The sequence below is a fragment of the Callorhinus ursinus genome, unplaced genomic scaffold (assembly GCF_003265705.2).
Source record: "Callorhinus ursinus isolate GAN/ISIS: 27379988/994484 unplaced genomic scaffold, GSC_fseal_2.0 scaffold12, whole genome shotgun sequence".
NCBI lineage: Eukaryota > Metazoa > Chordata > Mammalia > Carnivora > Otariidae > Callorhinus > Callorhinus ursinus.
This window is the reverse complement of record NW_027397074.1, coordinates 62,503,449-62,575,537: the sequence shown is the minus strand read 5'-3', so window position 1 is coordinate 62,575,537 and position 72,089 is coordinate 62,503,449. Positions and strand designations below refer to the sequence as shown.

General features: G+C 38.7%; 1 long non-coding RNA gene across 1 annotated transcript; it reads left to right on the top strand.

The window, feature by feature from the left end:
* The first annotated feature begins 35,431 nt into the window (after positions 1 to 35,431).
* Positions 35,432 to 50,301, top strand: LOC141373815 (uncharacterized). The gene is made up of 3 exons (XR_012380137.1): positions 35,432 to 35,568; positions 42,529 to 42,634; positions 49,478 to 50,301. It is a non-coding gene; the product is annotated as an uncharacterized lncRNA (long non-coding RNA).
* The last annotated feature ends 21,788 nt before the right edge of the window (positions 50,302 to 72,089 follow it).

Genomic DNA, 72,089 nt, shown 5'->3' with positions numbered 1-72,089 from the left:
GGGAAAAGCTGAGAGCTTTTCCCTTAAGGTCGGGAACGTGGCAGGGATATCCACTATCACCACTGCTATTCAATATAGTATTAGAAGTCCTAGCCACAGCAATCAGACAACAAAAAGAAATCAAAGGCATCCAAATCGGCAAAGAGGAAGTCAAACTCTCACTCTTTGCAGTTGATATGATACTGTATGTGGAAAACCCAAAAGACTCCACTCCAAAACTCTAGAACTCATACAGGAATTCAGTCAAGTAGCAGGCTATAAAATCAATGCACAGAAATCAGTGGCATTCCTATACACCAACAACAAGACAAAAGAGAGACAAATCAAGGAGTCGATCCCATTTACAATTGCACCCAAAACCATAAGATACCTAGGAATAAATCTAACCAAAGAGGCAAAGGATTTGTACTCAGAAAACTATAAAATACTCATGAAAGAAATTGAAGAAGACACAAAGAAATGGAAAAACGTTCCATGCTCATGGATTGGAAGAACAAACATTGTGAAGATGTCAGTGCTACCTAGAGCAATCTACACATTCAATGCAATCCCCATCAAAATACCATTTTCCTTTTTCAAAGAAATGGAACAAATAATCCTAAAATTTGTATGGAACCAGAAGAGACCCCGAATAGCCAGAGGAATATTGAAAAAGAAAAGCAAAGCTGGCGGCATCACAATTCCGGACTTCCAGCTCTATTACAAAGCTGTCATCATCAAGACAGTATGGTACTGGCACAAAAACAGACACATAGATCAATGGAACAGAATCGAGAGCCCAGAAATGGACCCTCAACTCTATGGTCAACTCATCTTAGACAAAGCAGGAAAGAATGTCCAATGGAAAAAAGACAGTCTCTTCAACAAATGGTGTTGGGAAAATTGGACAGCCACATGCAGAAGAATGAAACTGGACCATTTCCTTACACCACACACAAAAATAGACTCCAAATGCTTGAAAGACCTAAACGTGAGACAGGAGTCCATCAAAATCCTAAAGGAGAACACAGGCAGCAACCTCTTCGACCTCAGCCACAGCAACTTCTTCCTAGACACATCGCCAAAGGCAAGGGAAGCCAGGGCAAAAATGAACTATTGGGATTTCATCAAGATAAAAAGCTTTTGCACAGCAAAAGAAACAGTCCACAAAACCAAAAGACAACCGACAGAATGGGAGAAAATATTTGCAAATGACATATCAGATAAAGGGCTAGTATCCAAAATCTATAAAGAACTTCTCAAACTCAACACCCAAAGAACAAATAATCCAATCAAGAAATGGGCAGAAGACATGAACAGACATTTTTCCAAAGAAGACATCCAAATGGCCAACAGACACATGAAAAAGTGCTCAACATCACTCGGCATCAGGGAAATCCAAATCAAAACCTCAATGAGAACCACCTCACACCCATCAGAAAGGCTAAAATTAACAGGTCAGGAAACGACAGATGTTGGCGGGGATGTGGAGAAAGGGGAACCTTCCTACACTGTTGGTGGGAATGCAAGCTGGTGCAGCCACTCTGGAAAACAGTATGGAGGTTCCTCAAAAAGTTGAAAATAGAGCTACCATATGATCCAGCAATTGCACTACTGGGTATTTACCCCAAAGATACAAATGTAGGGATCCGAAGGGGTAAGTGCACCCCAATATTTATAGCAGCAATGTCCACAATAGCCAAACTGTGGAAAGAGCCAAGATGTCCATCGACAGATGAATGGATAAAGAAGAAGTGGTATATATACACAATGGAATATTATGCAGCCATCAAAAGGAATGAGATCTTGCCATTTGCAACGACGTGGATGGAACTGGAGGGTGTTATGCTGAGTGAAATAAGTCAATCAGAGAAAGACATGTATCATATGACCTCACTGATACGAGGAATTCTTAATCTCAGGAAACAGAGGGTTGCTGGAGTGGTGGGGAGTTGGAGGGATTGGGTGGCTGGGTGATAGACATTGGGGAGGGTATGTGCTATGGTGAGCGCTGTGAATTGTACAAGACTGGTGAATCACGGATCTGTACTTCTGAAACAAATAATGCAATATATGTTAAGAAAAAAAAAAGACAAAGAAGATAGCAGGAGGGGAAGAATGAAGGGGAGTAAGTCGGAGGGGGAGACGAACCATGAGAGACGATGGACTGTGAAAAACAAACTGAGGATTCTAGAGGGGAGGGGGGTGGGGAGATGGGTTAGCCTGGTGATGGGTATTAAAGCGGGCACATTCTGCGTGGAGCACTGGGTGTTATGCACAAACAATGAATCATGGAACACTACATCAAAAACTAATGATGTAATGTATGGTGATTAACATAACAATAAAAAATAATTAAAAAAAAAGAACAGTTAGAAAAGTTTGAAGAAAAATGAACAGAGTCTCAGAAATCTATTGGATTCCATGAAGGACATAAACATATCTGTAAGCACAACTCCAGGAAGAGGAAGACTTAAAAAAAAATACAGAATCAATATTTGAAGAAGTGATTCTTGAAAACATCCCTAATTTATTGGAAACCATTAATTTACACATCTAAGAAGCTCATCAAACTCTAAGTTATATAGACACAAAGAGATCCACACATCACAGTAAAACTACTGAAAGCTAGGCACAAAATGGAAATCTTGAAGGCAGCAAGAATAAAATAACCCATCATGTACAAGGGAACAACAATATAATTAACAGCTGACTTCCCATCAGAAACAACAGAAATCAGAAGGCAGAAAATGACATAGGTGAAGTGTTCAAAGAAAATAAACTTGTCACTGAAGACCTCCATAATCAGCTAAACTTTTCTTCAAAAATGAAAGTGAAATATAGACATTTACATGTAAAAACTGATGAATTCATTGCCTGTAGACCTTGCCTACAACAAGAGACACCAATAGATTCAAAGACACAAATTAATTGGAAGTAAAAGGATGGAAAAAGATACATTACACAAACAATAGCCATAAGAGTGGTATTGAAGTGACTATATTACTATCAGACAAAATTGAGTCTAAGACAAGAAATGTTACTAGAAACAAAGAGGGACGTTTCTTAAAAGGGTCAATAACATCTGAAAAATATGAAAATTATAAGTGTATGTGCACTTAACACAGTCCCAAATGTAAAAAAAACAAACCAAAACAAAAAAACAGAACTGAAAGGAAAAACAGAAAATTCAACAATTACACCTGCATAGTTTAATACTACTCATTCAGTAATTAATAAAATAACTAAGCAGAAAGCCAGAGAAGATATAAAAGAATTGAAAAACACTATCAACAAATATGTTCTATGTATCTAATTTATAGAACACTCAACTCACCAACATTAAAATACATTTTTCCCAGTGCACATGGAACAGTCTCCAGGGTAGACCATATGCTAGACCATAAAGCAACAAATTTATGACAAATTTAAAATGATTTATTAACAAATTTAAAAAGATTGAAATCCAGGGCACCTAGATGGTTCAGTCGGTTAAGCGTCCAACTCTTGATTTCAGCTCAGGTCATGATCTCAGAGTTGTGAGATCAAGCCCATGTCAGGCTCTGTGATGGGCGTGGAGTCTGCTTAAGATTCTCTTTCTCCCTCTCCCTCTGCACCCCCCTAAAAAAGCAAAAATAAAACCAAAATGATTGAAATCCTACAAAGTATGCACTCCACACACAACAGATTTAAATTAGATATTAATAAGAGAGAGAAATGGGGGAAATTCCCAAACATTTGGAAATTAAACAACATACTTCAAAATAACCCTTTGGTCAAAGAAGAAATCACTAGAGAAATTTTAAAAATATCTATTTTGTACTAGGTAATAAAAAGAACATGTCAAAATGTACGCATTCAACAGAAGTGGTATTTAGCTTTAATATTTAGTATTAGAAAAGAAAGATAAAAAGTCAATAATGTAAACTTCCATCAGAGGAAGCTAGAGAAAAAAGGAAATAGACTCAAAGTAAGTAGAAGGAATTATATAATATAGTTAGGCTGGAAATCAATGAAATATTAAGAAAAACAATAGCAAAAATCAGTGAAAGCAAAAGATGATTCTTTTTTGAAATTTATTTTTATTATGTTATGTTAATCACCATACATTACATCATTAGTTTTTGATGAAGTGTTCCATGATTCATTGTTTGCGTATAACACCCAGTGCTCCATTCAATATGTGCCCTCTTTAATACCCATCACCAGGCTAACCCATCCCCTCCCCTCTAGAACCCTCGGTTTGTTTCTCAGAGTCCATAGTCTCTCATGGCTTGTCTCCCTCTCCAATTTCCCACCCTTCATTTTTCCCTTCCTACTATCTTCTTCTTTTTTTTTAACATATAATGTATTACTTGTTTCAGAGGTACAGGTCTGTGATTCATCCGTCTTACACAATTCACAGCGATTCTATTTTATGGGGTTCATATTACCCTGATACCAAAGATGTCTCAGAAAGGAAAATTACAACTCAATATGCCTCATGAAAAGATGCTAAAATCATTTTTAAAATATTAGCTAACTGAATCACGAATTTATTTAAAAATGATTATGTATGAGTAAGTGGTATTTATTCCAGGAATTGAAGATGGCTTAACATCTAAAAGTCACTTCATATAATATACAATATTAATAAAATAAAGAACAAAAAAAACCCCTGTAGCCTTCACAATAGATGCAGGAAAAGCATTTGACAAAATCCAACAGCCATTACTGATAAAAAAAAAAAAATCCCTCAACAAATAAAGAATAGAAGGAAACTTCCTTAATTTGACAAAGGACAATTATTTTAAAAAAACCCTACAGCTAACATTATACTTAATTGTGAAAGATTGAATATTTTCTTCCTAACATTGGAAATAATACAAGGATGTGTGCTCTTACCACTACTATTCAATGTTGTGCATGAGATTCTAGTCAATGAAATAAGACCAAAAAAAATCAGTCTTTATTCACATGACAAGATCTTTATTCAGATGACAAGTTCTTTGAAAAGAAAAAACCTAAGGAACAAAACAACAAAAATTATTAGAACAAAGAAGTGGATTTAGCAAGGTCACAGGATACAAGATCAGTATACACATCCACAAATCTATTACTATTTATACGAACAACAGTCCAAAAATGACATTAAGAAAATAATACACAATAGCATCAAAAGTAATAAATATTTATGAATAAATTTAACAAAAGAATCACAAGACATGTATTTTGAAACTACAAAATATTTCTAAATGAATTTAAAGAATAATTAAATAAATACAGAAAACTCATAGATTGGAAGTCTCAATAATGGTAATATGGCAGTTCCTTTCAAAGGGATATAAAGATTCAATTAATCCTTATCAAAGTCCCATACAATTTTTTTTGATAAATGATGAAGTTAAAATTAAAATTTATATGGACATTCAAAGTACTTAAAATAGACAAAGCAATTTTCAAAAAGTAGAACAAAGATAAAGAACTCATGCTACCTAACTTCAAAACTTACTATAAAGCTACAGCAATTAGGGGCATCTGGGTGGCTCATCAAACTCTGTGCTCAGCATGGAGTCTGCTTTTCCCCATCCCTCTGCTTCTCCCCCCACTCACACCCTCTCTCTCTTTCTCTCTCAAATAAATAAATAAATAAATAAATAAATAATCTTAAAAAAAAAAGCTACAGCAGATTGGTATCGTCTTGAGGGTAAGCATGCAGATCATTGTAACAGAATAGAGAATCTAGAAATAAATATATATGTTCATGATCAATTGAATTTTGATACAGGTGCCAAGCTGATTCAATGGGGAAATGATTATTTTTTTTCAACAAAACATGCTAGAACAATTAGATATCCATTGTGAAAAGTGATTTAGTACATTTCAAGTACCATACCAAAATTTTTACTCAAAATGGATCATAGACTTTAGTTAAGAATATAAAACTCCTAGAAGGAAACACTGGAGAAAAACTTTTGACCTTGGGTTAAAGACTTTTTAGATAGGACACCAAACATGGCCCATAGAAGACAAAATTGTTGAGTTAGACTTCACCAAACTTCACCAAGTTAAAATGTTTGCTGTTCTAAAGACTTTATTAAGAAAATAAAAAGACATGTCAGAGTCTGGGAGAAATTATTTGCAAATCACATATTTGATACAGATTATATCTGAAATATATAAAGAATACATCAATTAATAATAACAAAAAAATAAAAACAAGATTTTTAAATAGATATTTTACCAACAAAGATACACATGTGGCTAATAAACACAAAAATATGTTCAACATCATTAATCATGAGGGAAATGATAACATGACAATGAAGTCAGAGAATGGCTCTGGCATTCATTCAAAAAGACTGACAATACCAAGTGTTAGGAAGGATGTTGTGATAAGCAGAATAATGACCTCCCCACACCCAGAGATGTTCATATCTGATCGCCAGAACTTGCATATATGTTACATTGTATGGCAAAAGGGACTTTGCAGATATGGTATGTTAAGGATCTTACAATGGGAAAATTATCCTGGGTCACGGTGGGCTCAATATAATCACCAAAGTCCTTAAAAGAGGGAAGCAGGAGGGTTGGAGTCAGAGAAAGAGGTGTGATAACAGAGAGAGGTTGGAATGGTGTGACTCCAGGAGCCAAGGAATGCTGGCACCCTGACAAGGAACGCATTTTCCCCGAGAGCCTACAGAAGGAAGGCAGCTTTGCTGACACCTTGATTCTAGCCTCATTAGATTCATTTCAACTTCTGACCTCCAGAACTGTACTATAATACATCTGTGTTGCTGAAAGCCACTAAGGTTATGGTAATTTGTTATAGCTGTAATATGAAACTAAAACACATGTGGTAAAAGTAATTTCGAATGGGAATTCCTAATTCCCATTTCCAATTTTTAATGGGAATATAAAATGGTACAGTCGTTTTGGGAAAAGTTTGATAGTTAGAGCAATTCCACCCTTAGGTATCTACCAAAGAGCAGTATGTCCCTATAAAGACTTGTGCACAAATGTTCATAACTGCATTATTCATAGTAGCAAAAACTGGGGAAAAAATTCAGATGTCCATCAAATATGAATGGATAAACACAATACAATATCACGATTGAATTGTAACCATTATAAAGAGGAATAATACAAGTGAAAAGAATAAACTGACCTACAGCCACAAGAATGAACCTCAAAAATCATGTTAAGTGAAAAAAGGCAGACCCCAAAATCTATATAATGCATGATTCCATTTACATAAAATTTCTAGAAAAGTCAAATCCAAACTCTATAGAAAGAAAAACAGTCAGTGTTTGCCTGGGAATGGGAACTGCAGTTGATTGTAAACAAGTACAAAAGATCTTTTAAGTGGTGATGAAAGTGTTCTGAAATGTGATTGTGATTATTGTTGTATAAATCTTACCCCACATTATCAAATATGCATATTTATAGTGGGTGAATTGTTTAGTATGTAAATAGCTCCATAAAGCTGTTAAAAGTGGGGAAAAAAAAGAAGAAACAGAAAAATAGATTGCTAAGTTCTCCCTCTAAAATTCCCTAAGGAACTCCTTTATTCAGAAGAGATTGCCTGAGAAAATTCCTAAACCAATTTTTCTCCTTAATTCTGGCTTAGATTTATTACATTTATTCCTATATTTACATACTATTTGTCTGCTTTTCTCATCTTACTAGAAAATGTTGAACTTCTTGAGAACAAAAATAGTAGTTAATATATTGAATCTAGACCGCCTTCTCCTTTCCAAGAATCTTCCATATGTCCAGGACACATTTGCTGAACCACTGAGTAATCAATGCTCCCAACTCACACACTAGCATCCGCTCTAACTACATAGGGAAACATCCTTTCTCATGAGTTTATCCAAGGTTAACCCTTGGTGTCATTTTTAGATTTTAGATATTGTTCTATCCAAGTCTCCGTGAGCACACAAAGAGGAAAGAGTTGGGGAGTGTTTAGGCTTTTTTTGCAGTAGGAATTCCATTCATCCATTTCTCAAAAAGCATATTAACACTCTTAGAATTTCTCAGAATGTTTCACTTTGTGTCATTTGACTTTTCCCCTCCTCTATTGTACCTTTTCTAGCTTTTCTCTTCTAATAACACCCCTTTCTTGGAAAGGAAAATTATCATATGACCAGGCATTCAGGGTCATGTTTGGAGAATTTTTCCCCATCTGCTACTTCCTCACATAAATGTCTTTCACTGAGATTCCAAATGGAATCATTTAATCCATTCATTTTTTACTATTCACAAGATAAATCATGATCACCACATCTGATTCAGCCACGTGGTGAGTCATACCAATTTTTAAATGATCTGAACTGAATGAATTGGCTAAAATGAAGTTGATGTACTTCAGCATATATTGGCACTGACAAAATCAATTGCCATCAAGAACTTTTTAAAAAATGTCAACTATCCAGTCCTGCAGGTGGTATCTTTGGGATGCTAGATATTCATTCTTTTTCTTTTTTTTTTAGGTTTTTATTTAAGTTCCAGTTAGTTAATTAATATAAGTGTGATATTAGTTCCAGGTGTATAATATAGTGATTTAGCACTTCCATGCAACACCTGGTGCTCATCACAGCAAGTCCACTTAGTGCCCCTCTTAATCCCCATCACTTAGTTCACCCATCACCCCACCTACCTCCCCTGTGATAACCATAAGCTGGTTCTCTATAGTTAAGTATTTAGTCTTTTTCAGTCAACATTATTCAGTGTGTTCCAACCTGCTAAGTAATGCACAAGAGTCAGGAGATGTGGAATTGGAAGAAAAAGTCCCCCAACCTTGGAGAAGCTCTCATTCAACTAGAAACAGACATGGCAAAGATAACTTGCTTCACAGTGTGATCAGAGCTGTAATGTGGTATAAACAATATTGGAATAGTTCAGAGATGATAAAATATGTTTTCCTTGTTTCTTCTATTGATCCTCCTCAAACCTCCAAATTGTCGTGGTTTCTTAGAAACTGAAGAGAAAGCAAGAGAAGGATTATCACAAAGGTACCTCTGCAGAATGCTGTTTATGGCAGTAGCAGCTATACATCCTTATTTTATCTGTATCTATCTCTGTCTATATCTATCTGTAGATCAATTTGTTTTGTTATACCTCAAACAGTATCAACATTTATGTTATTTATTTATGTTCACATAATACGTATATATTATATAATACATAGTATAGTATACAGTACATATATATCTTTAGGTTCTATAATCTGAAAATATCTGAAAAAGAATGGCTGGACCCAAATCACTCAGATTGGTGTCAGTTCTTTCATTAAGAGAAGCTCTTCGTGGGGGTGTCTGGGTGGCTCAGTTGGTTAAGTGCCTGACTCTTGATTTTGGCTCAGATCATGATCCCAGGGTTGAAAGATTGGAACCCCCCCCCCTTTTCGGGCTCAAGTTTCTCCCTCTCCCCCCGCCCCTCCCCCCACCAGCTTATGCATGTACAAGTGTTCTCTCTCTCTCTCTCAAAATAATAAAAAAATAATAAAAAGAGAAGCTATTCAGGGACTGTTGGATAAAAAAGTGACTGAATACAGGTATCTACTTTTATTTCCTCTGAATCCCATGAAAACAATAATAAAGAGACTTTAAAAAGATATACACTCATAAGGATGTGAAGCACAGAAGAAAAGAGAACAGCAACAAAATTTTGGAAGGCCTAAAGAAGATGAATAAATGATTTAGCATACCCTCCAAAAATGGATTCTAAACTGGCTATAGGGGCGGTAAGAACGTCTTTAAATCCTTTAAAGTTTAAGGAATTCATGATACCATCTTCTGAAAGTGGAAAATGTTTAGCAGTCTATGTGAGCAATAAATAGGTCTTCACATCCATCATCTCCAGCAAAGTAAATAAATAAACAAATAGATAATTGAATTTTATTCTCAAATATAGGCTCTTTAGACTGCTAAACATGACAAAAAATAATAGCTATACTTGCGTAGAACTTACTGTGTGCCTGGTATTTTCTAAGCATTTACATTTATTGACTCATTTCATCCTTACCTTAGCCCTATGATAAATATGTAATCATCCCCAAATTACTGATGCACACAGAACCAAAAAGAGGAGTAATAGGTCACTGTCAACATACTAGATGCTGAGACAAATGCCCCCTCCCCACCCAACCCTCTTTCATCTCTAAGACTCAAAAATTATGCAGCCAAGGCTTTGCCCTCTAGACAGGAAAGGGAAAGACTCTTCTCTGGGGGACCTGATAGATGCAGTAGAAAAAACTTAAGAGTTATTGACATCAGGATTTTCCCAACTACATGGCCCAGCCAGTCACCTATAGTAAAACTCACTGTTTCCCACCATGAGCTCAGGGTCTCCAGTCAACTCCTTAGTACCCTACTGGTAAATATAAACAAATAAATGAGGATTATCAGGCGTGAGGAAAACTGCTAAAGTTGAAATTTGAGAACCAAACAAGCAAAAATTTTTTAAATAATTTAAAAAATCAATTAGGAGAAAAGAAAGGTCTTGCAGATATAAGGAGTCAAAATAATCTCCACTACCATTTATTACCTATCCATCAATAGGTAACAGAAGATACTTTAATCATGAAACAATAATAATATTTTTAAAAGTAATACTCAGATAAATAAAGAGGAATTTTAAATGTACCTGTATAATTTTTTGATCAATAACTAAAAACTCAATAGAAAGGTTGGGATATAAAAATTTAGAAAATATTTTAGGAAATAGTGCTAAAAATAGGACTATGAAATATAAGAAAAAGATAAGAAAATCTGACAACCAGTTCAGAAAATCAAACATTTAAATTATAGGAAGACCCAAAGAGAGAACAAGATTAAAAAGGAAATAAATTAGCAATGCAATAATTCAAACAAATTTCCAGATATGTGGTCCATGTAACTTTCCAAACTGCTAGAGCTCACTGGTTGAGCTACACGGATGAAAACAGACCTCCATGAAGGCATATCGTTTGAAAATTTCAGAGAACTTTAGACAAAGATAGGAGCTAAGCTTTTGAAGAGGAAAATGAATACATGGGAAGGACTGGGAATCAGAATATCATTAAACTTCTCAGCATCAACATCAGAAGCTAGAAGGCACCAAATCATGGTCAGGATAGAATAAAGATGTTTTCAGAAAAGCAAGTTTCAAACAATTTACCTCCTGTGCATTCTGCCTCAGGAGCTGAGCCACAGAGAGAGTAAACCAAGACAGAGGAAGGAATGCAATGCAGAGAACAGGAGAGCCAACCCGCAAGATATGAAGAGGGGTCTAGGATAAGAAATGTGCATTGAACACGGGGCTGACCAGTCTCATCTGGAATGTGTCAGAAGATTCCTGAAGTGATGTCTTCAGGAAGATAAAACTGACAGAATACCTGATACTGAATGTATTTAGAGCAGAGTGAGACACTTGCCAAGGAGATTGGGGTTGAAATAGTGAAAAGTACACAGAAAACCAAGCAAAAAGATAACAGCAGCGAAAACAACAAAATAATAAATACCAGAAAACAAAAATGTGCAGGAAAGAAAAAAATTATCACGGTTTACTACATGGCTTTAAAGAAATTGTACTTGCATTATTATGCTCATATTAACACAAAATACTTATCTATCCAAAATTAAAATAAAATTATATTGAGGAATGGGAGTAAACAGGATACCTACCACTAGGAGGTAAGGGCAGGGCAAACAAAGAGAGCTAAAACCTTCTTTTTTTCCAAAACAGAAGTCAATAAGCACAGCCTGAAACTAAAACGTCATGAAATGACAAAGCAAGCATTTTATTTAGGGACGTAAAGGTAAATACCAAAATAAATATTGAAATTGGTAAAAGGAAGAGATGGGCTTGTCTGAGGTTAGGGGATTCTGTTATTTTTTTCTTATAAAAGTTGCAAATTATTGGACCCTTAACCTATGTCTATATGTAACTTTGACAAAAACAATAATTTAACAAAAGACAAAAAAAGAAACTCTGCAATATCCATGCTGTTAATTTGTCATTTGCTTTATTCTTTTTTTAAGATTTAATTTTTTTTAAAGATTTTATTTATTTATTTGACAGAGAGAGACACAGCAAGAGAGGGAACACAAGCAGGGGGAGTGGGAGAGGGAGAAGCAGGCTCCTCGCTGAACAGGGAGCCCGATGCGGGGCTCGATCCCAGGACCCTGGGATCATGACCTGAGCCGAAGGCAGACGTTTAACAACTGGGCCACCCAGGAGCCCCATCATTTGCTTTATTCTTGACATAGCCTGTTCTTTCTAATAAGGGGGAAAGCCTACTAATATTTTTTTCTTCATCATTCTTAACTACTTTAAAGGGATTATTGAATTTTAAGAACTTGAAGTATGATGCTAGCTAGCTATAACGGATTTAAAATTCATTCTAAATAGTTATATATATGTGGGAAATTTTCAGTGACAGATATTAATAATCCAGCAAGCTGCAGGAGAGAAAAGTACCAAGGCTTTGATGTCCCCAAGAGATGCTGAAGGTCACAAACTAACTATATAAATATCTAGTGTAATGACGCTGTAATTCCAAAACTCTACCTATTAAAATCTTTTTATTCTGGAAGCTATCTGGGGGTCGGGGAGGAGGGAAACTTATGGAGGCAAAGATAATGAGATAATGAATAAGAGTAGCTGGCCTAAAAATCCACTAGGAACCCAATGAAGACATGACCTTCACTATTTATTGTCACTGGTCAGTCTATGAAACATTTGTGGTACAAATAAAAAGGGCTTTTAAAAAAGATTTTATTTATTTGAGATAGAGAGAGAACGAGGATGCATGAGAAGCGGGGAGGGGCAGAGGGAGAGGGAGAAGCAGACTCCCCGCTGAGCAGGGAACCTGACTTGGGGCCCCATCCCAGGACCCTGGGATCATGACCTGAGCCAAAGGCAGATGCTTAACCGACTGAGCCACCCAGGCGCCCCAAACAAAAAGTTTTGTTTGTCTTCAGAATCATTTGTTTAGCCTGAAATCAAGCTGCAAAAATTCTGTACCTGGCAAGACAAAAGTATATGTCATAAAACCAATCAATTTTTGGCAAAGGGGTGGTAATAAGTTTAGGCAAAGAAAGTCTAAGATGACTTCCAGAATTCTTGCAGCAAATTCACTGAGTGCTATGGTCTGAGTGTGTGTGTCCCCCAAATTCACACGTTGGAATCTAATACCAAATGTAACCAAATGGAGTTAGGAGATGGGGCCTTTGGGAGCTGGTTAGGTGATGATGGGGAGCCCTCATAAATGGGAGTAGTGCCCACAGAGATCCTACCCAGATCACGTCCCCTTCCTCCATGTGAGGATACAATGAGAAGTCTGCTACCCAGAAGAGGGTCCTCACCTGATTATGCGGGCATGTTGATCTTGGACTTCCAGCCTCCAGAACTGTGAGAAATTTCTGTTGTTTGTAAGCAACACAGTCCATGGTATTTTGTTATAGCAGTCTGAATGGACTAAGACACTGAGACTCTGTATCAGTGGGGATCTTGTTCAGGGCACTGAAAAATAATTAAAGGCAGGTAGGATTCTCGCCTTATATAAGAAGCCATTATAGGTATCAAGAATACTTTAAGAACATGATTTTTCAATACACTGATATATGCACTAAAAAATGTCACTATTCTCTCTCATTTGTAATCTGACACACATCCTGGGGTGAGAGAGTGGAAGGGAATCTCAGGTAAACCATGGAGTAACACAGATTATCGACAGTGTTGTATTTATATTCTATGTGATCAGAATACAGCATGTCAGGGGGGTAGAAATAAGCACGAAAACATCGCTATGCATACCTTTTGATCCAACAAGTTGACCACTAAGAGTCTTTTCCCCCAAATCCCACATATGTATAAAGATATATTCACAAGGATGGACCCTACAGTACTATATATGAGCAAAAACAGGGAAACATTTAAAATGTCTATTAATTTTAGAATCTCCAAATGGTACATCTGAATTGTGGAATATTAAAAATCCATCTAAATATATATACACATATATATGTGTGTATAAGTATGTATGTGTATATGTGTATATGTATGTATATGTATGTATATACACACACAATCTAGAACATATATATGGTAGTACAGCCAAGATATTTTTAGTGAAAACAGTTTTTATTTTGTTTTTTATTTTTAAAGCAATTCAAAAAATTTTTTTAAATTATTTATTTGACAGAGAGACACAGCAAGAGAGGGAACACAAGCAGGGCGAGTGGGAGAGGGAGAAGCAGGCTTCCCGCTGAGCAGGGAGCCCAATGTGGGGCTCGATCCCAGGACCCTGGGATCAAGACCTGAGCAGAAGGCAGACGCTTAATGACTGAGCCACCCAGGCACCCCTTTTTAAAGCAATTTTTAAATGTTACGATGATCCCATTTATATTTTTAAAAGATATGCATGTATGTACACATATACATTTCAATGCATAGAATGGTCCCTAGAAGAATAAGCACCCTTTGTTGGTAGTGGTTATCTCTGGGAGGCTTATTTGGAAAGGGCCATATGGAGTAGTGGTTAAGGGAAGAATAGCCCCTCCTTATCCACAAGGAATCCGTTCCAAGAACCCCATGGGTGCCTGAAACCATGAGTAGTATCAAACCCTATATATATTATGTTTCTTCCTATACGTACACACCTATGATAAAGTTTAATTTATACGTTAGGCGCAGTAGAGATTAACAGCGATAAGTAATAATAAAATAGAACATTTATACCCATATACTGCAATAAAGATTCTGTGAATTTTGTCTCTCTCTCAAAATACCTTATGCACTGTACTCACTCTTCTTCTTGTGATGATGTGAGATGATAAAATGCTCCCTTGATGAGATCTAGGGAAGTGAATGACACAGCAGTAAGCTACCATTGACCTGCTGACCATATGGCAGCAGGAGGATCATCTGCTTCTGGATGGCGGTTGACCGAGGGTAACTGACACTGTGGATAATGGGGAGACTGCTGTATAGACTTTGGTGCCAGACCTCCTAAGTTCAGATCTTGGCCACTTACTGTACGTCCTCTCTAGATCTTTCAGTTTCTTCATGTATAAAGAGTATGAATGCATATGAGTATTGAACAGAGTTGGCACATAATCAACATTACATAAATTAGCAATCATGAAACAAATGTTCATCAGTATAATTAAGAATTAGACATAAAAAGAGAATTTTGGCTTTTACTCTGTAACTGCTGTTTTGTTTAACTCTTGTACAATACACCAATTCATTATTTTATAATCTAAAATAAAGAAGACCAAATCCAGAAATTTTAATGTTATTGCTCTAATGGTGATGAAATTGTATAAGGATGTCAAGGCATTTAGTTCCAAGACCTCCTACTCATGCACTGCTAAATGAACTGGAGTATTCAGAGCAAGTAATTACCGCTCTACTATTTCAAGGGCAGGGAATTATTGCTCTTTCTCTTTAATGAACCCCACAGTGCTGTGTACACAGCGGGTGTGCACTAAATGTTTCCGGGTAATGGTAATGGTGAGGATGCTGACAGCTGTGACATGCTATAACGCTTAATTTAAAAGCCATCAAGAAAATGTAACACAAAATACAGTCCTTCTGTATTTTGTCTGCTTGGGAAACAAATTCTGTTAGATTATTAATAAAGTAATTCAGTGCACATAGGACTATATTGATTGCTTTGGTAACATCGTGAGTTTGGCTCATTAGTATGACCTAATTATTATTTCAGATGATTCAAAGGGCATATCAAGGTCTGTTTCTATTATTTTAGTATTAAAAGCTTTTTTTTAGATTTTATTTATTTATTTGAGAGAGAGAATGAGATAGAGAGAGCATGAGATGGGGGAGGGTCCGAGGGAGAAGCAGACTCACTGCTGAGCAGGGAGCCCGATGCGGGACTCGATCCCGGGACTCCAGGATCATGACCTGAGCCGAAGGCAGTTGCTTAACCAACTGAGCCACCCAGGCGCCCTTTAGTATTAAAAGTTGGTTGGTCTGTAGGTCTGTAAGCACTTTATAAATTAAACACACAAAATGGATGTTATCAATGAAATTATCTTTAATCCCTGCAACAAGATTTGCAATAGTATGACTGTTTTCTATTTCCTTAAATTGCACTGTTACTTTGTTTCTACAATGACACTCCTCTTCTATGTGTTTAAGTAGCCCTTGCATGGAGAGATGATGAAGCCTCTCCATTTAACTCCATTCCAGTTGTGGGGGGTGGGGCTCTAACCATTTATTTATCGGCTGCGCTGCCTCTCTTCTGCAATCATTGGAGCATCAGCCAGGCAGTATATTAATGACATTTACCCCTCCGATCAGCAAAATCTGAAACTAATTTTTAATGATGGATCTCTGTCTCCTTGAGGCTGACATGATATTGACTGGGGTGATTGGAAGAGACTCTACAGAGCAGATATGCTGCAAGGAATAAGAGCCAGGACTATGGGGCATAGGTGACCTTTCTCAGCGGGAGATTCTCCCTCCATAGCTATATCCACTGGCATCCATCCAGGAAAGAAAAAAATACACTAGTTATCTGAACAGGGAAATTTAATACAAAGAATTGTGAACTAGTAACAAGATATTAACTACTTACAGAGGCAAGGAGAACTCTATAAAGATTACAGGGGTAACAGATATAGGGTGCAGCTACCACTTTAGGGTGGAGACACAACACCCGGGAAGGAACAAACAGAGAAAAGGGCCCTACCCATGGTGGCGAGTCAGACCTCATTGGAAAAGGTGCCCATGTGGCCCACTAGATGGCAGAGAATTTTGCTGAGCTGCCTCAGGATGGGCCTGGCGCCTGGGCTGCCACTCACTAATAAGCTGCCACTGGAACATTAATTAGACCAGAAAGTCAGCTGGGGAACTGCAAAGATTGAAAACTTGCTTGGAAGCTACTTACTGGGGTGATGGGGAGTTTTGCAAAGAAGCCACCCTCTGGGGTGCTCATGAAGCTTTCCAATGGGAAAGCCAAGTACTGGGTGCCTTTCTGACGCACTGGATGGCCACTGGCTGGGATGGTGGGAAGATTTGTTGGGGTGGGAGTGAGTACCACTTGCAGGTGCACACTGAATGATACAGAAAAAGAAAACAAAACACCTCACCATATCCAAGACAAGAAGTGCCCTACCTCCTACAGTGTCCCTCCAGGGCTCTCTATTTGCAACACTAGCAAAGAAATATTTGCAAGCTTGAGTTTCAGTATCACAGAGCAGGGGAAAGAAGGGTGGGTTGGGAGCTCACAGGCAATATGCTAATAACTGGTACAATAGCCAAGCCTGGAATATTAAAATTTAGTTTTATTAAAGGACCTTATAGAAATGACTTTCCTAATTTCTTGACCATTTATTCATTAATTTATTAACTCAATCAAGAAATATTTATTGATCACTCACCATATGACAGGTATTATGAGCCAAGGATAGAGCCATAAATGAGAAATAGGGTCCCTGGACTTGATCTCTGATAGCTGGTCACCTCCTATTTGCTCAATTTTCCTGTTGCTGTCTTAATCAACCCCTTCCCCCTGGCTTGGACCTTCTTAGTTCCAACATGCCTCTCAGCTCTTGATGTCTAGCCCCAAACAAAATAACACCGTATTAAAAAGTATAATCTTTTGTAATTTGGTCAAATATGTTTATGTAAGAATTAGAACGATGGTGATATCCTAAACTAGAACACTGGCAGTTGGAGACTGGAAATGAGGGAAAGTAGGGAGGATATTTAGGAGGTAGAAGAGACAATTCCTGGTGAACACTTGAATGAAGAGGCTAAGCAAATCAGGGATTTTTTTTGTTGTTGTTAGAAAACTTTCACCAAGAGTCTACCCAATTATCCTTCTGGCTCAGCCCCTTCAGGAACCCACTCTGTGTTCTTGGGTAAAAGGTAATTTAAAAACAATGAATAAAACCTAAATGTGCTTCCCCTCCATAACTTCAATCAATATGAGAGTAGAAGGCATTAGCAGAAGTAGTCTCCGGGGACATTCTTTGTGATAAAAGTACATCAGCACAATGGTGGTGCTTTTAGGATCCTCTGCACTAGGGAAAGTGCCCTGGACCGGAGTTTCCAGGAAAATTGGTAGTGTGCTTAATGGGCATTGGCGGATAGTGGGCATGTTGATGGTTATCACACAAAGGAGCTTTAGAAACACATCCCACTGATACCAGTTTGTGTAAATAGAAGAGGATCTTACTGGAGGATCTTAAAAACAGCAACTGGCAGAGGACATGTGACTCCCTCAGCCATCACGTTCCCATATAGCGCTGTGCTTAAGTCAGGCATAATTGGATGAACACCATGAAAAAGTATCCTTAAGGGACATACCCCAATCAAACACTACATGTTTATAAGAGCAGAACATATCTGGACCAGTATATTACAACAGAAGCTTTCTGACCCAAGAAAAGGCTTGTTAGGAAAAGAAAGTCTCTGGAGTTCAGTAGCTGATTTCAGCCTGTTTATCAGTTGAGCTATCTCATACCTGCTGAGCCAGCTTTTTTTCTAGGCTATTAGAATGGGAAAGAAAATGAGCATCCAGCGTCTTCCAGATTCATCTTTCCTTAGTGATAGTCTAGGAAAGATACACTTGCCACTGCAAACCTCAGCTTACAGGGAGGAAAATAATTGATACTACCTGCAGACTAGTTGTAACAGGACAGGAACAATCCCTTAGGAGAAGGCACACTTCAAAAATTTCCATTAAAGAAAGGCTTAGATGCATTGCCAATGCTTTAAAAACTCCTAGAACTACTTGGGAAAAAAAAATGTAAAGTAGACTGGTGATTAAAAAAAAAAAAGGCACATAAGAGAGGAGCCAGAGAAATACTTTATTGTATCTAAGAAACACATAGACTGGGGGAAATGGATTATTCGTAAACATATACAGATTGTATGCAAAGATACTTAGTTGATCCAATAAAATGGATTGTAGGACACACACACATACGCACACACACATATGCACACACATGGTGGGGGAGAATTAATTATCATATGACCCCTCTACCAACATGTCAGTAAATTTAAATCTGACACCATTTCTGCTTAAAGTAGGGGATATCTTGACCACCAAAAGTGGTCAGTATTATTTTAAAGGAGAAAATTCAGATACCATGGAAACATTTTTGCTGACCTAGTTTTGTTTCTATATTGAGCTGGAGATGGGGAGTGAATGTGGAAAACAGGAAGAAGAGACGAGAGGCTAAGTCATTTTTGTTTCTTTCCATTTTTGTTTTTTGTTTTATTCTGCCTCAAGCTGTATGTCAACGTGTTCTCTATGTTCCATTTTTTTTTTTTTTTTTTTTTTTTACAGAGAGAGAGAGAGAGCACAGATGGGGAGGGACAAAGAGAGAAGGAGAGAGAGAGAATCTTATACAGGCTCCATGCTCAGGACAGAACCCGGCTCGGGGCTGGATCTCACGAAATCAAGAGTCAGACACTTAACCAACTGAGCCACCCAGGCGGCCCATCTATGTTCCTTTAAAAGTTATATTATCTCCAAGGGTTAGCACCATACTTCCTCTTACTAATAATCAGTAGAAACAAGCCCCGAATTTATTTGTGTGGGTGTGTGTATGCATGTGCATATGCCTACATGCATGTATTCTTTTTTGTTTGTTTGTTTGTTTTCTTTAGATTTTATTTATTTATTTGGCAGAGAGATACAGAGAGAGAACAAGTAGGCAGAGAGGCAGGCAGAGGGAGAGGGAGAAGCAGGTTCCCCACTGAGCAGGGAGCCCAATGCGGGGCTCGATCCCAGGATCCTGGGATCATGACCTGAGCCGAAGGCAGCCGCTTAACCGACTGAGCCACCCAGGCGCCCGACATGCATGTATTCTTAAATCTTAAATTCTTTACTACTATTATAACAAACACCATCAATTGCACCCCAAAACATACTCTGCTCTTCCTTTTATTAATCAATCACATACAGTCCTTACAGAAGTTTGAGCCGGCACGAGGCCACCCAGCTAGCCTGCATTCCCTGGCCTCACTTGCATTTGGCTGTGGCATTATTACCAGATTCCCACCAAAGGAACATAAGCAGCAGGAATCTGTGTACTGCCGTGGCACCTCCAGCACCTCCACGCCCTCTCTTTCTTCCTTTTCCCATGCACTGGAGTGTGGGGACCATGGGAAGAGCCACTTTCTGAGATAGAAGCCACATGTGGAGGCGGGGCAAAGATGAACATCCCACCTGTCCCTGGGGGGGGCCTCATGGAGCAGAGATGGTACATAAGATAGAACTCAGCATCTATTTTATTTAAGGTCCTTCATTTTTAGGCCTCTGTTAAATCAACTTTACCTGTATGTTAACTACAAATATCAAACTATAGAGAACTGCCAACCTATCATATAGCACTGAAGTAGAGGTATACAGTTCTGAAGTCTATAGGATATATTTTCATTGAATTCAGCCTTGCTTTTATGTCTCTTCATGCCTACTTCATTATGTAAAATTTCAATTGCTTCTCAGATGTCTAGTTTCTTTGTTAACACTTAAATCTGGCTGACATGCATTTTTAGCACGGCAGGTATTAATATTTGCCTCTGATTTTTTTCTAAAATGATATTTTTCAAGCTTATAGAAATAAACTCTGAAGACACCAAATGTTTATATCTCCTAGTGGACAGAATGATTGCATTAAATTAAATCTCTGTCTTTCTAGCTGACACCCTGTGATTTCCTGAGCCTGGGGCATAGGCTCAGAAAAACTGAGACCTGATCATGAGACTATAGAACGCTTCTCCCCACACACGTGCCTTTCCACCACATTACAAAGACCTCCTTATAGCACTTCCTTCTGGCTGTAAATCATGTCCAACTATCAAGAAAATATTGCAAGATATACTCAAAAGCAGAAACACAGTTTGAACTAAGCAAAGCATTCTATTCAGTAAGCTAACAAAACAAAAAAGTAATAAAGTGGAAGGAAGTAATAAAAGTGCACAAATCAATGCTGTAGAAACAGGAAAAACTGGCCAACAGAATAAAAAGCTAGCACTTTGTAGAAATCAAAGTCTTTTGGGGCGCCTCAGTGGCCTAGTCGTTGAGCGTCTGCCTTCGGCTCAGGTCATGATTCCAGGGTCCTGGGATCGAGCCCTGCATTGGGCTCCCTGCTTGGCAGGAAGCCTGCTTCTCCCTCTCCCACTCCCCCTGCTTGTGTTCCCTCTCTCGCTGTCTCTCTCTCTCTCTCTGTCAAATAAAAAAGAAAAGAAAAGAAAGTCTTTTACCACAAAAGACACAAAGCCAAGATGTTTTTATAGATAAATTTTACCAACTTTCATGGAACAAATCATCCTTTTATTAAATTTAAAATCTCAAAGACTAGACAAAAGGGCCAGCAACCAGATTTATATAAGTTTAATCCTTAACATCCAAACCAGTCAAGTAAAGAAAAAAAAAATCTAAACCAATATCACTTGTGAATATTGGTACAAAAAAATCCTATAAAAAAGAGAAATGACAACTAAAATAAATACATGATCCTGAACTGGGTTCTTTTGCTCTGAAGGACGTTGCTGGGACTATTGGCAGAATTCGAATGGGGTCTGGGAAATGTAGTACTAGTGCATTTCTGCATCCAACTGTTTTACTTATTTTGATGGCTGTATTGTACATATGGTGGAGAATGAAGGAAGTAGACACCGAATTGTTCAGGGATGGTAGATCCCAACTCAAATGGTTCAGGGGTAAAAAATAAAAGCTCTTTGTACTAGACTTGCAATTATTCTGTAACCTTGTGATTGGTTCAAAATAAAAATTTGATGCTTGCCAGAGGGGAAGTGGGGGGGGTGTTGGGCAAAATGGGGGAAAGAGAGTGGGAGATTCAGCCTTCCAGTTATGGAATGAATAAATCACAGGAATAAAAGGCACAGCATAAGGAATAGAGTCAGTGGTATTTTAATAGTGATGTAACGAGACATATGGCAGCTACACTTGTGGTAAACATAGCATAATGTATAAACTTGTCATATCACTGAATTGTACACCTGAAACTAATGTAACATTGTGTGTCGACTATACTCAAATTAAAAAAGGGAAAAATATTCAAATATCAATATCAAAAGAAACTATTAAAGAAGATGTCGGTATCATCAGTGTTATCTAAATTCATTTGTTTTTTCATATAAATACTTACTACTTTCTTTCTGTTGAACAGTCTGTGTATGCTGAACTTTGACTCAGTATCGCAACAGAGATGAAGGGTACAGAATCCATAACGAGATTATCCTTGTTCGAATTCGTTCTGCTACAAACTATCTGTTTGATGTAGGCAGATTACCTCACCAATCTGTTCTTCGGGGTCCTCATTTATAAAAAGTAAGAATAAAATGAGTTAATATATATAAAGTAGTAAAGTATTGACTGGTATGTATTTATTGATAAATAAATAATATAGTCAACCTCGTTACAGAAAGGATTTTGAGTTGTTCTAAATATACCCACAATGTAACATTAATACAGCAATAGTAATGACAATAATGTTAATAACATATCCTAAACTCATGGCTAATTATATATATATATATATATATATGTATACACATTTGTAAGATTTTATTTATTTATTTGTCAGAGAGAGTGAGAGCAAGAGAGAGAAAGAGAGAGAGAGCACGAGCCGGGGGGAAGGGCAGAGGAAGCAGCAGGCTCCCCGCTGAGTAAGGAGCCTGATGTGGGACTCGATCCCGGGACCCTGGGATCATGACCTGAGCTGAAGGCAGCTGCTTAACTGACTAAGCCACCCAGGCGTCCCTAATAATACATTTTTCACAATATGTCACAATTTTCATTTTACCTCCCTTAAATATTTGGCTTTTTCTCACAGGACTAGTAACTCTGTTTTCCTGATTTCAGGGCTTTAGAGGTGATATACAACAGAAATAGAAACAGCAACATTTTTCTAGGGAAGAATTTGAAAACTGCTTGAAACTGCAAGTGAAGGGCTGTATGCTTTCGATAATGACACACGTGGGACAGGACTTCATAAAGGTTATATGAGCCAGCTTAGACTATAAAGGCAATACCAGCGGTTGCCTGGCATCGGGCTATTTTCTGGGAAGCTGTGTTAATGAAATGCAGTCTCGATTTCTTGGGCTGGTGATTTTGGGTTCATTATCAAAGAAATATAGAAGGTTTCCTGCCCGGAGCCCTTATGCTGAGAATTAGATGACCTCCACAAAACAGGCTCAGCACATTCCCATGATGTCAGTCCACTGGGCAGTTTTCCGAGGCAGCAGGTCATGACTGTGCCTTCTGAGCAATATTCCCACAAAGTGGGGAAAAGGTGGGGGGTGGGAGAGCAACTTTGTCCCTTCTGTCCGCAGAATACATAAGTGAACCACACTGAATCTGTCTAGCACTGCCATAGACTTTTCTCTAATTAAAGGATCCCTGCATAATACATTTTTTTCCGTAGAAATAGATTTCTCTGTTTTCTTTTAGATCAACCTTATTCTGACTCAGTTATTTAGATCCCAAAGTAGGAGTTTAATAAGTCAGGTGATGGGGCCCAGAACATCATTTACCGTGAAGGCGTGCCTTGTTAGAACTCGATTAAGCTCAAAAGGAAGAAGTGGGGGGCTCCTGGCTGGCTTAATCAGAAGAACATGTGATTCTTGATCTCGGGGTTGTGAGTTTGAGCCCCACGTTGGGTGTAGAGATTACTTAGAAAAAAAATCTTAAAAAAAAAAAAGAAGTGGATGAGAGGCAGAGTGCTAGCCCCACAAGACTTCGTCCTCCTCTAAGACTGGTTTAGTGTAGACACAGCTGGTGGGCTTACCCAGTACTGTCCTCGTTCCTCAATTGTTAAACTTGAAAATTAGCAGAGGATAAACTTGGAAAATTGTGAAGATAAACTCAGGAAACCCAAACTTGGTGTCATGTGGAGAGGATTTTGGATTTAATAGATATAAAAAGTAAGAATTTTCTTCTTATAATAGACCATTGCTCTTTCTTTCTTTCTTTTTTTCAAGATTTTTTTCATTTGTTTAAGAGAGAGGGAGCAAGCACAAGCCCGGGTTAGGGGCAGAGGAAGAGGGACAAGCAGATTCCACGCTGAGCAGGGAGCCTGATGTGGGCCTCGACCCTAGTACCCTGAGATCATGACCTGAGCTGAAGTCGAATGCTTAACTGACTGAGCCACCCAGGGGCCCCTCGACTATTGCTATTTCAATTTCTCTTTGTACTTACCTCTATTGAGCTTTTTGTTGAAATGATCTGTCTCCTTCTTAGACTGTGGGAATTAAGGTTAATGTTTATTTTTAATACTCTATAACTAGAGCACCTTGCACACAGTGACTGACATAGTGTAGATGTTCCGTTGCACACTTATTACAATTCTTTATTTCAATTCATTAGTTCTGGCAGGTCACGGAATTGGTCATCAGCCAAAAAAGTTTTTTCTTTCTTCCCCTCTGGGATTATTGGCCCTCTTCTCATCTTCCTAGAAATATAACATCCAATTCATCAAAGACCTGCGCCAAACCATTACTGCCTTGGAGGCTTTATCTTAAAGCAGAATAACCAGTCAGAGAGGCACTGAGTCAGACATTGGCTATCTATCTAACCATTGTCCAAGGGAGATGTCATAGCCAAAGGACCCCAAGGATTTTGGTGTCATTCCCAAGATCATCTCTACTGTGGGGCTAAGTGCATGGGACCACTTGCCCCTGATTCTGTTGAATATCCATTTCACCTAGCCAGCTTCTTTGGCTTTGATCTATGTTTACTAAGCAGACTTACAATTATTATTTAGCTTTCCATAAAATTCTTCCTGCAAGAAAAGAATGTGTTTGCCATATACATTTAAAATCTTTTTGACCCCTATATTAGTTATTTCTCTCCAGAAATTTAAAAAAAATTAATATTCAGGTTTATATGTTGGTTTTGAAGTTTAATACAGGTCTGGCCAGAGATATGGGCAAGAGTGCTAAAACAGAGTGGAGTTTCTGAGGCTTCAAAGCTGAGAAACAAATCTAGACTTCAGAGGTAAACAGTAGCCATCATTTGAGGTCTTCTAAGGATGCAACAAGATTTCAATAAGCCTGGCCGTAGTGCTTTTGGAGAATGCCGCATTCCTGAGGATAACATTTCTGGATAGGACATTGCAATAAGGAATTTGTTTTCCCAGGGCAGCATGAAAAATTTGGGAAAATTTGACATTTTGCTTCATTGTTCTAGAATGCCCTGAAAATTGTTTTCTCTCTCTTCATTTCTTATCACTCTAAAGGCAAGAGTAAAAGTTTGAAAAATGGTCTTCCTTTCTCCCTGTCTCGTATTACCCCATACCCCACCCTCCACCCCAAAATATATAGTTTTGTTTCCTGTATAAAGTACTTTCCGGACATGGAGTATCAGATATTCAGCAACACAGAAAGTGAGTAGATTTTTTTCAATCAATCAAATGCATTTTTCTAATATTTAAAGATATTGTCTGTTGAAGAATTTTTGTCTCACTTCCTGTGTGCTTAAATGGGAATGAATAGGCTAATGTGTAACTTGTATTCTATCTTTGCATACTGGCTGCAGATATTTATAGCTAGCCTTTTAAACAATAACGCTGTTCCCAAACCTAACAATCGCATTCTGTTTTCCAGTCTTTTCCACACCAGACGCATATGACTTGAAAATAGAATGTCCTTAATTCTAACCTTTTCCCCTATTTTCTCCGTTTCCCATTTTGCCATTAAGCAAAGATTAAGTCTTTTTTTCTCTATTCTCCCACAAAGTAATTTTGCTCATGTTCTTTTTCAGCAATTCCAAGGAATTGAAGTATATCTTTAAAAAATAAATTTTATCTGCTCAGATTGAAAATATAATTGTGTTAGGGGCGCCTGGGTGGCTCAGCCGTTAAGCACCTGCCTTCAGCTCAGGTCTGATCCCAGGGTCCTGGGATCGAGCCCCACATCGGGCTCCCTGCTCAGCTGGAAGCCTGCTTCTCCCTCTCACACTCCCCCTGCCTGTGTTCCTTCTCTCACTATCTCTGTCAAATAAATAAAATCTTAAAAAAAAAAAAGGAAAAGAAAATATAATTGTGTTAATGACAGCGTTACTTTGGTTATTGCAGAAAAAGGAAATAAACACCCCCTATATTTTCGGTCAAGTGTACATTGAACTTATTCTTCTTTAATTCCGTATTTTCATTGTACATCACAGTAATCATAGATTCCTATTTAATGTGCATGTAACACATTTTTGTATGGAGAGCTCCGAGTATAATAATTTAAGATAAGAAGCTTACCTAAAAACCAAGCTCTACTGCTACCAAAAGGACATACGTTTAAATAGTTGTAGATGCAAAATAACCCGATTGTTTTTACCATAATAGGTTCGTATTTTTAAAATGCAGACAACTAAGCTAGAAAATAATATTAAAATAGAGCTTATCAAATTAACTGCTTCTTAATATTTAATTTAATTTTTTGTTGTTAGAGAGAGAGAGAGTGCATGTGTGCAAGCGGGGAGGGGGTGCAGAGGGAGAGGAGAGAGAGAATCTTAAGCAGGCTCCACACCCAGCGTGGAGCCCAGTGTGGGGCTCAATCTCACGACCCTGAGATCATGACCTGAGCCAAAATCAAAAGTCAGACATTTAACCAACTGAACCACCCAGGCACCCTTAAATTAACTGATTTTTTTAAAAAATTTCATTTCATTTATATAAAATGTGATTGTAAACTCACCTTGGTTAAAAACTTAGAGCAGTTTAACTGGTACTGATGCAACAACAAACTATCTCTTTCCCCATTAAAGATCATTGGAGAATTTTTATTTATTTGTTTTTTAAACATTATTTTAGGATTTTATTTATTTATTTGACAGAGAGAGAGAGCACAGGCGGGGTGGGGGCAGGAGAAGGAGAAGCAGGTTCCCCACTGAGCAGGGAGCCCAACGTGGGGCTCGATTCCAGGACTCTGGGATCATGACCTGAGCCAAAGGCAGATGCTTAACCCACTGAGCTACCTAGGTGCCCCAATCATTGGAGAATTTGAGGAAATTTTGGTAACTAGCAGTAGAAGATAATTTCTTCACTAAAAACAGGTCAAGTTGTACAAATTCAGAAGAGTAAGTTTTATTCAAAAAATTTTTTTTCTTAAGGTTTTATTTATTTATTTGAGAGAGAGAGAGCATGAGAGGGGAGAGGGTCAGAGGGAGAAGCAGGCTCCTTGTTGAGCCGGGAGCCCGATGTAGGGCTCGATCCTGGGACTCCAGGATCATGACCTGAGCCTAAGGCAGTCGCTTAACCAACTGAGCCACCCAGGGGCCCTCAGATGATTAAGTTTTAAAAGGATCCTCAATATGGAAATAATTTGCTAATATTTTCTCAAACTTATCAGAATCCTGTTCTACATTCATCCAATATTTAATAAATTTAAACATAAAGACTTCCTGTTCACCACATCCTTTTGCTTATATCTGCAATATGTAGCAAAAAAGTAAATTAATTATTATGAATCATTTTTCTTGAGTTTTTTTCAGCCTATTTGAATGTCTTTCACCTTCTTGTTTTATGTCCTAATTTCCATGTCACTTTCCAAATGAGAAATGTCAGCTCTGTCTTAGCTTTAACAGTGTGTGGCTCTTAGATAGCAGTTAGGGTTAATTGGAATTTTCTGTTTGGTTACATTCTGAAAATTAGAGTCAGTTTATCAATAAACCAATGCTATCATTTGCACTTCTGCTGTTCCTCAAATTCAGTCTGGGAGCCTGACTTTCATCTTTTATGAGAGTAACTGCCAACTATAAAGTTCTTAACTATGGTAATTTTCTGGGACATAATTTCCATCTTTTAATAAGAAAAGTATTTCATCTTTAAATGTTTTATATCATTTCATGGCACTTTTAAAAAATAAATATTATGTGACTGCGCAAATTAAATGGAACGGTTTTCATAATTAAATAATTAAGTTACCTATCATACTATAAATGTGTTTTTCATCTTTAGTTTAATGCGTGTGTCTGTGGCTGAGGTAAAGAATCCACTAAATTCAGTAAACCGGAATTTAATAGGAATGGATGTCACATTTTCTGCTTATATATTTACAAATATTTAGCAAGAACCACACAGTACAACCTGTGAAGGAAAAGACCTAGAAGTTGTATTAGACAACTCAGTGTTGGTCAACCGCAGCCTTGAAAAAGTGAATATGTTATTTTATTACATTCATAGAACAGTGTCTTAAATAATCCACTCTTGTCTTTACTGGTTAGGTTATATCTGTTGTATTCTGTTTCCTCTAGTCATCACAATTTGTGTTCTTAAAAGAAGATGCAGGCCGGGTTTCCTATACAGTATTCCATTAGAACATGTGTCATTAATAGCTATGGCAGGGGGTAGAGAGTCTGTGGTCAACCAGTGGATTAGACAGATTTCTTTGCTGCAGGACTTTGCAATGTTTTTAATATGCCACTGACATTTTGCCTTGATGTGAGGCTATGGTATGCATATTTGTTTCAAAATAAACAATAGAATTCTTTTCTCATAAAGTATCTGTTAACATCTAGAAAAATGACTCGAGGAGTAACTGAGTTCTACAGAACACAGTGGAGAAAATGCTGATATAGCCAATTGGAAAATGATTAAAGGAGAATAACCAGGAAAACATTCTACTCCTCGCCTGACCTCCTAATCATGCTGGCGACTCTTTTCTGGTCTTTCTCTGTGCCCTAGATGTTATCTTGAAGCTTAGTTTATATTCAGATTAAAAGAAAGATAGGGGCACTGGGTGGCTCAGTCGGTTAAGCATCTGCCTTTGGCTCAGGTCATGATCTTGGGGTCCTGGGATCAAGCCCCATGTCAGGTTTCCTGCTCAGTGGGGAGCTGACTTCTCCCTCTGCCTGCCCCCTTCCCCCCCAACTTGTGCTGTCTCCCTCTCTCTCTCAAATAAGTAAATAAAACCTTTAAAACTTATTTATTGCTTTATGAAATATCTGAAGGAGACACAAGAACAGATTTTCCTTACTATGAACTTCAAAGTTTGTAATTAAAGGTCAAAACTTGGATATTGGAATGTGTGCAAATTGCACATTGCAATGTTTTCCATTAATGAAGAAAATTTCTATTGGGAGTATCTTATAAGATGTCGTTTGTTATTGAATATCCCATAGCTTCAGATCTCAATGAATGTGAATGTTTCAGTGACATTTTCTTTGGGAGTATGTAGCACAGCAGAATTCCATCATTAGTAATATAAAAATAAGTCCAGCAGATGCCAGATAATCTTTCAATTAGTAAAGTTCCTACAGGAAATGCAAAAGATATGAAAGGATACTCTAGGGCAGTAGAGCACCTCAAAAGCCAGCCAGTCCAGTCATTCATCAGATGACTGAATTCCTTCTATCCATGACATGAGTTGGTGGCTGGGGAGATGACGATTTCCCTCGCATTGATAGTGTCCAAGCAGAGGCTGAAGGGCCAAGGCCGAAGTGCAATAAGACACTATGTAGGACACTGGAGTAAGTGACCTTCACAGTGCCCTCTTTTCTAAAATGTTATGACTCTAATGTGAAGGATTAGAATTAATCCAAAATATGAAGTAAAATATGAAACTTAAAATTTTTCATAGTACATTTAAATAATCTTACAGTGATCTGTGGAAGGCAATTACTGTCATTATTGCACCTGTTTTTGTTTTTGTTTTTTAAAAGAAGCTATTTGCTGTTCCATTCACACTGCCTACATACACCACAGAGGGGAAGTGCTTCAGAGAGGAAATGGAGAAGCGTTTGTGCTTGAGGAAGGCCCTAAAAAGGCTTTTATTGTTTCTCGATGTCTGATCAATATTTGGTCTTATAAGGAAGGTCATTTGTGACATTGTGGGATTTCTGCCTGAAGCTGATGCCACCTTCAGCTTAGCCAGTTGGCAGATCCTGTGTTATTCCTTCCCTCCCAGCTTGCATTTCTCAGATATTGTTAATAACTTCAGAGAGTGCTTAGGATGTCCACTTACACTGGAAAAGTGTGAACATAGGACCTCCAAAAGTTTGAGGAATCTAGAGCAGAGAGAACGTGTGCCTTATACAACAGGATATTAAAACAGGTTCAGTGTCAGTTGAGACACGAATTCAATGAAAACTCTATTTCAAAGTGAAGTGCAAGGTTATGATATAGGAATTGCAAAGAGGGGGGTTCTAAAAGTCATAAGTGACTCTTAACCCCTCACTCTTATCAAGGTTGTGTAGAAATTAGAAAGACTCTGAATACTGAGAAAGATGTTCGCGTGTCACCAGAATCTCTTCCTGCTCCCAAGGTGGGGAGAGGCGAGGGCGCTTTCCCTTCAAACACATTACACATAATTCCTTCTTATGACTGGAGAGAAAATGGGTTTCCTGATGAATATCCACATTCCCTTACTTTTTAAGGCACGACTTTAGGTATCTTAGTTTGAATCCCCCCAGAAGCAGGCCCTGGAAATGAGGATTTGAGTACATGTTGATTAATTTGGAGGTAACCCAGGAACATTGCAGGGGCGTGAGCAGTGAGACAGGGAAGGGAAGGAATCTGATAAAGGGTGTGTTCTAGAGCATGTTTTAACATGTGGGCGTCTGAGGCTTAGCCCTGCTGGGCAGCGTTGGAAGAAAATGTGACAGCTGACCCAGATTTGCATCCTCAGTTGGGGGAAGCGGGAGTATTTAATCTCCAGTTCCCTTCATTATCACCTGAGGACTACTCCCAGAGATATTCATGTTCCGGCATTGCTGGCCTGCTCACGCCTGCACTGAGACAAAGCCCTGGGGTAAAAGTCGTAGGGGCTTGCAGAAGGAAGCCTTCTTGGACATGAACTCTAAAAGTGAGTGCCAAGGGACATGAGTGGGGGCAGTGACAGCATCTGCCACGCTAGGTAAGCTGGAACATAAATAAAACAGCATGTTCTCCAATCACATTCCAAATGTTCCAAATGACCAAAAGATAATTTTCACGTGTTGTGATTTGGACCATAGAACAATGTTCAAGTAAGGATGTTGAGTGCTGAAATAAGGGTATTAAAGGAAAAGATTGAGAGGCAAAGGTCTATTTTACTGAGAAGACAGCTTAACGGAAAGAATGTCCTTGATCAAGGAGTGGAGAAAGTTCAGAATGAATAGAAGTCAGTGTAGAGCCATTACCAAATTCATGAATGACTGTCACTGTGCAGACAGATCTTTGTGGACTCAAAAATATATATATAAAACAAGGACTTAATGTAAATGAAACCCGAGTTTAGATATCTCCAGTTGGGGTGCGCTGTGTCTCCCACCCCACCCTTCCTACCCTCCGTTGCCAGACGTATCCCATAATGTACTCAAATCCCTTACTGCCCAGATTAGTGCTTTCCTCTTGGTTCTAAAGCTCATCAGAAACAAGTTCTGGAATAAACAGCTCCCAGACCCAGGACAGACATTCCAGCTCCCAGCTACCAAACCATATGCACAGGTTGGCTCTTTTCATTATAGTAATTTTTTTCAGGAGGATTACTACCAAATTCTATCCCTAGGTCTTGATCTGAGCCATTTGAATCCACATTTTAAAAATTTCCCTAATTTTAAATCTTAGGATGAAGCTGTTGGATATCTTAGACTCCTTAAACTTTCAGAAAACCCCAAAACCAACTCTGTGCCAAACTTTCCTCAGAACATCCACATCAAGGAAAGAAGAGCTTCTCGTAAATCATGGAGGGTGAAAGGGGGGTGGTGATGGATTTCCTGTTACCCTCTTTCTCCTGGAGCATTTATTTGAAGTGGTTATTGCCATCGTGATTACTTCCCTTTCCAAATATACCCCTAACAAAAAAGAATGACTGCTTGTGTTTCTATCACTGGAAAGTTTCAAACGGAGACTAAAGAACACTTGTCAGGAATGTTCTAGAAGTGATTTATATATCAGAGGAATTGAACCAAATGACCATTAATCTTCTCTTCCAAACTGGAGATTGTATCTTTCTATGAGAAAATTCGAGCTTAAGAACATATTTTCTTTGAGGGGAATTGTCTCTGTGTTAAATTTTATAAGCAATATTTCCATTAGGCCAAAATAGTACTTTCTCATAACACTTTGGTAAAACTAAGATATCCGAGAGGAAGTGGTGCCTCGTTATCTGAGCTCATTATCTTAGTACTGGCCTCAGCATTAGCCTCGGAAATACTTGTGTGATTTTGCTAGGGGTTGGCAGATGGGCTAGTAGACAAATGCCCAGCTGCCTGCCCCAGTTCTGATAAAGGAAGCCTGGCTCACACATTCACACAGCCAACTCCCAACAGCAGGGACCACAGAGCAATGGACATGGCATCTGCCTTTTCTAACTGCCACCTATTGCAAACAAGAAAGTACAATGGAATTTACACGAAGTGTTGACCAAATGCCCAGGTGAAATATATCAAATGCATTAAATGAATTATAGTGCACATTCACTAAAATTCAAGAAAGAGACATGGTGGGGGGGAGAAGAAGAGACAGAAGTAAAGACAGAAATCAGGAGTCAGTTGTTTTGGAAACAATGGGTTACGGTGGTTTTAATTGATGGAATCCATTTTGTTTTGAGTTTAAGTGTTCATGAACTTAGCCTTCACGCTGTGAATACTAAGCTTATTCCTGGATCTTATGAGATAAACTCACACCATTCAGAATTTAGGCAGGTTGTCCAGAGTTTATTAGAAAAGCTATGATGTGTGTCTAAATAATATCAAACACTCCTGATACTAGACTATGCTCATAGTCTCCAAAATGTATGAATAACTGGTGTAAATATTGCTTTGTCCAGAATTTTAGTAACTGGTGCAAATATTGCCTTGTCTAGACAGATTTTAGCAGTCTACAATGATTTTTCCCTAATGTATAGCTCATTTAAAATCACGCAGCACCTATTCCTCTTACCACTAAAATAACTGGATGTGACAGTGTTGGACATGGGCTGTGTGTTCCATCTTACTAATTAACACAACATCATATTTAAAAACACTTGCGCAAGTTATTTTTTTAAAGCCTCTCATTCCAAAAACTTGGGACATAAATTAATCTACAATTTAATTCTTATGTGGAAAGATCTTGCCTAACTTCAGGAACTGCTAAGAAGACTGTCTACATGTAAAAATATGATTGAAGTTTGTTTTGAAACATTTTTTTGAAAAGCATAAATTGAACTCATGTACATTTAGATGAATTCCCAGGAAATACAATTAAAGTAGTGGCAACCCAGCGGAATGACAAAATTAGAAAAGCAAAACCATACAGAAAAATTTAACCCCTAAAGATGTGTTGATTAAAACAGGAGAGGAGAAAAAGCCCTCTCGACAGAAGGAAGGCCTGCGTTGGAAACACCGCTCTGCAGGGGCTTTCTGCTCTGTGCAGGTTAATCTTTCGTTTATGGACTTGGGTAGACTAAATGACATTACCCTTGAGTCTGAATTCAAAGGTAAGTGCTCAATAAATACCTTGCACAGGCTTCTCTAGGGTTTTTTTTTTGTGGAGCCCCCCTCCTCTCTCCTGCTGAGAGCAGCCACTCTGTTCTATCCTCCACCCCTCCACCTTACTCCAAACCTGTGTTTATGCCATGGCTGTTACTACCATTAATGACCTTGCGCGATCCACATGCGCACAAAACTCAAGTGATGTCAGTTAGAATCCTTCCCTGATGTTTTAAAAATTAGAACTAGGAAAAGCGAATTTCTTTCCCTGTGGTGGGAAATCTGGGGTGATGTGAGTTCTGACTCTGTGGGCAGCCGTGCCTTCATGTGTCAAGAAGGCTGCGGAGAAAATGAACATAAACCACAGAGAAGAGAGAAAGAGAAAGAGAGAGAGAGAGTCCATGTGACGTTCAGTCCTGGATTCCTGTTTTCTCAGAGGTCCTGCCTTTAATTTGGCTGCCTGAAAAAAACTTCTCCTTTTGAGTCAAGCTAGTTTGTGTTAGTTGGCCGTTATTTGTGATCCAGAAGTGCTGAGCGATATTCTTTGTGTGTGATGATGACTGGATTGGAGCATGCCACAGTTTGGTCAGAGAAAATAAATATATATCCAAAAATATGTGCTATATTCACCTTCCATGTACTTTATCATTTGTGACCCACAGAGTTGCTCCATCTACTGCTGCAGTTATGACATATTCCGTTTGTACCCGTTACCATCTTCCCATCTATAGTCACATTTAGTTCACAGAATAGCTCAAACCAAATTCACACAGTGATTTCCCTGTCTTGGCTTCTGTACATGGTATACAATGATAGAAAATACAGAACTACCCCTTACGCCCCCCCCAAAAAGAACCATTTACCTCTGTTGCATGATGTCTTATAAGTCTGACCATCCTGCTAATCAGCTCTTACACGTATTTAAACATAGCATGATCACTAATGTTTCAAAACAAGTGTTCTGATGCAACACTCAGGATTGTCTGGCAATTACTGAGACACTTTTGGGTTCCCTGGGCAATAAGCTATCTCAGGCTTTGGGCTGTTGGTGCAAAGAACGAATCCAAACTCAGCTTTCTATGTGATTGGCAGGGCTTCCTCCTTCCAGCAGGGGGTGCTATACCTCCCTGTAAGGCTCAAGCTCTTCCAGCACCAGGCAAGTGGCTCTCCCAGACAACACTTAGAAACAACCAGCACCTAAACCCCCTTGCCTCCCACCCACGTGGACTCTCGGTCCTCACACTGGCAAGAGGGCTCTCATATTCACCCTTTCAGGCGAGTAAGATACAGAGGGGCAGCATTTCTTCCCTGTTACACATCCTTATGGCAGTCCCGCAGAACTATGACCTAACCAGGCTCTCTCTGGGGAAAATAAAAGATAGATTATTGCCTGTCCTCTCTTTTGGATGAGCATACTCTGTAAGTTTTGAAAATCTGTTCCTTCTCAGACAGTGCGTGATATTGGGGAATTCATCTCAAGCCTGGTTGCAATACAAGTGGGAACCAAGAAAAGACCCACCTTGCTCTAACGTGTCATATGGTGAGATGGCATACCGTTGGCAGACACCAGGATTGGTTCTTCTTAACTATTTATTCTCTCTGAATTGCATGCAGAGAATGAATGTTAACAGAGCTGAATTTTATGCCTGAACTAGAGCAGAGAGAACTCAAGGACTATGTCATAGCTGAACTATGTAAATAAGGTTTGAACTAAAGAGATATGCTCACATCTGCCATCTCTTGGCAATATTGAATATCTGCTCTGATGAATTCAATTCAGCAAATCTCTGTCCCTGCTTGGCCATGCAGCATACTGGCCTACGCACTTCACAGGATTAGAAAATGAGTCACATTCTCTGTCTCTAAACAGACCTCTGTGTGATCACAGATATTACATTCTTGCAGCAGCTGGCTTGTGTTATGGCTTGAACTTTTTTCACATCAGGAAGACTACTGCCTGGCCTTTTCCAGATAAACAGCTCTGTACCTGGGGTAAAAATACAAACCTACCAGCTCAGTAGTTACTTAACACTCCTCAGAGAGGAACCAAATGGGCCCTGCTTGGACACCATGAGAAGTCTGGATCTTGGGAGCTGAACCAACAAGGGGCGCTGTATTGTGCTCAGAGTACTAACCGTAAGAGGAGCCTGATCTTGAATATGAGCCAAGTCTGCAGACAGCACCCAAAGTCCAGATTCCTTTAAGTCACTCAGTCTTCAAAACCAAAGGTGAGCGTGGAACCAGAAAAAGATTTGCTTTTTGACGAAGCAAAGAGGTCAGCAGAACTGACGCTCGGTGGGGGTGGTAGGCAGGAAATAGGGTGTGGAGAAAGGAGGGGCCGAGAGACAGGAACCAAGGCATCTACTGCAAACAGAGCGGCTTTTATTTCCCACGGGACTTGGGGGTACATGAGTCAGACTGGTTTAAAAGTTCAGGGCCAGGGCAGACAGCAGTAAATGAAAAAAAAATTATTATTGTTGCATTTATATTGTACCTGAATTATTAAATTTTCTTGAGGCTAGTTCCAATACTGTTGAAAACACAAAAAGGTGCTTTTTTGGTTTCATCACCTTGAAGAGTGCAGAAGCCACAGAACAAAGCATTAAAAAAATATTTCTGGCAACATAAATGAAAGCTGTAAAGCACATATCTTTGCTGAATGGCGAGATAAGATAGTTATTTCTGAAGTGGACCATAGAAGCTAAGATGTAACACCTCAAATTTCAAAATGATAAAGCAATTTTCTGATAAAAGTTTTGCAGAACATTTTCCAGGAAAGTGACCTTCTGTGTCTCTGGTCAAAGCCCAGTTACTCATTTTCTTGCTCATTCTGTGAAATGTTTTGAACTAATGTCAGCCTATTAGCATCTACTTAGGGCAAAATTTTTCAGCCTCTGTTATTTAAAATACGTTTTACATATTTTATCTGACATTTATTTTTTTCTCTAGGTGTCAATTGTCTAATCTTCTATTAACATTAAAAGTAAAGTTAACAAGTTAAAAAAAATAACTGCAATAGCTAAAAGTAATGCAAATAACAGATAAAGAAAAAGAATCCCCAATTATGAAAGAAAATAAGTGACACTCATATTAACAAGTTGCTATGTGCAGATGTACCCAACAAATGTGTATTTGCAGTTACACTGTGCCAGGCACCATTCAAAGCCCAGGAGGTCAGCAGGGGACGAAACATGGAGGCAGGCAGAGTAGAAGAGGTGGGAATTAACAATAGGTATACAATAATAGTAAATAGTATATAATAATATATATAATAATGTAAAGTATATGGTATCTAATAACATAAATCATATAATGATGGGAAATGCAGTGAAGGAAAATAAAGCTAAGGAGGATGGCAAGTGATGGGAATGACATTTTAAAAAAAAGATTTATTTATGTATTTTAGAGAGAGAGACCATGAGCAGGAGAGGCAGAGAGAGGGAGAGAAAGAACCCCAAGCAGACTCCACACTGAGCGTGGACCCTGACACCGGGCTCTATCGATCCCACGACCCCAAGATCATGACCTGAACTGAAACAAAGAGTCAGACCTAACCGACTGTACCACCCAGGTGCCCCTGGAAATGGCATTTTATTTTTTTATTTTATTTTTTTAAAGTTTTTTCTTTTTTTTCTTTTTTAAGATTTTATTTCTTGGAAATGGCATTTTAGATACAGGTTCTCTGGAAAGCAAATCTAAAACCAATATCCTCTAAATGTTAAGGGCTAGAGATCTAGAGGCAAACAGACTTGGATTTTTAATCCCAATTTGACAATTCATTAGCATTGTGTTCCTAGGCAGGTCATTTTGTCTTCCTAACTTTAGTGCCCTAATCTGTGAAGTGGGGAAAAGGGAGCCTTCAAAAGACTGGTCTGAGGGCTTAGCCCAATGCTTGGTGTGCCATAGTGCTCCACAATTGTTCATTCTCATTATCTGACATTTAAAACTGTTTGTGTGTGTTTTAGAGTATTCGTGTTGTGTATCTGTCCTAAAACAAGGAAGCTTCTTCAGCTATCATGGTGCCATGATTACCTATGTGGCTCTAACAAACAGATTAGAAGCAAAGTGCCTGGATCTCATCTTATATCCCTCTGCATTTCTCCAGTGGTCAGTGGACCCACATTGTTTCTCGTTAACTTATTTTCCTGGGGGTTGTCCTAAGTCATTTTTACTGTCTGTCTTTAAAAAAATGAAGTGGATAATTGCTGAAGTGCCAGAGGTTACAGTTGCCATTCTATTTTCCTATATCATTTCCAATAGGTGAACATTTTTCTACCAATTTTCAATCTGTCTTGCAACCAGGTAATGCTACATCCATCCTATACCCAGTGGGAGGTAATTATAATAAGATATGAAAAGAAACACCTGGCTTGCACGTACAAAGACAGCTCCACATACAGAAAAAAATTTCCAGACTGGATGCTTAGCAGCACTGCCACAGGTAATAGATACTACCTTTCTGAATTGAAGAAGGGTGAATTTTTTTTTTCTGCTTTTATGGACAAGAACATCTGATAACGATGGCAGATTATGGTAGACCTCCCCTGCTATATTCTGACTGATGTACCAGCACCTCAGCACATCACCCAGGAGTTTTTTATTACTTTTATTTCCTTATTACTCAGGTTGATTTCATACTCTTCAAATTCCTTCCCATACAACCTGGTTATTCAGGTTACGTGGGGGCATACTCCGGAAAACTGCTTTACTAGAGCAGTTCATGAGACAGACGAAGAGACTCGGACCAAATCATAATTGGTGGCAGAACCAGAACTAAAAATCAAGTTCTCTGATTCTTAGATCCCCATATCCATTCATTTACACTCCGCTTCCCTGCTCTGAGTGAATATGACAAACTTTCCACAAGGTCAACAAGCAGGAATATATTAACAGAGAAGGAGTTGATTTTGCACTGAGTACGAATTTTTCTACAAACCAGCCACAAATGCAGATATGCCATATATAACAATGATGTTATTTAAATTTATTCTACTTCCATAAAAATGTGTAGTAACACAAAACCCTAGTCTTAATGTTTTGATCAATTTAACAGATAATGAGATCATGTGTACTGAGTAATGGCACCAAAGACTACAACAAATCCTATGAAAACTGAAGCTCTAGCAAAGAAATTGGAATGTGTCACTACGCTTTTGGTAATTGTATCATTCCAAAATCAATCAATTATCGGCTGAGGTTTCATATAGAATCCCTCTGGTGCTTGAATTCACAATGCCTTTCTCTTTTATGTTTACTCATATGTGTGCATAAGTTATTATACATCCATTTCTATCAAGAGAACCCATTATGAATTCCTGATAATCATTTCAAAAGGGTGAACATATACAGGAGACATCAATCATCACAAATAAGAAAGCAAAGAATTTAATCTCCGTGTGCCTCCACACACATACAGTCATTGACAAAATTCCTTACAATTAAATATTGCTTGAATACTATAAGTTAAAATGTCATTTTTCTTTCTTTTGAAAAAATGAGTGGCCTTTAATCCAAAGCATCCTTACATGCATATTTCCCTGGATCCTGTCCTTTAGGTGGTCCTGCATCACACAAACACAAACAAAAAAGTAGATGTACTAAAGAACAGCTGCGGGGTGCCTGGGTGGCTCAGTCGTTAAGCATCTGCCTTTGGCTCAGGTCATGATCTCAGGGTCCTGGGATCGAGCCCCACATCGGGCTCCCTGCTCTGCAGGGAGTCTGCTTCTCCCTCTCCCACTCCCCCTGCTTGTGTTCCTGCTCCCTCTCTCTGTCAAATAAATAAATAAAATCTTTAAAAAAAAAAAAAAGAACAGCCGGGTGCCACTGTCACTGGGAATTGTGGGCCTCTGAGACACAATTATCTATATCTCTTGCTTTGTGTTCTAAAAACAAAAGGCAACTTTCCATGAGGACAAATGCAGGTTTGTGGGCTGTGCCACTGCAGAGGTTGGCAATGAATGTGACTTCAGAGAGGAGAGTATGAGGAAGTAGTGTTTCAGCAAGAGAAAAGACAAATCAATCTACTACTTAGATTCTTCCTCTCAAACATCAGCAATGCAGCAGGGTCTTACATAACAAAGAGCAGAGCATTCACTTCTAGGAATATATTGTAAAGCAAAAATTTAGAGTCTGATTTTTTAAAAAAAGAGGTGCAAGAATTTTCTGATTAGAATACTTATTATGTATATTTTAAAAGAACAACCAAGATTTCCAACAATAAAGGTATGGTTAAACATAAGTATATACCAATAGGATGGAATATTGTAATCAAATTTTTAAAAATTATGTTTTTAAGGAATATTTATTGACTTAGGATACTATTCAGGGGGGAAAAAGCAGAATACAAAAACTGTGCTTCATATGATTCCATATTTTAAAAGTACTTATATACTGTCTAAAGAAAACTCAGAGAGCTTTATTTGATATGAATATTTTATTGAGCAGGGAAAAAAAACTGTTTGCAAACAGAGAGACTTCAAACCCAAAAGTGGCATAAAGTTCAGAGGCCTGATATTTCAGGATGGCTAATTGAGTGAAAAAGGAGGAAGTTGTTTAACACTCATAATTATTGGTTATTACAATGGAGGCTTCTAGATGGCAGGGGCTTAGTTAAAAGTGATTCTCTTATCCCATTTTAGGAAAATGACTTTAGTTTCATTTATGATTATCAGACACATTTATAAGAAATAATCTAAGTTTCACTTATATCTATGAAATACACTAAAATATACTTCGCTTCTGTATCTTAAATTATTTTGTCTCCTTGGGTTGTCTGTTATCCTGGTCTCCATTTTATTTTACTTTAGCAATATGAAAGGAAATACATCAAAAATGCTATAATAGGTACATGAGTTTGAATGAGTTAAGGTTTATCAAGAGTACTCAGTTATTAGCTGCTAAAAACAGAAGAATATTTATTAATTTAACATAAAGTCTGGAGGTAAGCTGTAATGTATTTGTTCAACAGCTCAACTTTATTATCAATGATCGAATTTCTTTCTAGGCTTCTATTATGTTGCTCTTGGCACGTTAGTTTTCGCCTTCGCGTTGTTGCTTCATGGTTGCAAAATGGCTGCTGCAGCTCCAAGCCTTACATATTTCCAAGACTACATTCAAAAAGGGAAGTAAAATGGCACTAACAAAAGAGACTTTCCCCTAAAATGTGTTCTTTTAGTAAGCAAAATTTTGCCACAGCCCTCATAATGCTTCCCCAGAAACTCCTAGGTCAGAAATGAGTCACATGCTTAAACATGGGGAAAATAATGGTATTGTTCATGCTTACTGTAGACTAATACAGTAATCCCTTGAGGCCGGGCATATTGTTACTTCTGATCTGGTTTATTTTTAATGAGAAAAAAATAGAAATGGCCATTGGATAGTTTATCAACAATATCTTCCGAGAAGAATTATCACTAAATAGCAGAATTATAGCTGATATTTACTTTTTGTGTGTCTCTCTCTCTCTGTATTTTCAAATTTTATACAATAAGCATGCATTACTTTATAATAAAAATATTTTTTTCTTAAAAAAATGCTCCTAAACATGGTAGAGCTCCTAAAGAATTCCTTCAGCTTGATGACAAATGCAGTGAATTAACTGGTCTGAGAACCCTCAGTGGTCACAAAAACATAATCCAGTACATTTGCAAAAACCTGTTATGGCTGCATGGCCTTTAATGGCCTCCAATGAAATTGACCTGCTCAATATGATTTAGGTTACAGCTAGGGGAAACTTTTGTCTTGCTAAATTTAAGGAACAGTAAAAAGAACAGGATGAATCTGAATCTAAGTCTAGTCAGGCGAGACCGGGATTCACACAACAGAGGCCCCCAGTTCATGTACATTGCTTCTCAGCCAGCTGCTCATTTCCTCCTTCCTTTGGTGGCTGATATCTCTGGGTTCCAGATTTCCCAGGCAATGTAGCCAATTTTTAAGTCCAATAAATCAATAAATATTTTAAAATATAGCCATAAGGAAAAACAGAAGCAGAAAATCCCAGGACAGAATTTCAAGCAGTTTTAAAGCAGGACTCCAATTCTAGCTCCATGATCTTTGCTGCCTTTAGAATAATGGATTTGTTATTACCAAGAGCAAGGGGAAGCTACAAAGGCAATTAAGAGCTCATCTCGAAAAGATCCATTTAAGTTTCTCATTACAATGTCAAATAAAAGCAGAAATACGGTGGCATTCACATTTTTAAATTTAGATACCACAGCATACTTAGAAATAAGCGTACAAGTTCTGCCAGGCTTAACATTTACTCCTTAAATTCATCTGCCTTTTACTTCTGAATGTGAATTTTTGGTCATAAATGTGGATTGAAAACCAAAGTAAGTTAAGGCAGTTTAGATTTTAGAAAGATGCTATATTACAGTAGACCGTTCTTTCAGAAAGACTAAGAAAAAAATACTTTGTATTAACTAGTAGATAGTGTTCAATCTGCTATTTGCATGAGAAAGTAAATTCTGTATACATATATAATTAATTTTAAAACCTCTAGAGTAATACTGAATTGTTTACGGTGGTTACCTCTGGGAAAGGGGGTGGAGTAAAAAGCAGCTAACTGGAGCTTCTGTAGTAAGTATATATTCATGTGTTTCTTATGTAACTTGAAAGTGAGTAACATTTTTGCAAGAGAGCAGGTGTTGCACGTTGTTTCATTATAGCATGTATCTCGTGTCCCGCTTTTCAAATTGTGGTAGGTAGTGGTGTGCCAGAGTGCTCTCTAAGACACAAAATAAACATGGTAGATTTACTCCATAGTCAAGTATTGAAAGCCTGGAGGGGCTTAATTGCCCAAGTCATAAGCTACTCATATCTATTGTTTGTTTGTATATGTGTACACACACACATACACACACATACACACACACATACACTCACACACATATACACACATATACACACACACACACACACAAAGTTTTTTTATTGAGGTATGATTGACATGTAACATTATATTAGTTTCAGGTATACAACAGAATGATTCAAAACTTTATATATTGTAAAATGATCACTACAATAAGTCTGGTTAACAAAAGAAACTTTTCAAAGAAAAAATGCCTTAACTTGTTTATCCTTGCCTATTGCTTTTAAAGGCTTTTTTTCTTATTAATTTTCTTTCTGGTAATCGTGCACACGTATTTTTGCATACATATAACAATATAACTTTTTGGTTATATTTTTAGGCCAGAGGTGAAAATGGTTAATTGTGAAAAGTATGGGAGTCATACCAGCAAGTGCTGTTATATTTGGGATGGCGGTAGAATGTGCAGAGATAAGAAGACATCATAGGTAAGTGATTATTTAAACAGTAAATATTAGAGGGCGCCTGGGTGGCTCAGTTGGTTAGGCGACTGCCTTCGGCTCAGGTCATGATCCTGGAGTCCTGGGATCCAGTCCCACGTCGGGCTCCCTGCTCGGCAGGGAGTCTGCTTCTCCCTCTGACCCTCCCCCCCATGCTTGCTCTCTCTATCTCATTCTCTCTCTCAAATAAATAAAAAATCTTAAAAAAAAACAAAAAAATAAACAGTAAATATTAGAAAACAGTAATTTTAAGGAGTAGACTATACTTCAAAGATTACTTAGTGAATATTTATTTGGGTGAGAATTTGTAGTTTGGGGACCTTTAAATTCCTGACTTTTATGCCAGTCTTAATTCCTACTCATATCCCTTGTTAAAGAAAAATTATTCTGACACTTGTTAAAAATGGTAAGGAAGACTTTGTGCAAGACTGTTACAATAGGGAGAAAGAAGTTGAGTTCAACTCTGAATACAGCAAAGGCAGCCAGCAAGAGATAAAAAATCACTCAGAGAGAAGGTAAGGTGGGGAATTCTTGTTGGACTGGCCTAACAGGATTGTTGCTACAAGGACACCAAGGGTACTTAAACGCCAAGGGAAAGGGATGCGGGATTTGATCAAATATCGAGGGGAGGGGTTCTCACTAAACTGATTCAGCAAGATTCTTGCTAAAGGCGGGCCAGGGAGCAGGCCTAGTCAAGAAGCAAGCTCAGAGGGGCCTGACTGGAGTTTGGTCAGGGAGGGAGTCCGTCACTTTGGGCTCCATTTTCTATTCTGTTTCACTTCCTTCTTCCAGCCAATAGCATCTGCCCCCCAGGAATTTGTTCTGGCTAAATGCCAAAACCAGTCTTTGCTGGGGAGAGTGAGAGTGGTGAGGTACGGAAGAATGTCAAAGGATTTTGTGGATTTTGGAAGATTTTTGAACAGTTAAAACACTCACAAAAAATGTTCTCTGGCTTCTAAAATATTTGGAGGAAAACAAAATCACACTTCTCCTGAAGTGGTTAAAAATACATTTTTGAAAGGATTGTCCTTACACATATGTCAGGAAATTATATAAGTTTTGACCTTGATCCAACCACTTCCTACCTAAACAGAAAGCACGACTTGATAGTCCTGCTAACGCTGGGGGAGTGTTGCTTTAATCCCTCCTCTCCCAGTTTTAAAGACAAATTCCCAGGGGCCGAAGAAAACATTATTTTGAAAGTATACTTCATTTTTCAAAGATATTATTATTTCCCTCATCACACAGTATGAGGTTTCATGTGGTAGTCCATGTAATTTTTAGAGCTAAACATACGGCTCGCGAACAAAACAGTCATGGTCCACAGAAAGCCTGGAGACTTAACATCATGGCATCTACCGCTTCACTTAAATGGGCTGAGACTGATTCTCTTATATATCTCGGGAAGTGTATGAAAGAGCCTCCATGATTTCAGTATCCTGGGGGAACTGCTCTTCATAGGAACCAAGTGAAAGAGAGTAAGTTCATGGAAAGTTTATTATCTTTAAAAAGGTTTAGTGCTAAAACTCTGATTGCCAGTTTGCACCATATTTATGTTTAGTTTTTGAAGAGTTCAATTCTCTTTTTATGCACCTTGGCTTCTGGCCGTAAGGCGGATACCCATTTTTTTCCCCTTGGAAGAGATGTTGGGATTTGAGGTTGGTCCAAGAAAAGCCAAAGAGGCTAGGAAGCACTTACAGATGGAGATAATTAGCATATTAAAAATAGGCCAGCCAGATTTTTTTTTTTTTTTTTTAATCAGGAAGTAGAGGGGTAAATGCTCTCTCTGGCAAGACTATAGAAGCTGTGTGGACAGAGGAAATGTGATTCAAACTCTGGTATGAGAATGGTATTTTACTTGAACCAGGTTTCAAAAGACTGGAGAGGAGTTCCTTTTACTGGAAACCATGGAGTTGGCGGGCTTTGTAGGGGCCTCCCTTGAAATTCTGCTCCAAGGCCACTGTTTTGAATTTTGTGTGAAAGTCTTAGAATGGTTTCAGAAGACACAGGATAAACATCGTGAACTCTATTGCTTTCTAATGCCTGGTAGCGGAAATGGCATTTCTGATACCACCTCCCATTGAGAGGGGATTATAGAAAAGGCAGTAGGTGGGAACCACGGCCCTAGAACAAAACTGTTCGGGCTTCCAGGGGCTGTTTTGCCAATCCGAAAGCAAAGGCCTGAGGCTGCTCTGGATTCAGGCTCTATCAATGGGATACCTTTAATTGCCAGATAATTCACCATGGTTTCCTGAAGTTCTGGTTCTCAGTTGGCCCTTCAAATCATGTTCCATCGATTCTCTGAAGTCCACTGTTATTCAAAACAGACTTAAAGGGTGTCTGTCCTGGAGCAGGGCTTCTCAATGGGTGGTATGGGCACTGATGACTGAGGACAGAATTATCCATGTGGGCCAGGAAATTTATAACAATTACAAAGAATTAGCAGTTCCTCCATTCTCATGGCCATCTCAAAGTGTAGCCAGCCATCTCCTGCCGACTCTACCCATCATGGATTTTACAAATACAACATGTTAACAATTACTATTTTATAAAGCTTCCTTTTCCTTCTACAGGTAATAAAATACTGCAAAAAATGTAGAAAGAGATTTTAGAATTTCCATGAGAAACTTAAAAAAAAATAGAAGGGTAAAAATAGAAGTCTGGTAATTTCATTGATGACCTACTTAGAGGAAAGAGACCAGAAGACTCTTGTCTACTTCAGTGCCCCTAACACTGTGATTAAATAAGCAGCCATTCCTTCTGTTGTCAAGATGTGGTCTTGGATTTGCTTCACTGGTGAACAAAATCAGAATAGGGGAAAGAGGTGGCCAGGCACTGCTTATTTCTAATACGCCTTTTTGGGCTTTACAAATTCTGTACATGTTTCTAAATGTTGATAACATTAAAAACTTTAATTTAAGAATGGGAATAACAATAGCCAAAAAATAGGGATACAAATCGCCCTACATGAACAGCTCTGGCCAGTTAAGGAATACACACTCTTATTTCATCAGGTGATCCTATGACAAAAGGATAGGAGTAGTGTCTTCAAATGTAAACTAGTCTGCAGTTTAATTGTCTTATAGTATCAAGGTTTGGAAGAAACAGCTTACAAAGGAAAGAAAGATCGGTTGGTCCTGTAAACTGTTAAAAACTGTGAACCTTGGAACTTGGTTTTGTTTGTATTTAAAGTGCTTTCAACTCTTCGTTTTTCATTTGAATACTGACATTTGACCTGGTGTAGCATGTGTAGAAATACATATTATGAACTTAAAATTATGTGAACTTAATCTTGGTTAAAATGTTTAAAAAGCATAGATTTTAAAATCCCAATGATAATAACTAATGAGAAAACTTGAATAGGGAATAGGAGAATTCCAAGTACTGAGCTGGTCATGACACTGGAGTCAGGATGGAGGAATGGATAATATTTTATTACCATTTACCATAGTTATAAATAACATAAAAAGCACTAGTAGGAGGACCTAAGGCCCAGTTTCATTAAAGTTTATTTAACCTATGTATCCTGTCATACTGAAAGAAGCTTCTAACTAGCTTGTTTACTAAGAAGGTTGCAGGGGAAAGGCTCCATGACAACACCCTGGCGACCTCAGAGGTGTCTTTGTAGGGGGGAAGGCCTGAGCCTCAGCTCACCTGAGTCTAGGTGGAATATCTTTTGACCCTCCTGTGACTGGAGGTGGGGGTGGTCTGTGAGGAGCTACTCTGAGGCCACCTCCTGCTCACCTCCCTAATTCCCCAGGGAGACTCTCATGGCCCCGGGGAAATTTTCCCTACATTCTCCTTTTTGGGGCATGAACAAAAAAAATAAAATGATTTTGCCACAAATCGGCTTTTAAAAACACCATAGAAATTCTCTTTCTTCCTCATGTCTGCTTGACTAAACAGATTTTGAACTGATTATATTTTGGAGAGTAGGAGGAAGCAATCAAAGGGACAAGAACATTGCATATTAATGAGTCTTCTTGCTGCAAAGTGTGGCAGATGAGAAATAGTAACAAAAACTGCAAGTCGATTAACGCAAAACTATTTGAGTAAAATATTAAGTATGGGAGCTTTTTTTAACTTTTATTGTCATTAATCTATATTTGTTAAATTTATGATTTTTTTCCTCCAAAGTAGAATTTATTTTTTAAAAATTTTTAAAGATTTTATTTATTTACTTATTTGTGAGAGAGAGAGAGAGAGAACATGAGTGGGGGGGGAGGAGCAGAGGGAGAAAGAGAAGCAGACTCCCCGCTGAGCAAGGAGGCTGATGAGACTTGGGGCTCAATCCCAGGACCCTGAAATCATGACCCGAGCCAAAGGCAGATGCTTAACCAACTGAGCCACCCAGGCGCCCCTCCAAAGTAGAATTTAAACCTAAACTACGGGCTAAGAAAGACACAGCGCCTTGGACTAATGCAAAACAACAACAACAACAACAACAACAACAACAACAAAACATTGTAATGATTTCTCCATCTGCCTACAATTTCTCTGGCCGCTGCTCATCAAAGTGAAAAAATATTTGCATCCATTCATCAAGCAGACAACCCAACCGCCCCCTGCCTTGAGATATATCTCATTTAAAAAGTAAAGGGCTTACAAATCCTAATAGGTCTATTTTTGCTTTATTTATAAGAAATTCTACTTTAACACTGTGAAGTAAAATAACTGACAACATGATTATAGAGCCAGTTAGCTTTCAGAAATGATGATCGTACACCTTGCATCTCTGAGAAGGTGTCTGTTCTTGAATCCTCTTGAGGTACATGGACTACCTTCTTCCCATCCACCATGCCCACAGTGAAGGTCCTCCCCAAACCTTAATTCTTCTTCCAAATGCTGTTTTTTTCTTCCTCCACCAGTTACTAGGGAGCAAAAAATATCAATAATATGCAAATTGGGATACTGACTTTACCTAGAATGAAGAGAAATGTAGTCTTCCCAGGAGCCAAAAAAAATTCTAGTGCTACATGACTTTGAGAAGGGAATACATTACGGATTCAATGAAGACTTAGAAATGAAAGTCCAAAGCAGCTGTCATGTCCAGCAGTATTTTTTAAACCTCTCCATGTGCTCAGAAGTGAACCAATGAGAAAGGAGGACAAAATGGGAAACATCAACCAAGAGAAGTAGAAATTTTAAGGAATCCTATTGACCCAATATTCTGTAACTCAACCATGTTCTTTCCTATCTTATAGCTTTAGCCTTAAGGTAGTTTGGAAAGGAACTCAATCTATGTGCATCAGGGACACAGTTTTCTGGATTATTATTTGCAAGCTGTTTAAACTTCCTGTACAGACCATTAAGAAGAAGTCCCTGTCCTAAAAAGAAAAATGTGTGTAAATCAAAGTGCCATTGACCAAAAAGGAAACAAAGAAAGAGGAAGGGAAAGGAAGGAAGGAAGGGAGGGAGGGAGGGAGGGAGGGAGGGAGGAAGGGAGGGCGGGAGGGAGGGAGGAAGGAAGGAAGGAAAGAGAAGAAGAGGAAGAAGTAACTAATAGCCTGGGAATCTAAGAGGGATAAATTTGGGATTAAAATGAGTCAGGATTACAAACATAATAATAGTTAATACGTAGCGAAAGTTTCCTTATCACGAGCATTTTGCTAAGCACGCCATGCTTCTCATCTCATCTAACAGAGGGTGGTGTCACTGTCCTCCTTATTCAGAGAGGCAGTCATCTCAGGCCTGCATAAATATATATTGCAGTGGAGACAGAAGCAGAAGTGCAGTACCCTGTTTCCAGGGCCAGTGGCCTGGTGTTTATAAGTCTGCAGGTCTTTATAAGCTGGAGCCTTAAATCTGCCAAACTGACGACCTGATTTAAATTGTTGGAAGGACCCACAGTGATTGCTGTTAGACACAACTAACTAAGAGTATTTCATTTTTCAACAAGTAGCCGATTCACTCCAGTGAACTGTGAGGCGTTGAGCTGTCTCTGGCAGTCATTGTGCAGCGACCTTAGCTCTTGAGTGCCCACAGGGGCTGGAGGGCAATGTCCTCGGGATGGTCCCTCTAAGGAAAGGGGACGAAAATGCCAAAGTGATGACAACTGTCATTGCAGGGGGTGAACAAATCATCCCGAGAAGAGAACGAATGACTCTCAGGCTAGTGCCCAAGATAATAAAAGAAAACCCGAGAGAATAAAAGAAGGAAAGAAATGATACCAAAGCCGTGACAGCAAAGTGTTAGTGCCTTTGCAAGAAAGAAATTCATTAAATGGAAGTGAAAATTGAAGAACCTCTGGGAGAGAGGTTATAGGAAAGGAATATAGGAAGAGAGGAAGGGAGAAATGGGATAAGAAGAGAAAATTCAGGGGAAGTCAAGGATTTCTTCTGTGTTTCCCCCCCCCATTTCTACAGGTGAGTGTTACCTGCCACAAACACCCCCCTCACTTGTTCAAGGGTGGAGTGGATGTTGGTGGGAGAGGAGGGGAGAATGAAGAGTTCTCTCACTAGGCATGTAGTAATAGCACTACCCAGGCTTGGTTGCTGCTTAAAGCTGATTCTATTGGGGAACGCGTTTATGGGTTATTTTGAAAACCCACCCAATTGCTTGGAAACAGCCACCTGAAGTTCTCTGGACGTGGGTTTTTCTGTGCTGCCTAGTTTCTTATGCTTTCCTTAGCCCCTAGCAATCTGGCAATACCCCCCTCCAACTTCTCTCTGCAGCCCCTTTGAAAAGAATCTAGGATGCCTCCAGGCTCAAGCTTTCTCACCTATGGCCCACAGCACACCCACAAGAAATATGCACCTGTTGTTAACCCCAGTGAACTCCAGGAGCGCTGGTGGCTCCTGATACACCACTTCTTCCTCTTGTCTGTTGCAGCAACCCAGCCAACCTATCATCCAGTCTTGAGAGAGTTAGATGCCAATCCACTGTGTCCTTCAACCTTGGGGAACACATATCAGACTCCTGCTGGTCCAGTTAAAGGCCTGGCTTAAGGTGAGGGGCAGGCATCCTTTAGAACCTGCCTTTGCAGATGGTATGGACTCTGAGTAGAGCTCTCCTGAGAATTCCTCCTAAGAAGTTGTACTTCCATGGCCAACAGACACATGAAAAGATGCTCAACATCACTCATCATCTGGGATCTACAAATCAAAACTACAATGAGATATCACCTCACACCTGTTGGAATGGCTAAAATCAACAACACAAGAAACAAGTGTTGGTGAGGATGTGGAGAAAAAGGAACCCTCGTGCACTGTGGGTGGGAATGCAAACTGGTGCAGCCACGGTGAAAAACAGTACGGAGTTTCCTCAAAAAGTTAAAAATGGAACTACCCTATGACCCAGCAATCGCACTACTGGGTATTTACCCAAAGGATACGAAAACACTGATTCAAAGGGATGCATGCATCTCTATGTTTATAGCAGCATTATTTATAATAGCCAAGACATGGAAGCAGTCCAAGTGTCCATTGATAGCTGAATGGATAAAGAATAGGTGGTATATATATATGTCTATATACAATGGAATATTATTCAGCCATAAAAAGAATGAAATCTGGCCACTTGCAACAACATGGATGGAGTTAGAGAGTATAATGCTAAGTTGAATAAGTCAGTCAGAGAATGACAAATACCATATGATTTCACTCATATGTGAAATTTAAGAAACAAGACAAATGAGCAAAGGAAAGAGAGAGAGAGAGACAAACCAAGAAATAGATTCTTACCTATAAAAAACAAACTGCTGGTTACCAGAAGGGAAGTGAGTGGGGGGATGGGTGAAGTAGGTGATGGGGATTAAGGAGGGCACTTGTGATGAGCACGGGGTGATGTAGGGAAGTGTTGAATCACTGTATTGTACACCTGAAACTAATGTAACACTCTATGTTAACTATACTGGAATTAAAATACAAACTTAATTTAAAAAGAAGTTATATTTCAAACTCTTTTCCACCTTCCTATATTCCTGGTAAGAGTGAGGAGTGTAAAAATTATCTACTAGTTCTCAGTCTTTTCCTTTTCAATCCTGTTTCAGCATTTCAGCTTGGAATAGGTATCTGTTGTTTTGCAATTGAGATTTCCATCCCACCATCCTGTGACAAGGTATTGCATATATTATATATTTAGTCTTTTCCAGTTTTACATATAATCCCAGTCTTCTAAGCCCCACGAGATTGGGAGTGTAAAATCAAGTTGCAGTCTATTTTTACGCCCAAACTATGATGGTAAGAGTTCCAACTGGTTTGATGACTAGTAATTAGCACATCTCCAACTGTCCCCAAGTTATTTTTGGGAGTTCCCCAAAAGGATGCCACACACATGCCCACAAACCAGTCTGTAACTACATGGTGTCCGCTCTTTCCTTCCTTTGCTACTCTGGCTTATAATTTTCCACATTCTCTGCCTGCAGATTTGAGGAGTGTCAGATTATTGCTAGTTTCCAAGGGGAAGTGGGGGGAAATGGCCTCCTCTCCAATTGTGTGCCACATTTGGTTCCCAGGACTCTAAATGGCTCTTCTTCCCAGAAATTAACTTTTGACCATCTCCTACTTCCCACAAATCCTCCGCTTCTCTGACCTTGGGCATATAACCCAGTCTAAGGGTATAAAATAACCCTCATCCTTAGCTCTGCACCAGCCACAGACACCCCCCCCACCGCTCCCCCCCAAAATTCCTTCCTTCTCTTGCCTCGTGCTTCGGTCTAAAACAGAAGCCTCCATGCATATTAGTGCCTGGAGGGAAGTCGGGTGGGGGGGTGGGAATCTCACTAGTAACTTATGGGCCAATGCTCTGCTGCTGAGGATGTCCGATATGATTCTGAATGGTTCAAGGACCATTCAGAGAAAAAGCAAAGTAGATGACCATGTATATAACCTGGTACTAATGGAGGGGAACATGTAAACATGTACAAGTATAAAGGCAAAGAATGAATCCAGAAGAAGGCAAGAGACTAATAACAGTGGTTGCCTCTGGGGGGGACCTCGGTGAAGGGGAATCGGAAGACTTACTTTTTACTGGATTTCATTTTGTACCTTTTGAGTATTTTGTATGTGTATGTTCTTCCCTAATCAAAATGAAGTTTTAAAGAATACTCAGTAAAAATATTTTCTTTCAATTTCAAGTAACTTTTTAAAATTATGGCCAGCATATTTCTAATAGCACCATCGAAAAAGGATTTGCTCTGAAAGCAAAAGATAAAAACCTTTCCCTTTTCCGTGTGTGATTACATTTTTCAAAGCAAAAACATTTTTTCTAAAAACCATTGCCCCAAAGTTTTCCCTCTTTTCCAGTGTTCTAAGAAAATATACATTTTTTCAGTAAGTCTCATCCAGGAATTTAGACAGTGACAAATTGCAAACAGTGGCTGACTCATTTACTTGTTCTTAGTATTCTTTGTGATATAAATTCAACAGCCCCTGCTGAATCCTGCCAATGTCCTTTTAAATGAACAAATATCAAAGTTTCACAATGAGAAGCAGAGACTTCAACATTATTATCTCCCACATTTTTTTTTAAGAGTGGGAGAGGAGGTGGGTGAGGAGGGGCAGAGGGAGAGGGAGAGAGAGAGAATCTTAAGCAGGCTCCGTGCGCAGCACGGAGCCCGACAGGGGGCTCATTCCCACGAGACTGAGATCCTGACCTGAGCCGAAATCAAGAGTGGGATCCTTAAGCGACTGAGCCCCCCGGGTGCCCCACCTCGTACATTTTTAATCAAGCAGTTCTAAATTTATGTATAGCATATCTAGAGTGTGCTAATACTTTCAGTGAATACTTGCTACTTTGCTTTCAGGTGCTGGCTACATGACAGCACGAAAAGTGGTTTGTAAGTAAAAACAGAGACCCTGGTTTGTTGTCTTTAGAACACTCAGATATTTTCCCTGACGGGGAATGTCACCGGGGTTTCCCAGATCCAGGTCAACTGGAAAAGGGTGACAGGAGGGGGACATAAGGACGGGAATTAGGGGAATAATATATACAATCAAAGTGTGTGGGTAATGATAAAACACAGTACGAGGAATTCTTAAGCTCAGGAAACACACTGAGGGTTGCTGGAGTGGAGGGGGCTGGGGGGGCGGGGTGGTGGGTGATGGACACTGGGGAGGGTGTGTGCTATGGCGAGCGCTGGGAATTGTACAAGACTGATGAATCACAGACCTGTACCTCTGAAACAAATAATGCAACATATGTTAAGAAAAAAAAAAGAAGAAGAAGAGAGCAGGAGTGGAAGAATGAAGGGGAGGAAGTCGGAGGGGGAGACGAACCAGGAGAGACGATGGACTCTGAGAAACAAGCTGAGGGTTCTAGAGGGGAGGGGGGTGGGGGATGGGTGAGCCTGGTGATGGTATTAAAGAGGGCACGTTCTGGGTGTTATGCACAAACAATGAGCCATGGAACACTACATCAAAAACTAATGATGTCATGTATGGTGATGAACATAATAAAAATTTAAAAAAAATTTAAAAATAAAAATAAAACACAGTAAAAAGAAGCCATCTTAATTCCGGTCTTCACAGGCAAAAATCACAGAAACCTCAGTCCTCTGAGCTTCTCCTTCTCCAGTCGTGTCCTGGGGGTTAACAGGTTTTCTAGTAACTTCTCCTTTCCCACTGACTCTTTCTCCTCAACTCAGAAACACATTCGAGTCTCTTCCACCTTACATGCCCTACCCTCTCACAAACACACACCTACGCAACACTCCCAGAGAGACACACAGATGTGCATTTACACACGGCTACATACAGACACAGGTAGTCAGGCACACGCACATCGTGTCTCCTACACACAGGGTCACACACCCATACATACTTTGGGATAGCACCCAGAGTTACGGTCTCACGCGCACATACTCTGTCTCTAGGTGCTCTATTCTCCCTGGCGTCTCTTGTGCTTCACAGCCAAGCTTTTTGAAAAAGGAGTCTACACTTGCTGCTCCAATTTCTCATCTCCCTTTCATTCCTCCTCCCTCTGCAATCTGCTCCCTGCTCCACCACATCATTAAATTACACTCTCTCAGGTCACCGCTAATTTCCTAATGGCCAAACTCCGGGTTTGCCTTTGAATCGTTTGCTTCCCTGACCTCTCTTCCAGCATTTGACACTGTTTCATTATCCCTTGTTGAAACACATTTGTCTGTTGAATTTCATGGAATTACCTTGTCCTGGTTTTTCTCTTATTTTTATGACTTTAAGACTACTACTTATTTTTTAAAAACAATTTTATTATTGTTATTACTATTTATTTAATGCATATTATATATCAGGAACTATGCATCTTATCTCACAGGGCCTACTGACAAGTAGGGAGGAAAGAGAATAAAATCAGCAATTATGGCAATACTGTAAAGGGTAACAAATACAGCAGTCCTCACACTTATCCACGGGGGATATATTCCAAGACCCCCAGCAGATGCCTGAAGCCACAGATAGTGCTGAACCCTATATATACTGTTTTTTTTTCCTATACATGCACAAAAAAAGATAAAGTTTAATTTATAAATTAAATTATTATTTAATAATAATATTAAGGTAAGGCACAGTAAGAGATTTACAATAATAAGTAATAATAAAATAACATACAAATATAACAATATCTTCTAGTAAAAGTTATGTGAATGTGGTCTCTCTCTCTCTCTCTCTCTCTCAAAATATCTCAATATATTACTGTACTCATGCTGCTTCTTGTGATGGTGTGAGGTGAGAAAATGCCTATATGATGAGATGAGGTGAGGTGAATGACATAGGCACTGTGATGTAGTGTTAGTCTGGTATTGGTCTTCTGGCGATAAGTCAGAAGGAGGATCATTTGCTTCTAGACTGAAGTTGACCGTGGGTAACTGAGACCACGGAAAGCAAAACCATGGATAGGGCAGGGGGTGGGGGGTGGCACATTATTGTTTCATGAATGGAGAAGTACAGGGTGCTAGAGCTGGATGGGGAGACGTAGCAAGGGCATCTAGCCCTTCTTTGCAGTTGACAAAGATGGTTTCCCTGAGAAGCGATGTGTAAGGAAAAACCTCAAGAATGAATAGGAATTACCCACAGTGGAACAGTGTTGCAGACAAAGGGAACAGAGTATGCAGATCTGGAGGTAAGAGAGCATCACTCATTCGAGAAAGTGAAACAATTTCACTGCAGCTAGGACACAGATATCAATAACTATCATTGAGGGCTACTTGGTGTCACGCTCAAGATTAAGTGCTTTTATTTATTTTTTTAAGATTTTATTTATTTGTCAGAGAGAGAGAGAGAGAGCACAAGCAGGGGGAGTGGCAGGCAGAGGGAGAAGCAGACTCCCCACTGAACAGGGAGCCCAATGCGGGACTTGATCCCAGGACCCTGAGATCATGACCTGAGCTGAAGGCAGATGCTTAACCCACTGATCCACCCAGGCATCCCAAGATTAAATGCTTTTAGATATAATATCTCATTCGATACAGGTTTGATTCACAGTTATTATTTTTATTTTTATACAAAATAAGAAAAATCATAGCTAATATATAAGTGCTTACTATCTATCAGTTTTTTATAAGTGCCTGATAGTCTTAATTTAGTGACTCTATACAGCAACCCTAAATTATATAGTGTAAGATGTTATATAAGTAATATACGTGTATATGTATACACATGTATATATGTAATAGGTACTATTATTATCATCCTCATTTTACCGGGTCACACAGCTCGCCATGGGCAGAGCCAAAGGCGAACCCAGGCAATCTGTACCTTTGCAGGAGTTAGGGGATCTTATCCTAGGTGAGGAGGATGAGACTAGAGGAGAGTGTGTTAACAATGGAGCTTCATGGTCAGGAGGCAGGCAACAGTGAGCTGAGTGAGGAAGAGGAAGAACAAAGAAAAATGGGCAGAAAGCCCTGGAGAGGATGGATGCACTGAGGGCTGTCATCTTGGGGAAAGATCTTCGAGGGACATTGGCTTCACTAAATCCATATTTTCCCCTCTAAACTAAGCTCTCATACATGTTACTTTATATTTGATTGGTGGTTAAAACTGAAGGAAACAATCTCAACCCCCCAATTCTGTGAAAAACTCTATATAAGGGAAATAATAAATACACAAAAAGTTGTTCTCACTTCCAAGAAATAGTATCCTTGACAGACCCATTAACATGACTGAATTTCTTTTTTGGGAAAACAGATGATCTTTCCCTCTACAACCTGACTTTGAAAATAAGAATGGAACAATTTAATGAGCACCTAATACACGCCAGCACAAAACACAAACTTTACAAGTATTATCTCATTTAATCTTCCATATAGGCTGTATATGATTGTCTTCATTCTACAGATTAGGAAACCAAGGTGTGACATAACTTGTCTTGGTGGCATTCTCGGTTGAGTTCGGGAGGCAGAATCAAATCCCAAATGGCTGAGTCCAAAGTCCATGCTTGTTCTTCTCCACTGTACTCCCTTTAGGATGGATAAATGAATCTCGAGTATCTCAGGTGATCCCGCTCAATTTTCTCATTCACTCTGTTTTAGAGAGGTGGGATCAGTGCTTCCCACATCCTACTCTGCTGGAGCCGTGACCTACAAGATTTTGCTACTTTAGAAACCAGCCCAAGGAGACTTCCTGATTCTTCTCTCACCACTTCCATGTTTTCTCTTTGTCCCTTCCACCCTTACCTCATCCCCACAACCATATTCCCAGAGAACACTTAATGTCATGGAAAATTTTCATGGTATTATCTTAATTATTTTTTCAATGTCAAATAATAGGCATGTTACCCCAATTTGGGAGACCATATACATGCACATAAAAAAGGCTGAAAGGATGTACATAAAATATTATCAGTAGGCTATTTTAGGAAGATTCTATTATAGGTGGATTTTTTTTTCCCGCTTATGCTTCCTATGTTTCCCCATCAATAGAAAATGTATTTCAACAATAAAAATTGACCAAAATGTTTACAATAACTGTTATGCCAATATACCTTTTTAAAAAATAGCATAGTTCTCAAATTCTCTGCAATTTGCTGTAAAATAGAAAATAAAGGAGATGCATTCATAGCCAGATTGCTGAGGTTTGGTGCATCGTAGGTACGATGTCCATTACTGTTGAAGATGAAAGATGAAAACGGGATCCATTTTCACTGAGGTAGCGTCAGCTCTTCTGGCTGGCAACACACACAGCAGCGGGCTGATCTGAAGCCAGTCATCTCTCCGTACTTTCTTAGTTCCACAGGGGTGTAATCACAGCACGTATCTTAATGCTCTGTCTCCCAACAGGGGCTCTGGTAAGTCTGTCTCAGCTGGAAGTAGCTCTTTGCACATGTCTCAGAATCATAATGAAAATAATCTCTCTCCTGGAAAATAGATGCCTCTAATGTAGAGGTCATAAGTACAAAAGGAAAAAAAAAATAGTGTCATTAACCACCTTGACCCCAACCAATCGAATCCCTCTTACCCTCACAACATCTTTTCTTCCTTCTTTCAACCTAATGCTCTCTGGTTCAAAGATTTGGGGCTCTGAGTGCCATTAGAAGCAATCTTAGAAACATGTAATTTACACGCATCAAGGGTTTTAATGCCAATGAGTTCTATAAAATATCATGTGAGGACCCAAATTTCCAAAATACATTAAAAGAGCAATGACTATGTTTCTCTTGTTGAACTTAGTTTTAATCATGGGATTTTCTCCCTCTCTCTGTTTCTCTCTCTCTCTCTCCCTTTCTCGCTTTCAGATTGTCCTGGAATATACCTCAGGGAGCTGCTCCCCTGTGCTACTCTCATCTGCTTTCACTGACTCCCCAAGTCTGGCAAGAGCTCTTCAAAAAAGAATCTCTGGATTACAAAATTTTAAAAGGGACCTTTGGATCTTCAATCCAACTGCCTTCATTTTATTATAGACGAGGAAACTGTAGCCCACAGAATTTAAGGGATCTGCCCAGGGTTACGGAGATTAATTAGCAAGAGAGGAGGGTGAAGATTTAAGTCCCTTGATTCCAAATTGGGTATTCCTTTCATTATACCACATATTGTCTCAAAGGAATCAGTAAATTCTTTGTAAGGCAAAGACTTCAAACAATGCAAGGGCATGGGGCAAACTTCCCTCTCAAGAAAGCCAGAGCCCTTTTACCAGAGTTCTCTTTGATGCTCAAGGTCACAGCGACATTAGTAGCAGTATTCGTGAAATGGCTACTGACTGCCACATTTTACATACATCATCTTTAATCTTCAAAACAGCCTTCAAAGTTCAAAATTCTCATTGTGCTGAGATGGAGACTAGCTTTTTGAGAGACTTCAGCAATTTGCCTAAAATCGTATAGCTGAAACTAGCAGAGTCAGGATTCAAACCCAAGTCTTAAATGCTTTCTACAATATGCTAGATTGCTTCTCCTTCCATGACACCAGGTCTTAACTTCAGGGGCAAAGTGATGCATCTCTGCTTCTTTCTAAAAGGCAGAAAGAATTGTCTATGTACAGCATGTCTCAGCATGTCAATCCTACCTTAGTAGAATGGTTTAAAAAAAGAAGTTACTCTTTTGGATAATCTCAGTTGTCGGAATCTCGGCAAAAACAGAACTAGTGAAGAAAAGGTAGGGCAACAAACTGAGATCCTGCTGTGACATGGGGCAGTGACAAACCTCCATGAACAGTGCCATTGTACTTGGGACTTCCTGAGACATACAGGAAGGGAGTAGGGGAGGGGGCACGGAGTCTTAAGGAACATTCTTAAATCCTTGTACCCTATTTTACTGTCTTTTCTGACATGAGAGTTTGCACAAAGACAGGACTTGGTCCCAAGGATATTGAGGCTGTAGAAAAGCACCTATTAGAAGTGGAATAACAGCCCAATTGCTAATCCTCTCCCACACACTAAAGAAGAGAACTCATTGATTCACCTATTTATAACAAAGCTATTTTTCAGGTTTCAGATTCTATATATCTTCCAACTTTCAATCTAGCACTCATTTATTTCATTGGTCTTACTTCTGATGGATTTGTTTCTCTTAAATAATTATATTCTGAAGAATGTTTGACTTTTCAAAATAAATTCTTAAGTGAACTGTCCCCAAAGCACCTGGAAAATTGCCTATCTGATGAAAAAAATTTATCATTTTTATGCTCCAATAACTCAAAATTGGCCATATAGAAATTTTATCAAACATTTCAAGAGGGAAAAAAAAAATCAGTTCTGCACTGAAAGTAAGAATAAGAAACTTGGAGCCCGTGGGAGACAAGAAACTTAGAATGAAAGGGCTTTCTCAACCAGAGCACTCCTGTTGAGACATGATAATAAAATGTTCACAGTAATGGAGACAATATTCCTACTTGGCACAATCTAAACAAAAGAAAAATGAACCCTTTATATTCCTGAAGGCATATCTGTTTGTCCAGGCATTTAGGTCTTTCTTTAAACAAACATATGTCACTTTTTATCACTCATCAAATATTGAATTGGTTGGATTAAATCTTTTAGTTTGATCTTGTTTGACAAAACATAAGACCACTTTCTTACAGTTGAGTAAGCCCATGGATAGATGACATGTATAATTTGATATTATACTTGTTTTACAATGTAGCTGAGTTAACTGGCATGCAATATCTAATCCATTTCCCCATTGTGTTTAAATTTAAATAAGAAAAAAATTGAAAAGATTTAAAGCCATCTGCAAACCTAATTAGCATGAACTCTAAGGGATTGTCTCAATTCTATTGTCATACTAGAATGCTATTATATTAAGTATTGTTTGAAATAAGTGGGCCATAGCTAGAGTTGAAGAACAGTTTTTGGTATTTGGAAATTTTCATTGCTCTAGTGGAGTTTAACTTGCAATAAAAATATGATTTTGTGTAAAGTTTGCTGTTTTTTGTTAGCCAGGAAACCATTCATTAAATTTACAGTGGCAGGTCAATAGAAGATCACAGAAATAATATACCATAATCAGAGGATATGTAATTTTTAAAAGAATAATAGCATTTGTTGGGCAGTTTTCACTTATTTTTAAAAAATCTTTCCAAAATGAGGAGGGGAAGCTTAGGCTGTAGTTGAAAAGCTAAAACAAAGATATAATATATGATGTAGTTGGGACAAATATATACCTATATATGCTATTTCACAGCTGTATGTGATAAATGCCAACTAGATGGCCAGATAATAAAACAGAAGTTCAGAAGAAGAGATCCCCTCACATTCCGGTGGGAACAGTGTTATCTTCCCTCTAGGAAAAGTTTACCTAAAAAGATGGAATTGATTGGGACTTTAAAATGAGTGATCAGAATGGTAGAGAGAACCCTTAGGCTCCAGATAGATTTAAGCAATCCCAAAACAGAGAGAAAGTGTGTTTTGTTTCCTGGGTTTAACCCAGGGAGTGTAGAAGCATGGTGTCAGAATAGCAGTCTCTAGGGATGATGAGTGAGGTACCCAGTGAAAGGCTCAGTCTGCATAACATAGAGGTGGGCAGGGAGAACAGTCAAAGATTTCTTGGCTCCCAAAAAGGCACAAAAGATGCAGATAGCAGAGGAGTCTAATCAGAGGATGAAGAAAATGCAGAGTAATTCACCAGACATATGTGAAGCTATATTGGGACTGCAATTGTCTCAGTATATCAGGTATTAAGGCCAATGCCCAAAGACCACAGGATCCATTACGACTCACTGGTGATCATCAGATACCATGAGATGATTGAAGATCTGAGTTTTCTTTACCTGGATGACACTTAAGCCTCCCATCACTCAGGTCATTAGAAGGGTTAAGGAAAGAAAGAGAAGCAGAAATTAAACTATTTCTTTGCATAATGAGTTTTGTGGCTATAAAATCCATGTTGGCTAGACACAATTGCACAATGATCCATTCATTCAACAGCATTTTTTGAACCAGCATTTTGGAACACTGATTTCATCTGATGCCAGCGACTATGGTTAAGTTCGAGGAAGCATAAGCATTAATAAGAAAATGACCAACCCTGTCCTCAAGCTGGTTTCAGCTGATAAAAGAGAAAAGTATATAAATAAATAATTGCATTATGGAGTAATATGGGTTTTCAGTGATGTGTAAACGGTGCAGTGAGGAAGGCATAAAGATAGATTTTTGGTGGGGTATATAGAAAAGCCTCATTGTAGAGAAGATGTGGAGTTGTTTTTTGAGGAGTTGACAGGAGATGAGAGAGACATTTTACCAGACAGAAGACACAACAAAAAAAGTAAAATCACAGATATTTATCACCACATAGAGAGTTAAAAAACAATGTAAATGGTTTAAAATGGATGGAGATAGACTCTTGCTGTGGAAAATAATATTAGAGAGGTAGGCACAAACTAAGACTATGGAATTTCTTACATATTTAAAGAGTTCACCCTTCGTTTTTTGTTTGTGTTTGGTTTTCTGTTTTGTTTTGCTTTATTTTTATTTTTTAAAGATTTTGTTTATTTATTTGACAGAGAGAGAGAGAGCACACAAGTTAGGGGGAGGGGTAGGGAGAGAGGCAGACTCCCCGCTGAGCAGGAAGCCTGATACGGGGCTCAATCCCAAGACTCTGGGATCATGATCTGAGCCAAAAGCAGATGCTTAACCAACTGAGCCACCCAGGTGCCCGTGTTTTTGTTTTTTAATTAAGGAAATTCTACAGATTTTTAAGCAATTGCTAAATTGTTAAGTTTATGTTAGATTATCTATTATTTTTAATTACTCATGACCTGTTTTTAATTACCCCCATGACCAATCACCCTGTTGATGAGGAAGGGACTCCCACCCTGTGGTTATGAGATAGCCAGATACATGACACCAAACACCAGACAGATGAGATCAACAGCAGTTTATTTATCATGCCTACTCACAGCCTGGGGGAGCAGAGAATCATACACCACACAGGGCCAGGGTTGCATTCAGGAAGAGGGTGAACAAGCAGAGGCTGTGGCTGGCAGCCTTTGTAGTATCAAAACTGATACCAAGGGGTTCTGGTGGGAGGATGTGATTGGCTTATTTGAATGCTTCCATGCGTTGGCAGAGAACTGAAATCCCTACTCAGAGAAAAGCAAAAAGGGCACCTGATCCTCTTGATAAGGATGGTTGTTTGAGTAGGGGACCTTATTCACAGTAGTATAGTGAGGAGAACTTGCCGTTAGACCGTTCAAAGTCCTCCCGGTTCCACTAGGTGTTAAGACAGTACAAAATATTGAGCCTTGATTTTAGGTCTCATACCAGATGGCCTTATTTAAGTTAAATAATTAGTTAAAATTAAACATATCAGACAGTGCTGCTTTTAGATGGAATGTTCCAAAATTCTAGTATATTATTTAGAAAGAAGCACAGCATGTAGTATGTACTCAATAAATGTTCCTTTCCCTTTTCTCTTCTTTAAAATTTTATAACACTCTATTTCCCTTTTTTTACATTTATTCTACTCTGCTTTGTCATATGATTGTGCCCAAGTTATTTACATCTCTAGGTTATGCAGAAATAAGCTCCTTAAGAGCTTAGAGTGTAAGAGTATACTATTGGAGTATAAGCTTTTTAAGAGAAGAGGTTGTATTGCATATACCTCAGGATTCCCTACACTGCTAGCAAAGCAGTTACTCAGTAAACTTACCAAATTGCACTCTAAGGCAATCACGTAATTTGACCAAATCAAGAAGTAGCAGAGCCAAATCTCTTGACACCAACCAAATCTTCTTTCAAATATACCAGAGTTGAAACTCTACTAACTCTTTCAACTCTACTAGATTGCTTATATTAGAGATTTGAATACTTGTTATAGAATTAAAGAAGTTATTTTTGTTTTGGAGATCACGTGTCTCCAGCAAAAAATTCCAAAAATATGTTTTAACTGCTTGAATATGCCTCTTTAGTAAAATATAAAATGAAATAAACATGTACAAAGTTAAATACTAAATCACAAGAGAATATTTTTAACCTGAAGAATGTAAGAATTTGATTAACCCATGTGTAGCCTTAAATCATTAGTCTTCTCCTCCCCATTGCCATATACTGCCTCTTCTCTCTCAGGTAGTCCTTGAAATACCTCTCTCAAGTTGTCCAACATAAGACTGATTCAATGGGAGACATATAGACACATTTCCAGAAACTGATTTGGTTGGTCTAGGGTAGGGTCTAGGCACACATCTATATCTCTAGGACACACTTTACTGAGATTCAGAGCTATCTATCTAGATGCCTCCTGAGCATTTCTACCTTCTGTCCCACAGACACTTAAAATATATACAAGATATTTTGAACTCATTTTTTTTGAACTCATTTCTTTTCTTCCACACCTGTCCTTTCTCTCTATTTCCAATCCAGAAAATCACTATCACATCATCCAACCACCCAACCCCCAAGCTACCCAGGCAGGAAACCATGGAGACACACCTGATTTCTCCCTTTTCCTCACCCCACTCCCACAAGGGTCAGTCAGGACCAAGTCTCATGCATATTCACTCCTTAACATCTCTCAAAGTTCCCCAAGTTCTCTACATTTACTACTAATGGCTTAATTTATGTTCATCATCACTTTCATAACCCAAAAATTCTTTTTTTCAGCTCTTATCCTTGACACTATTCTCCATAGGGGTCCTAAAGAATTTAGAAAGTTTTTCTGGAAATTCAAATCTGAGTATGTTACTTATTTTTGAAGACTCTCAATGACCGCTTTTCACCTAAATAATCAATTATGAGGCCCTCAGTTTCCACTTTTCCCCACTAATCCTTTCTTTTGGGTTCCCTATCCCATGTATATATCCCATATATATCCTAAGCTCCAGGCATGAAGAAATATCTGGAATTCCTGGAAATCCCTCTGTATTTCCATGTAATTTCATGTTGCTTCCTGTGCTAAGTATGTCCTCTACCAGGCACCATGTGAATGGAAAAGATCTCATGCTCTGAAATCACACAGCTAGATCTGTTCCTTACTAGTTGTATATCATTTAACTTCTCTAATTCCTATTTTACTCTTAAGTAATATGGGGTAATAAAAGGAACTACAACAAACATTAACTATAAAATGCTTAGGTAAGTTTTTCCAAGATTAAACAGAACATGGTTTCCCTGTTTCTCAAGGTTGAGCTAGGCATGACTTTTATGTAAACATTCTTTCCAATAAATACACAAGTATCAGATTATAAAAAAAAAAACCTGCACCTTGGGAAAACATAAGTATTTTTTATATTTGAAGAAAGTGGAAGCTGAGCAAAAGCAGAGGTGGCTATAGACAGCAAACATAATGGTGATATATGAGCAAGACTTGAGTCTCAGACACAAGCTGACTGTAGGCTGACCACTCTGGTTAGCCTTACTCTCTTAACACACTACTGGTATGGATATCTTGATGACATCTGCTGCCATCTATTACCATCCCTGTCCAAGCATCTTGGTAGTTTCTGCTGTGCTTGATGGAAAGAGGCTGGGGAGCAGTGGGTGTGGTTACCTGAACCCTTCAGTCATCTACTATCTTAAGTAGGTTTCCCAAAAGTTCTGTTGAGCTGTTTTACCCAATTACCTTCACATCACTGACCCCCAGGCAAGGCATGCATTGTACTGAATAATAGTGTTGCTTTGTCATCATGAGTCTGAGGAAAGTGTGTACAAACTTATCAGTATCATGTTTTGATAGTGAAATTGGTGATTTGTGCCTATTCTTTTTTTTTAAGATTTTTTATTTATTTATTTGACAGAGAAACAGCAAGAGAGGGAACACAAGCAGGGGGAGTGGCAGAGGGAGAAGCAGGCTCCCCGTGGACCAGGGAGCCTGATGCAGGGCTCGATCCCAGGACACTGGGATTTTGACCTGAGCCGAAGGCAGACACTCAACGACTGAGCCACCCAGGTGCCCCTGATTTATGCCTATTCTTGTTGAGATCTCCCAAAAGGCTCTGTAATTGATTACACAGAAAAATGCTGTCTATGTGACCAGCCTAGACCCCATTTGGTCTCCTGGTTCTGAGGTACAAAATGCACATATTGGTCATTCCTGATCAGAAAGAAAAAGTGCATTTTTTTTCTTTCAAGATTTTATTTAAATTCTAGTCAGCTAACAGATAATGTATTATTAGTTTTGGGGGTAGAATTTTGTGATTCATCAGTTGTATATAATACCCGGTACTCATTACAGTAGTGCCCTCCTTAACGCTCCTCACCCATTTACCCCATCCCTCCACCCACTTCCCCTCCAGCAATCCCCAGTTTGTTCTCTATAGTTAAGAGTTTCTTATGGTTTGCCTCCCTCTCTGTTTTCATCTTATTTTACTTTTCCTTCCCTTCCCCCATCCCTTCATCTGTTTTGTTTCTTAATTCCACATATGAGTGAAATCATATGGTATTTGTCTTTCTCTGACTGACTTATTTCATTTAGCATAATACCCTCTAGTTCCAACCACGTTGTTACAAATGGCAAGAGTTCATTCTTTTTGATATGTGTATATATATATATATATATATATATATATATAGTGGAATATTAGTGATCAAAAAGAATACACACACACACACACACACACACATACACATCTGGGCTCTTTCCGTATTTTGGTTATTGTGGATAGTGTAGCTACAAACATTGGGGTACATGTGCCCCTTCAATTCACTATTTCTTTATCCTTTGGATAAATACCTAGTGGTGTAATTGCTGGATCATAGGGTAGTTCTATTTTTAACTTTTTGAGGAACCTCCATACTATTTTCCAGAGTGGCTACACCAGTTTGCATTCCCACCAACAGTATAGGAGGGTTCCCCTTTCTCTGCATCCTCGCCAGTGTCTGTTGTTTCCAAAGTTGGTAATTTTAGTCACCCTGACTGGTGTGAAGTGGTATCTCATTGTGGTTTTGATTTGTATTTCCCTGATGATGTGTGATGTTGAGCATTTTCTCATGTGTCTGTTAGCCATTTGTATGTCTTCTTTGGAGAAATGTCTGTTCATGTCTTCTGCCCATTTCTTAACTGGATTTTTTATTTTTTGGGTGTTGAGTTTGTTAAGTTCTTTATATATTTTGGATACTAGCCCTTTACCCAGTATATCATTTGCAAATATCTTCTTTCATTCTGTTGATTGCCTTCTAGTTTTGTTGATTTTTCTTTTGTTATGAAGAAGCTTTTTATCTTGATGAAGTCCCAATAGTTCATTTTTGCTTTTGTTTCCCTTGCCTCCAGAGACGTGTCTGGTAAGAAGTTGGTGAGGCTGAGGCCAAAGAGGTTGCTGCCTATGTTCTCCTCTAGGATTTTGATGGATTCCTGTCTCCCATTTAGGTCTTTCCTCCATTTTGAATTTATTTTAGTGTATGGTATAAGGAAATGGTCCAGTTTCATTCTTCTGCATGTGGCTCTCCAATTTTCCCAATGCCATTTGTTGAAGCAACTGTCTTTTTTCCATTGGATATTCTTGCCTGCTTTGTCGAAGATTAGTTGACCATAGAGTTGAGGGGTCCATTTCTGGGTTCTCTATTCTGTTCCATTGCTCTATGTGCTGTTTTTGTGCTAGTACCATACTGTCTTGATGACTACAGCTTTGTAATAGAGCTTGAAGTCCGGAATTGTGATGCCTCCAACTTTGGTTTTCTTTTTTGACATTACTTTGGCTATTCAGGGTCTTTTCTGGTTCCATATAAATTTTAGAATTTTTTGTTCTAGCTCAGTGAAAAATGCTGGTGTTATTTTGATAGGGATTGCAAAAAAGTGCATTTTGGTACAGACTTGCAGAGGAAGGACAACTAAAACTTGTTCCCAGTCTCTCCAAATACCTTGCCATGAGGCTGCCTTTGGTTCAGATGCATGGCCTTATTTAATGCTATTGCCTTATTGCATCTTTTCCCTGCAATAAACCATAAAGCCATAAGCTTTGACATTTTTGGACCTATGAATCTTCTCTAGTAACCAAACACTATCTCACCAGTCATGAGAGCATCAGATATGTCACTTTCAACTAACTGAAATTTTCGAAGCATTTCCTTGGTTCCTTGAGTTGAATTAAAAAATTGAACCACTAGGGGGTGCCTGGTTGGCTCAGTCAGAAAAGCATGAGACTCTTGATCTTGGGGTTGTGAGTCTGAGCCCCATGTGGGCTGTAGAGGTTACTTAAATAAATAAAACTTAAAAAAAAATTGAACCATTGGAATTAGTTTGCCTGACTTTCTATTTGAAGCATCTGATGTCACCGATAAAGAGACTTTATTTAAGTGTTTGAAACGTTCCGACAGGGCCAACACATTAATTGCTATTGTTTTACTTTTTGTACATGTTTTAAAATAATGTAAATCAGAAATGAGTGAAATGAATTTAAAGACTCATGTGATCTTTAATGAACAGTTATTTGCAGTCTTCCTAAAGTAACTACCCACTCCCACTTCTGAAGTAGATGCTAGTGTATCTGAAGCATATTTTTATTTTTCAGTGATATCACTGCAGTTTCCATGGTTAGACGTAAACATCATCAATTTTTTTTGAGTGCATTGCTGTCAAAGTTTCCATGGTTAGATGTAAACATCATCAATTTTTTTTGAGTGCATTGCTGTCAAAAGGGTTAGTGCAAAATAAAAGAGACTAATCCCAAAATACAAGATTACATTTATTCTATTATATATATTATAAAGTATTATAAATAAATACTAAAATACCCTACATAATAAAAGACTAAACCACTATAGCAAAAGCATTCAGACCACTTTTATACACCCCATAGAATGACTGCCCAGACTCTATTTCCCCCAATTACTTCAGTCACATCTAATTTATAGTTTCCAGTGGTTCCCAGTAATGCCACAGATGAGCAGCTCCATGGGTTTGTAGATCTCAAAGACTAAAGCAGAGGCTCTGGCCCATGGCTCATTTGCCAAGTGGCCAGCAGAGGCAGAAGATCTGAATATTTTTCCATGCCACTGTACCCTGGAAGGAGTTACCTGCTCCTTGTTGCTTACCCGCTAATGCACTGTATTTTATTAGTGTGTTTTTCATGCTGTCCTTGAAAGGAAGGTGATCATTGTGTTTTTCTGGAAAGAGATGGGCAAAGAAATCTTTTGATTTAAGCCCAAGTTGAATGAGAGTTCTGATCACGGCACAGCAGAACCTGGAAGTACATGCAGAGGTCTATCAAATCCACCCCAGCTTATTTTAATGCAAAAATTAATGTCGATACTGCATTTTAAAAATAAATAAATAAACCCCCACAAGGCAAGATCTATGCTAAAATAGAAAGGATACCAGGACAATGGAATAAATGAGAAATGTTCTAGGCAAACCATGTCATGAGTTTACCCCAACTAGAATGGTAGATACCATACCAGTGCAACTGATTGTTTTTGCGTTTATTACTTCTACCCATATTTTTTAATTTAAGCATTGATTGCTTACTTTGTGCCAACAGTGTAAGAAACACTGTCAGTTATTATCTCATAATACTTACAACAAATCCATTAGAGGTTACCTAACTGGCACAGCTAGTTCATTGTAGAACTGAGATTTTTACCCTGCTTTAATACCAAAGTCTGTGCTCTTAGGGGTGATTATGTTTCATTCAAGTGTTATATATTCTATAAAGCCTTCCCTGAAATTTTCCTGTTCTGATTATCTGTTGCTGCCTAACAAGCCACCGAAAACTTAGTGGTGTAAAACAACCACAGTTTTATTATGCTTCTGGATTCTGTAAGTCAGAAATATATTTTTTCTTTAATATACTTTAATTAATTAATTTGTGTGTTTATTCATTTAATTTTTTGAGAGAGTAAGAGCAGGGGAGGGGGAGGGAGAGAGAGAGACTCTGAAGCAGACTCCATGCCCAGCACAGGGCCCGACACGGGGCTCAATCTCATGACCCTGAGATCATGACCTGAGCCGAAATCAAGAGCCAGATGCTTAACTGACTGAGCCATGCAGGCGCCTCATACTTTATTTTTTAAATATATTTTATTTTGTTGCAGTAAGAGCATTTAAAATTAGATCTACCCTCTTAACAAAATTGCTAAGTGTACAATACATTATTGTTAACTATACATTATGATGTTGTACAGCAGATCTCTAGGGCTTGCTCACTCTACCTAACTGACTCTTTATGCCCATTGATTAGTAACTCCCTAGATCCTCCTCCTTACAGCCCTTGGTAACCACCATTCCAGTCTTTGATTCTGTGAATCTGACTAGATCAGATGCCTCATGTAGGTGGAATCATACAGTATTTGTCCTTTGGTGACTAGCTTATTTCACTTAGCATAAGGTCCTCCAGGTTCATCCTTGCTGTCACGTATTGCAGAATACTTTGACAGGGCTCACGTGGCACAGACGGTTTGTTTCTGTTGAAGACTGAGGCTCATCTAAGAGAGATACAAGTGGCTCAGGCTGGACCATCTGAAGGCTTGCTCATGTGCGTGTCCGGTGATGGGACTGGATGAGCCTGAGGCTGGGTTCACTAGGAAGCAGAAAGTCTGCATATGGCCTCTCCAAGTGGTTTTGGCTTCTCACTAAATGGCAGTGGGGTTCTGAGGGGAAATGTAACAAAAGGGAGTGTCTGGAGACATTACAAAAGAACCAGGAGGAAGCTTCCTGGCTTTTTAAGACTAGACTCAGAAGTTATATAACTTCATCTCCCCCAAACTCTGTGGGTCAAACAGGCACAAACCTGCCCAGATTCAAGGGGAGAGATATAGACCCCACCTCTCAAAGGGAAGACTATCAAAGAATTGAAAGCTCTATTTTAAATGACTACATTCCCTTTCTCCCCCCACCCACACACAGATAGATTTGACCATTCCTTTGTATTCCCCTAGTACCTTGTACAGACAACTGCAACTGTCTAATCACCTGACCGATTTTAGCATTTATTTGTTTATATATAGACTCTCTCTACTGGGCTAGAAGTTTCTTAAGATGCAGCACTCTTTTATCCCCAGAACTTAGCACAAATGCATGGCATATAGTAGATGATCAATAAATGTGTGTTAAAAAAATCAGTCGATGGGGGGGCGCCTGGGTGGCTCAGCAGGTTAGGCGGCTGCCTTCAGCTCGGGTCATGATCCCAGGGTCCTGGGATCAAGTCCCACGTCGGGCTCCCTGCTCGGCGGGGAGCCTGCTTCTCCCTCTCCCTCTGCCTACTTGCTCTCTCTCTCTGTCAAATAAATAAATAAAATCTTTCAAAAAAAAAATCAGTTGATGGGGAGCCTGGGTGGCTCAGTCAGTTAAGTATCTGCCTTTGGCTCAGGTCATGATCCCAGAGTCCCAGGATCAAGTCCCACATGGGGCTCCCTGCTCAGCAGGCAGTCTGCTTCTCCCTCTGACACCACCCCATGCTTTCTCTCTCTCACTCTCTCTCTCAAATAAGTAAATAAATATTCTTTTAAAAAATTGGTTGATGGATGGATTGGTTAAAACAAACAAACCAAAACATGTAGTTCCTTCAGTTTCCAACTATAGTTAGATTTTGTGCATTAACATATCAACTGCCTCCATCCTTCCTCTATTCCAGAAGGATGCCCTAAAACCTCCCTTAATGATGAGCCTATGAACAAACAGTATACCTTCCTGTCAGAGATTTCTTTTCTGAAGGTGAAAATCATGTGGTGGGCTAGGTATAGGCTTCCAAAGGAGGTGTTGACATCTCCTTTCCCCTTCCCTTCCTTCCAGGTAAAGAACAACGGAGGCATCCACATTTCTTTCCAAATACTCTTTGGTCTTGTGACTCAGAGGCATGACAGGGCCCTAAACAAGATTCCCTTGTGACCTAGGCATCTGGCCCTGGAAAATGGCTTTTTGCTTGGCTATACTTGGTCCTGTGGCTTCCCCTAGGAAATTATTTAGTAAACCTCCCTGCCTTCTGTCCTCCACTTTTTAGCTTTCCATACCACCCCAAGATCGAAACTCTGTTCAAAATTCCCTGGTCTCCATTGAATTTTAAGAGTTGATGATTCTGCAAGCCATATGTAGAGGAAAATACAGCACTTATATTAGTGAAATGATAGTCTTTATTCCATATTTTAATTCTTGACATTTTTTCTGATTTATGAAATGTATTTATTTTACAATACTTTGGTATTTCAGATTTTCTTTCCCTCATTAAAAAAAAAAAGGCAGTGTCAAAAATATAATTGAATGTCTTCCTGGATTAAAACTGTATAGTTGTTTGGTGTCATTTAACCACTCAACAAGTTGAATTTTCTGGATCAACAAGATATGCCTAAATTTAGATTGTTGTTCGGTTGAATATCTTAAAATACTTTTAGAGTATAAAATAGATTGTTCAGCAAGATTCCTGCTGCCAGAGAGAACATGACTTAGTGGTTCCTCTAGCTCAGTTTGACTGGAGTTTGACACCTAGGAGCTGCTTTCCTCAGCTGTGGAGCCCCCTCATCTGATTCACTTCCCTCCATGAAGGCTTCCCGTGAAGGCTATAATGGGCCTGAAGGGAGATGAATCCAGGAATGTGGTTCCATGGTTGTATGTAAAATTTGCTGAAGTAAAATATTTACCTGCAACTTAATAGGTGGTTTAATAGGACCATCTCTTTTTACTGGGACCTCCTCTCTACCATTACTCACCTTCCTGCTCAAGATGCTGGAGAGGCTGTGGCATTTTTTAGGTTCAACTAGGCAGAGGTTGAATTGGGAGTATGCCATTTCAACTGCAATCTGAAAATGCATTCTAGAATGCTTTAGTAAATCTCATTATAAATGACAGATTCTCAATTTTCTTGTATACGAGGAATAACTTCCTTACACATCTTTAAACTTAGGTTATTTATTTAAATTAAATGAATGAGAAAAAATTAAATTAATAAAATATAAAGCAGAGGCCATAAAGATAAGTAGTGGTGAAATCAAGAGTGATTAATCTGTCATTGAAAAGTGAATTGTAACCAAAATTTCAGATTGTACCAAAAACAATAATTCATTGAGAAAAAGAGATATATTTACAAGAAAAGTAATGAATAGACTCTTGGATATTTTGATAATCCAGATAGTGAAGAGGAGCAAATTATATGAACACATTGAGAAAATATTTAAAATTCTTCCTCGCCTGACACGAAATATGGCTATCAATGAATGTATATATATATGTAAAATCAATTGTAGGGCTTTTTAAAATACAGATTGCTGGGTCCCACCCCCAGAGGTTCTGAATCTGCAGCTCTGGGTGGTAGAGGGGGAAGGGATAATTTGCATTTCTAATTAGTTCCTGGTAATGCTGATGCTGTTGATTCAGGGGTCACAGAGAACCACCGATATTTTTTAGATAATTATCTTAGTTTCTTCCTTTTTTCCCTTTACCTTTATTGTAACAAACTTAGTAGCCTGAAAAAAAAAACCGCACAAAACTTAGTAGCCTATTCCATACTTTAAAAAACAAGTGGCGGGGTGCCTGGGTGGCTCAGTTGGTTGGGCGACTGCCTTCAGCTCAGGTCATGATCCTGGAGTCCCGGGATCGAGTCCCACATCGGGCTCCCTGCTCAGCAGGGAGTCTGCTTCTCCCTCTGACCCTCCCCCCTCTCATGCTCTCTCTCTCTCTCTCTCATTCTCTCTCTCAAATAAATAAATAAATAAAACCTAAAAAAAAAAAACAA